Source organism: Chionomys nivalis, chromosome X (genome assembly GCF_950005125.1).
Source record: "Chionomys nivalis chromosome X, mChiNiv1.1, whole genome shotgun sequence".
NCBI lineage: Eukaryota > Metazoa > Chordata > Mammalia > Rodentia > Cricetidae > Chionomys > Chionomys nivalis.
The window spans coordinates 108,189,061-108,259,547 of record NC_080112.1 but is presented as its reverse complement, the minus strand read 5'-3'; the positions used below and the strand labels follow the sequence as shown (position 1 = coordinate 108,259,547).

The following is a 70,487-nucleotide window of genomic DNA, read 5'->3' as shown; positions in this document are numbered from 1 at the left end:
CACAGAGTCCTTGGGAGTATTTAGGTCAAGTAGGGTGGGTTTCCCCATCACCACCACCACCACCACCACCTCCTGCTGCATCTTCTCCAGCCCAGCCCAGCCCCAGCATCCTGCAGGGGGAAATGGTGTTTCACGCCCTTTCACTTATCAGTCTCACCCCTCGTGGCTGTTTCTTCCTGTCCCAAATGAGAAGCAGCCCCCAGTTACATGTTCCCCGGGCTTTTCAAAACTTGGTAATTGCAATTCCTCCCAAGAGATCAGAGAAATCATTTCCCTAGCATTTGAAGCAGGAATTCTATTGTCAGTTCCTAACTCGTGTATGGCCCAAGGTGGCCCAGCCCATCACCTTTCTTCCCTGCCCTCAGTAGCAGTGGAGGAAATAGACAACTTGTCTTGAACATATCCCAGGGGCACCCCATGGCTGGAGTCTCTGAGATAAAAATCCATAGCAAAGAAAGGCATGGAATTCAAATATATTACTTGGAGTCTGCTCGTTCTTTGCTTTACCAACGGCCGTTTCCTCCTCCAGTCTCTCCCAGTTGTTGCAGAGTTTGGGTTTTAAACTCAGCGGAGTAAACTATAGAGCTACCTAGAAGCGGGCAACCAAGACTAGAAAAGGTCCCTCTGCTTAGTTCTTCATCTACAGGATCGCACCCTAGCTTCTAACTGAGCCCTACCATTAACTCAAAGTAGTTTTTGTCTATCTCTGCCTCCCTTCTCTTGTTGAAAAAAATTAATTTTGTTTTTCTTCTTTTTAAATTTAATCTTATTTTTTAAAATAATTTTTCATTTATTTCACATACCAACCAGTTTCCCTCCCTCCTCTCCTCCCATCTCCTCCTCTTTCCCATGTACCCCCTCCCCATTCACTCCTCCTTCATCTCCATTCAGAAAGGAGCAGGCCTCCCATGGGCTTCCACAAAGCATGGCACCTCAAGTTGAGGCAGGAAAAAAAGAGAAAAGCTTTAATTTTATTACCATATAATTCATTGTTTTTACAAAATAATGGGTTTCTTAGTGATATTTTCATGCGGGTATGTTCTGTATTTTTATGATATACACTCCCTTATCACTCTCTTCAAAAACATTTTAAGTGTTTTTTTTTTACAATGAGGACAACAATACTAGACTATTTATTTTACTGTCTGTATGTATATTCTACCTGCATGTACGTCTGTGTATGCAGTGCCACTAGAAGCCAGAAGAGGCTGCCAGATCCCCCAGGACTGGAGCTAGAGACCCTTGTGAACCACCACGTCAGTGCTGAGGATGCAACCTGGGACCTCTAGAAGAGCCGTCAGTACTCTTATAACCTCTGAACCCTCACTTCAGCCCTAGTAGACTCTTCAAGTTTTGATTTACTTCATTTTCATATTTGTTTGTATGTGAGTCTATGTATGTGGGTTTGTACATGTGAGTGCAGGTGCTCTCAGAGGCCGGAAGGGTTGAGTTTCCCTGAAGCTGAAGTAACGGGCAGTCGTGAGCTGCTTATCATAGGCGCTAAGAGTTCATCTCTGGTCCTCTCACAAAAGCAATATGCACTCAACCACAGAACCATCTTTCCAGCACTCTTAGTAAACACTTTTGAAAAAGCGTCCTTGAGCTGCCAGAGAGAGGGCTCAGCAGCTAAGAGGACTTGCTGTTCTTACAGAGGACCCAGGTTCAGTTCCCAGCACCCCTCTGGTGGCTCACAACCATCTGAAATTTCAGTTTCAGGGCCTAACACCATCTTCCAACCTATGTAGGCATTAACCACACATATGGCATACAGACATATGTACAGATAAAAAGACCCACACATAAATAAATTAAAATTTAAAAAAGAGAGTCTCTGAAAAATCAAATTAAAAATTTATTTTACGTGGTGGTGGTGGTGGTGGTGTGTGTGTGTGTGCATATGAGTGTTCTAATACATGCACCCTATGTGTACATGGAGGTCGGAAGAGAAAGTTGGATCTCTCAGAGCTATAACTATAGGTGTCTGAAGGACACATGGCTTGTTTCATGGATTCTGGGATGCAAACTCAGGTCCTCATGATAGTGCAGCAAGTGCTCTTAACCACTAAGCCGTCTTTCCATTCTCTACATCCCAATCACCCTGTCTTACGCCCCTTCCACTGGTCCTCTATCTCTTCTAAAATTGCAAATGATCTCCCTTCTACTTTCATTGTGTGTGTGTGTGTGTGTGTGTGTGTGTGTGTGTGTGTAAAATCTACATTTCACACATGAGAGAGAACATGTGATGTTTGTCTTTTACATTCTGGGTTGTTTTTTTTTTTTCACTTGGCATGAAGTCGTCCAGTTCCACCTTTTCTCATACAAATGACAGGATTTATTTGTTCTTCATGGTTGAATAAAGAAAAGACTTTAGCTATCCCACTGTCTTTCCTCATTCATCTGTTAATGGGGACCTAGGCTGGTCCATGTCTTGGCTATTGTAAATTGTGCGAGTGCGAAAGTATTATCCCAGAATGCCCCTTAACCTAGTTCATAGAATGAACCCTGGCAACTGGCTGCCCTTCATTGCATTTAAAAACTCAGTACACAGTCACCAAATAAGGGGACCGAAACCAAGAGGCAAAGCAGTTTAGTCAGCACCACACACAACCAATCCCTCATCGTAGCCATGTATTGGATCTCAGCTTCAGTCCATAGATTTAGCCACAAATGGGCAAAGCCACAAAAATGTGACTACATCAGTGGGATAGGCAACCTACTGCCAAAGTGCCAACTCTGACAGGAGAGTACACTACTTCTGTGTCTCTGAGGACAGCCCACTAATCTGGTCTTTCTGGAGTACAGGGGCAATTCAAAGAATTCTCACCTAGGAAGAGAGATTTGTCTGATGAAAGAAATCAATACATTGTTATTGAATGCAGTCCAACTTCATTTATTCAAACTAATTAGACGCAGCCTTTCAAATTAGTGACCCATCAATGTTGTAGGTTATTTATAAAGAACTGAAGCTTGGCCAGCAAAATGGCTCAGCAGGTAAAGGTGCTTGCTGCCAAGTCTGATGATCTGAGTTCAATGCCCAGGACCCACAAAGTGGAAGACTAGACCCGACTCCTGTAAATTGACCTCTGAGCTCAATCTGTGGGCTGCGGCACATGCATATCACTCCTCGTAAGTAAAAGAGCATCATAGAAAAGGACGCTTCGCTGCTTCAAGTCATTCACAGTCGCTCGAAGAAGGCTAACAGATTGTGGCCTATTTGAAGTCCTGAGAGACTTACTATAATGAAATGAAAAGAATCTCCACCATCAATCACTTGAATGGAAATGGTCCTGCCCAAGCAATGACATTTGTTTCCTGGAAGTTTGGAGGCTCGAGGCTCAGAGCTCATTTATTCAATCCATTTATTTGCTGCTAGCAGACAAAGTAAGGCCTGGTAGAGCCCAAGCCATTCCCAGTCGGTACTCATGAAGTTTCTTTTAATGAGGTTTTACTGGAAAAGGAAGTGATTGGAGGGTGGCCTTAGAAGTAACAGGTGCAGTCCAGCCAGTAATGGAATAAAAGATGGTTTGGGAATACTGTCACTTCCTTTCTTATTTTTTTTCCTGAGGAGATACCGGAGGAAAAACGCTACTAACACAAGTCATGTACCTCAGTGCTTTGTCAAAACCCGGAACAAACAAGAAGCAGAAAAAAATCTGAAGGTCGAGGAAAGGAAATAAACAAGAAACATAAGTAAAGCATGAATCATTCCTTACCACCTGATGGCTCCTGAAAAAAATACAAATTAAAGCCATGGAAGGAAACAGAGTCCACGCCATGGTTTGGTATTTTGATAGAGAACCCAGTATAGACTCTGTGCCCTTTTAATTAGAAGAAAGAACTGGCCTTTGGCTTCTGGTTTGTATGGCCTTTTCCTCGAGGTCTTACGCAGCATGAGGTTGACAAGGCTCACCCAGCCTGGGCATCCACTTCCCTGCTAATGTGCTGAGGTGGAGACGGGTGAAGCATATTTTATTTGCTTAGGCTTAATAGCTCTTACCTTGTCCCCCTAAGATTTTTGAGGTGGTTTATACAGATTCAGAACCAGAGTAAATAGCAATACATCAAGAAAATCAGCTGTTAAAGAGCTTAAAGACCATGGAGAGTTGTACCGAGATGGTTTAGGTTGTTGGAGAAAGGCAAAGTTGGTGCAATGATCTACCTCTGAATCATGGGCCTGCTACAAACAGATCTACTTCAGAGAGCATTATAGTATTGTAGGGCAAGATGTCTTGTTGCACGCTGGGGCTCATTCTCTGGTAGAGAAATTGGCAACTATAAGAATTGATGTGACGAGAGACTCTCATTGTTGCAATACAAAGCATTTGAGGAGGAAAGTTGGTCCTCACATCAGCTAGAGCTTGGACCCAAGATCACAGAGAAGGGAGATCAAAGGAGAGATGAATCCTGTTAGAGGTAGTACGGAGCTTCTCGGAGCCAGGCCAGATTTGGGGGAGGGCTGGAACTAAAAGTGAGAAAAAGGTTGGTATGGTGGCACATGCTGTCTTCTCAGAATGCAGGGAGACAGCAAGCTGGAGGCCAGCCCAGGTTATATGGCAAGACCCTGTCAGATAAACAGATGATTGACACAAGATAGATAGATAGATGATAGATAGATAGATAGATAGATAGATAGATAGATAGATAGATAGATAGATAACAGATGATAGATAGATAGATAGATAGATAGATACATACATACATACATACATACATACATACATACATACGCAGAATGTTCTGACAGTATGACGACAGTAAGTAGACTTCCTGTGTGCTGGAGCAGAGGGATATGCAGAATCTAGGTACGCAGCAGACAGGGCAGAATCAGCTCATATAGCTCCTTGAATTTGGTCAGGTTGTGAAGGCGTGTAGAGCCAATCTGACAGGAAGTGGGGAGTCATTGAAGAATTCTGAGCCGGTTGAGCAGGGGAAGGATGTGACATGTTGAAAGGGATGTTTTCAAAGGCAGACCCTGTCTGCTGCCTTCTGCTAAGTGCAGGCTGGAGTGAGAGTCGGGGGATGGGAGGAGGAAGTTGGCAGACCAGCTGCGGCTCTCCAAGTCAGAGGCAAATGATGAGGGCTCAAGTAAGGCAGTGGTGATGGAGAATATGGGCGATGCCCAGTTCTACCCGAGGGGTAGGAATTTAAGAGGGAAAATGTCCTCAGGGCATAGAGCATGCATGCCTGGTTCATTTCTGTACCGCTAGAACCTAGCATCATGTATGACACATGGCAGGTGCTCTGGAGTTTATGAATGACTGAGGGGATCCCTCCAGGAAGACAGGCACTGAGTAGGAATACCTGCTTAATCAACAAGAAGCAACAGTATCATGAAAAACAATTGAATATAGGATTATTCAATGACTGGGAATACATTAACTTTCTTTCGCTTGTCCCTGGAGCTACACTGGCAATGTGGCATAGGAAGGCAGCCCAGGAGAGACAGGGCTGACTGGGAAAGAAACCCCCTAAAGCAGAACACATGTCCGTAGTAATTTTCCATAGGAAGCATACTAGCTGTAGTTCATACATGTAGGCATGTCACACAGCAGGTAAGTTATAGATGGGAGAAGAAAAAATAGAGCATTTACCTCACAAAAGGATCAATCGAAAACCCACTTAAAGTAGCAAACTGTCGGTTTTATCTACTTAGAGCCCGGAATTTGAGTCCCTAAACTTGAGTTCCCTTCAAGACAATGGAGAATGGGGGAAAACATTCTTTGAGATTCTAGAATCCTAACCCTTGGCCTAAACCTCAGCCTTGTTTTGTTGTTTTTGATTTTTTTAAAACATTCATTTATATACAAGTATGTAAGTGTGCGTTACAACATGCCGGTGGACACCAGAGGACAGCTTGTCCTTTAAACCATGTGGCTTCTGGAGATGGAACTCAGGTCATCAGGTTTGCCCAGCAAGCAGCTTTAGCCACTGAGCCGTTTCAGTGGTCCACTTTCATCTTTAACAAATGGTAAAGCTATAAGTACAGCCAGGCAGTGGTGGCACACCTTTAATTCCAGCGCTCAGGAGGCAGAGGCAGGCAGATCTCTGAGTTTGAGGCCAGCTTGGTCTACAGAGCGAGTTTGAGGAATACAAGGCTACACAGAGAAACCCTGTCTCAAAAAATCATATACATACATGTGTGTGAACTGTTTTAAAATAAATTTCTTTGTGATTTGTTATCAGTAAATATTTGGTTTTGATTTGTAAAATAATTTTTACATCAGGGTCTTAGTATGTTGAACGCTCTATGTAGATCACCCTGGCCTTGAACTCACAGAGATCTACCTGATTCCTGGGATTAAAGGTATGTGCCACTATGCCCAAGCCTCTTTTTATATATCTATATAGTCAGTCAGAGTATATCATATAGTTTTCTCAGGTAGAAAAGGCTTGTGGCTAGAAAACTGGGTCTAGACAAGGACCAGAATTGGATGGTTAAGAGTTCAGGCCCAAGAATCAAGCTGTCCAGAACTGACATCTGGATGCAACACCAATTAACTATGTGACCTTGGCAAATGGCTTAGCATTGGGTTTTGACTTCTTCATCTGTTAAATGTACAGCATCTAGTTGTGCCTCGCATGGTTACTGTGAGGGTATGTGTTTAGTGACGTCCGTTTCTCAATTCAAGTTCCTACTTACACTTAATTCTAGATATGTGCCCTTAAGCAAGCCATTCCCTCTCCTTCAGCTCTGGTTTCTTCCTGAGCCTTCTGTAAGCCATACCTTATAAACATAGTGCCCACCTGTACTGTATATTCAACGTCTACCTCAGATAAGAAAATATGTCTACCATTTGCGCATCCCCTTTGGTAACTCTACCCTTAGAAGGTCCATTCAGAACTTCCAGAAAATGAAAATACAAACAGACATGGGAATAGGATTGATAAGATTGATGCAATTTTAATAACTATATCTTGTAAACAGCCCAGTTCATTCAGCTTCCACCGTTAAATTCCTGTCCTCTCCTCTATTCTTAAGATGCTCTGCTTTCTTACCCATCATCATCCCAGACCCTGAAGGAAAGCGATCCTGAGGGCACTGCTTTCCCTGGACAGTGCTGGCCAAACTCCAGTTTGGAATTAGGACTCCCCAAACTCTTCCTTTAGTTTCTCATCCCATGCCCTACTCCAACCCAGAGACCTGCAATCACATCAACCTCTGCTGCCCTCTGCTGTGTGACTCCAGCTTCTGGGGAGCAACGGCCAGCTTCTCCGGCCCTTGCTGCTCTCAGGACTCCCAAGCATTGTCCAAGTCTTCTGTAGCAGGCACGTGGTCCCCTAACGTCACACATTCTGCTACCATCTCCCGAGCATTTGCTGTGTGCCTAGTGCCCCACTACATGCTGCATATATGTTATCTTAATGCTGGCACCCACTTTGCAAGTAGGTAAAACTATTGCCCCCATCTTACGGGTGAAGAAAATTAAATGTCATGCCCAAAGCCACAATAGAAGACATAGATATGGCATAAATGCAGATCTATCTAGTTCCAAAGCTCTACATTTTTAACCACTAACCATGAAGTGGAGGGCAGTTTGGAGGGGAGGAGAGTCAAGACAGACATGCTTGTTAGGGTCTGTGGCAACAGTTAAGAAAACACAGGGAACATGGTCTTTACTTGTATCTAGGAGATGGCCTAGATGAATGTGGGGGATGGAGGAGAGGAAGGGACCTGAAATGTCCCTCGGGATTATGGCTCAGGCATCTGAGTAAACAGTGGCATGTTGGTAAGTGTGGGGGACAGTGAAGGAATGCATTTTGGCTCTGCTTACTATGAACTAGCTAATTTGTTCCCCGAGTCTAGTGCTCACAAAGTCTGGGTTGGTGGTGCAGTGGAGCGAGATTATCCAGGAGCAATGAACGAGCCTCCAGGAAAGAAGAGCCCTGAGGCTGCAATGCTATCAGCACAGGAGAAAACAGTGCAGGGGGCGGACAGACGAGAAACTCCCAGGGACATAGTCTGTCTGTTTCATTTTGCTTTGAGATAGGGTGTTGCAGTGCAGCCCAGGAAGGCTTGAATTCACGTTCCTCCTATCCCCGCCTCCAGGCCTCCAGAGTGCTAGGATTATGAACGTTTGCCAACATGCCTGGCAAGAACCAGCCATGGACACAAGGAAAAAACTAGGAGTAACTGTCAAGGGTGCCAAAGGAGGGGAGAGTTTTGAGGAGGGAAGAGGTCTATTAGGTCAGTTGCCACAGAGAAGACAATATTCAACAAGTGGCCCTTTAAGCCGGGCAGAGGCAGCGTATGCTACCAGCACTCTGGAGACAGAGGCAGGGGGATCTCTGTGAGACTGAGGCCAGCCTGGTCTACAAAGTGAGTTCTAAGACAATCAGGACTGTTACACAGAGAAACCCCGTCTCGAAAAAAATATAAACTAAAATCCAAAAAAGTGGTCCCTTTTTGAAGCAATGACTTCAAGCAACGGAGGCCATTGCAATTTCTTGATATTTCTCACAGTGTTTGTGGCTTGGAGGTCATCTAACTTGGGGTCTCTCATACAGTCCAGAAAGTGGCCAGAGCCAGAGCACGGGTTGGGGGTGGATAGCTCATGCAGCCAGTGCTAGCTAAGCATCTCTGCTTCTCCTGTGGTCTCACCACCTCTCCATGTCACCTTTCTCCTGGGCAGCTCAGACGTCCCAGGTAGTTGGAGTACTTGCAAAGTCTCTTGAGGATTCATCCAGTGTGTTCAGGACTCAATGCTGCGTCCCTCAAAATCCACAGGTAGAAATTTTAGCTTCCAATGGGGTGGGATTAGAGAAGGAGCCTTTCAGAAGTCATTAGTTAGACGACATCATGACGATACTCTCATGGGGGTCGTGCTAGTGTTAGTTACTTCCCTCAGCGCTGTGACAACATATCTAACAAAAGAAACTTGAGGAAAAGCTTGTCCCGCTCCTCAGCGTGAGGGTACAGTCCAATGGCAGGGAAGGCCTGGTAGCAGGACCGTGAGGCAGCTGATCCCATTATGTCTGCAGCTGGGAAGCAGACAGACTGAAGGCTGGTGCTTGGCTTGCTTCCGTCTCTGTATTCAGTCCCGGACTGAATGGAGTGGAGCTGCCCACGTTTAGACTGTGTTTTCCCACAACAATTAACCCAATCTAAAAGCCCCTCACATGGGTGGGGAAGATGGAGCCTCACTTCACCATCTGCTAGTTTTCAAAGTAATCACAAAAAAAATCTGCCACATTTCAAGCAGCGAGTCTCATCACAAATTAAAGAGCACTATGGGAAGCCACTGGTGACTACAAGAGTATCTTTAGTGCGGTGGCTGGGACTGAAAACCTAACAACCGAGGGTTGGGGTGAGGATGGGAAACTTTATGAAGAAAAGCAAAAAAAAATAGCCCAAAACCAGACTTTTTCGGAGATTTTAAAAAGTGTTTTATAAACATATCTCCTGAGATGAATCCAAACATCTAAAGCTATCTTGATTCCAATAATAATAGGGGTTTTCATAGGAGCTGATGAACTGATTATGTAGAGAATAAAATATGCAGCATGACAAAGAAGCATTTGAAAAACGGAGGAAGGTTTGTACTACCAGCTATCAAAACACAACATCAACTACAGCCAACAAACCTGTGGGATGCTAGCTAGCAAGAACACAGAGCAATGGAACAAGCCAGAGCTTAGAGTAGTCCCATGAGTATGTTCAGTTATAATACATGCTGAGCAAGGCATTGTAAATCACAGAGCAAAAGACACACTAGTCAATAAATGGTTTGGGGACAATTGTCAGAACTGAAAAAAAAACCCAAAATATTGTTGGATTTGTACTTCTTATCAAATCTAAAGATAAAGTCCACATGGATTAATTAATAAGCTAAACACACACACACAAATCTAAAACTCTATAAGAAAATTTAGGATAACATTTTTGAAGTAAATCACAGACCATAAAAATTTATAAATGAGCCAGGCGGTGGTGGGGCACACCTTTAATACCAGTACTCAGAAGGCAGAGGCAAGCAGGATCACTGTGAGTTCAAGGCCAGCCTGGTCTACAGAGCTAGTTCTAGGACAGGCTCCAAAGCTATACAGAGAAACCTTGTCACAAAAAAACTAAAAGAAAAAAAATAGAAATTATAAATGAGTATTTTTAGATACCCAAGGCACACATACACACACAAAAAAATAATAAAAAAATTTAAAATATTTGATCAGATCCAACATTGACAACTTTGTGGAAATAGCTATTTTTATACTCTGTTGGTAGAAAGTGAACTGGCCCAGCTTTTCTTGGAGGGCAGTTTGGCAGAATCCACTAAAATGAAAATGTACATTTTCTATTTCTAGATATGGATCCTAGATAAATCCTTCTGTGTGCCCACAGATTCTTGCTGTACCTGTTTATAAGAATGCGAAGTCACAAGCAATCCAAATGGTCATTAGTCACGAAATGCAAGCAGACTCAAGCTTGAAGGATGGGGGTAAGCGTCGAGAGTTGCTAACGAAGGCAACAGGAAATGGAGCTGACCCAGGATTAAGGAAAAAGGTTGCCAAGCAGCATCAAGAGGCCCGTCAACGCTGGGCGCCGTGAGGCTGAAGTGACCTCAATCTCAGAGCTAAAATGTATTCTCCCATGGAGAAGACAGATGGCTCAAATGCCCTGGGATTCATACATTCATTCAATTAATATTTATTATTCCACTGCCTACTAAGTGGCAGCCGTATTCTAGGCCTTGGGATATAGTATTGGACAAAACCACACAAAAATACATAATATAATGCCAAGTAAATGCTCTGAAGAGTAATTAAAATAGAGCATAAATGATGACAGAAATACTGCTGAAGCATGGAGACCAGAGAAGACCTCTATGAACATATGAACAGAACTCAGTATGCAGTGAAGGAGGAGTTTCTGGAAAAAGAGTATTCCTGGATAGGAGATGGCTTATTTGGTAAAATGCCTGACATACAAACATGAGACCCTGAGCTCAGATCACCAGCACCCATGTAATAACTAAGTTCAGTGGCATACATATATAGCCTCAGCCAAGGGGGAGGATGGAGGCAGGCAGATCCCTGGAGCTCCTAGGCCAACCAAAGTGATGAGCCTAAGGTTCAATGAGAGACCCTGTCTCAAAAATTAAACTGCGGTATTGGCAGGATGGCTCAGAGGATTAAAGCACTTGGTATGCAAACCTGAGTTTTAGCACCAGCACTCACACGGTGGAAAGGAGAAAAGCAATTTCTAAAAGTTACCTTCTGACACCTACCTGATGACTATGGAACACACACGACTATACTCTCTCTCATACACAATGCAGATATAATAATAATAATATTGACAATAATAATAATACAGTGATGAGTGATCAAAGGGGACACCTGATATCTATGTCTATCCTCCATATACATGTGCACACAGGTGCACTTGCATGTGCACACACATGTGCATACACTCTCAAAAACACATATACACATATACACAGAAGAACATCTAATTTGTAGGAATGGCTTGTGCAAAGGTCTTGGGGTAGGAACATTGTTAGGATGAATGGACAAAGGAACAGAAGAGTTATATGTGGTGGGGTTACATAGTGTCTTAGGGTTTCTATTGCTGTGAAGAGACACCATGACCACAGCAACTCTTATAAAAGAAAAATATTTAATTGGGGGTGCCTCACATTTTCAGAGATTTAGTCCATTGTCATCATGGTGGGAAACATGCAGGCAGACATGGTGCTGGAGAAGGAGCTGAGAGTCCTACATTTTGATCTGCAGGCAACAGGAAGCAACCATGTGTTACACTGGGCATAGCTTGAGCAAAGGAGACCTCAAAGCCCACTCCCACAGTAACACACTTCCTCCCACCAGGTCACACCTACTCTAACAAAGTCAAACCTCCTAATAATGCCACTCCCTCTGGGGGCCATTTTTTTTCCAAACTACTAAACATGGGTTGGACTGAGGGAAAAAATTAGTTTGGACCAAATGAGGAGAATATTGAGACAAGAGGATGCTGACAAGTGGACAGAAACATCATAGATAAAACAGAGGAAAATGTGACATGGTGGAGAGTCAGGTGTGGCAAGAATAAGGGCTAAAGGTCTATTACCAAGGATAGCAAGATGTGCCCAAAAAACAAGAGGCTGGAGTTCAGAAAGTCAGAGGGCAACAATTCTGGGCAATGTCAAAGCCCTATATGCTCCTATGGGTTAGGGGCTAAGGATATGTGAAGAAGAAAGGGCCGAGAACCGAAGAACCATGGGCCGGAAGAAGTCCAAAGGGTCATTGACAGGTATCGCCCAGGTGGACACGCTTTAGTAAGAGGCACCCATAAACTTGTTACCACGCTTTTCCTTATGACTGGGGGGATACCGGGAGGCAGATGACGGGACCTGTGGTGAAGACAGGTAGAGGCATAACAGGTAGGGCCGACCTAGCTTTCCGAGCAAGCAGCACTTGAAGAGAGACTAGCAGGACTTGACAGGGCCAAACCAAAAAGAAAAGAACCTGAGGAAAGCACAAAGGTAACGTTGCTGGGGCAGAGATGGTGGAAAGATGGCACAAGATGGCTGAGAAGTAAAATTAGCTGGCTACCAAAAAGGACAGATGGTCAGCAAAGTTCCAAAAGGCCACCAAATGGAGGTTTGAGGGAAACTGACTAGAACCTTGCCAAGTCCCAGTGGTGCTCTAGCCCAGTATCCTTATGCAATGTAAGGGCCTTGAAGTGGCAGCACAGGTTTGTGACATGCCTGGCTAAGCACAGAACTCGGCCCTGGCTCGAGAGCTGACTCTTTCTGTACACACAGAATGGAGCCTAACTAACAGGTGGGGAGAGAACGTTCTAAGCCCATAACCACCAATAGTGCAAAGGGGCAAGAGAAGAGGAAGAGGAGGAGACGTGAGGAGAGGAGAGGAAGGAAGAGGAACAGGAAGAGAGGAGGAGAAAGAGGAGGAAGAAGAAAAAAAAGAGAAAAGGCAACAAACAGCTTTGGCAGGCAGCATGGAACAGCCATAAGCAGTTAGGAGGTGCCAGAGAGGAGCTGCTCCACAAATCTACCAGCCACAACAAAGGAACAGCCACCTTGCTCTCTGGCAGGAGAAGTGATTATCTCTGCAGCCCTACTGTCCGGGTAAGGAGATGATACTCCTTACTAGATAACTCCGAAGATCACAGTCCATGAAGTGAACTCTGCCCGTCTCCTCTGACCATCCCCTCCCCGTGCTCACCACCACCGACACACACTTTGCGCACAAGCATGCGTTTGCTGACCTTGCTTTCCCCATACAGTACTGAGGGCAAAACTGGAAATTTGCACATGCTGGGCAAAGTATCCTACCACAGAGACCTCTCTCTCTCTCTCTCTCTCTCTCTCTCTCTCTTTCTCTCTCACACACACACACTTTTTTTTTTAACCATTTTGACACAGAAGTCTCACATGTGGCCTCGGCCTCCCAAAACTTTTCATTGCTGTGGGGCAGGTATGAAGAAAGGAGCAACAACAGCATCCCGGAAACCCCCGGAGGCTAGAAAACCCACCCCTTTCACTACATTCTTCTTGAGAGTGGGGTGGGGAGGCTGGCCCATGCATCGTTGGGGTTTATTGTTAACAAATTCATGTTAATCCTACTCTGCTACGCTCTGTCCTGAATCAAAACATTCAAAGACAAAATTTTGTAACAGCAAGCTCCTGCCCTCAGGGATAGGTGATATGGAAAGGGAAAACTAAGGAAGTAAATGGTTAAGGGAAAGTTTCGAGATTTTTTTGTTTGTTTGGTTGGTTGGTTGGTTTTTGTTTTTCCAAAACAGGGTTTATCTGTGTAACAGACTTGGCTGTACTGCAACTCGCTTTGTAGACCAGGCTGGCCCTGAACTCACAGAGATCCACCTGCCTCTGCCTCCTGAGTGCTGGAATTAAAGGCATGCGCCACCATTGCCCAGTAAGTTTTGTGGTTTTTTAATGCTCAAATAAAATGTGATTTTGTTTGTTTGTTTGAGTTCTTTATTGTTTATTTGCTCTGATACAGAAAGGGCAGATCCAGGTCAGAATCAGGGATGGTAAGGAAGAAAGCAAAGGATGGCATGGCGAAGAGAGACCCTGTAAAGCAACTTCTCCAGGTTCAGGACATGGCCTTTAGTGAGGTCTGAAGTCCAAAGATGCAACAGCAGAAGCGAACTGTCTGTGCAGGACACAGGGGGACTGTATGTGTGACTCATGGGTTTCCAAGAACTCTGGTACAAAGGACCCTTGGCCGTTCACCCTGCCCATCCTGAATTATTGCTTTCCACTTCACAACTGTAGCCAACAGTCGAGGTCAAGTCCCCAAAATACTGAAAGCAAAGACAGTGGTTTCTTGATAAGGAGATAAGGGAGGCTAAGGGTTCAGGCAGGTGAGGTCATTGTCACTACCAAGGCCAAGACAAGGTCCCAGGGGATGGAAGCGGAAGGCTAAGTACTGAGTAGAGACGTCCCAGGACAGAGTTCAGAAGATGCCTGGCTTGGATTGCTTTTGAAGGCTAGATCCCCTCTGAGTCCTGCTGTTGTAACACTAACTGCCATTTCAGTAATCCTGCTGCTGAGAACAGAAAGGACAAGGTGTAGTTGAGCCCTGCTTTGCTGCTGGTCATACATGTTCATGGACAAACATGCTCTGGCAGGCAGGCTGCAGCAACTTCCTAAGAGTCCCCCCCCCCCCACCCTCTGGCTCCTCAGCAAACCAGACGACTTTCATGTTTTGGTGACAGCATGCCACAGGTGAAGAAACTGAGGGTTCAGATGGGCGAAGTTGCTGTCTGAGACCATGCAGACAGCCAGTGACAGTAACTGTCCCTGAAGGCTAGCTCTGCATGAGCCCAGGTTTACCCTATGAGGTTGCTGGGACAACCTGAGCAGGAGAGTGCCCTTGAACAGACATTTCCTCTGTCCTCCTGTTTCTGGGAACTACTTCGTCAGTCCTGGAAAGAGTGGGAAAGAAAGGGTGGGGCAGAGGTGGAGGAGAACACAAGAGCTTTGGCAATCACAGAAAGACATGGAGTTCTACCATCTCTTGTTCCTGAGGTTGCGGACTTCTGCCCTTTGATTTTTGTTTTCTCCTGAAGATAGAGGTCACAGAACCTCCTCATTTATTTTTATTTTGCCTTGTCAGGGAGTCCCAGGAAGCTCTTCCTTTCCCTCTACAAAAGGGTTTACTTTATCATTGTTTTTATTGGTCAATAATTTCATACATGCATGTTTTGACAAAGTTTATCCTCATTGTCTCCCTCCAATTCCTCTACTGTCTCACTGGGTCAGGCTATTTCTTTTAGGCCACCAACCAGCTCCCAGGGAATCATGACATGGAGACTTATTAGTTTTGAATGCTTGGACTTGTTCAGGCTCGCTTCTGACTAGCTCTTTGAAGTGAAATTAACCTGTTTCTCTTTTTCTGTCTTTTGCCCCAGGCTTTTTACTTTTCTTTCCTTCTGTATATCTTACTTACACTGTTTCTTGTGTCTGGCTGGCCAGTGGCAAATGACTTTTGACCCTGTTCTTTTCTCCTTCTTATCTCTCGATCCTAGATTTCTCCTCCTACTTATTCTCTCTGCCCACCAATCCTGCCTGTCCCTCTCCTGCCTAGCTATTGGTTGTTCAGCTTTTTATCGGACCAATAAGATGCCTTAGGCAGGCAAGGTGAAGCAGCAACGCATCTTCACATAATTAAACACACATCCCTACATCATTAAACAAATGCAGCATGAACAAAAGTAACACACCATTACAAAGTTTAATATTCTGCAGCATAAACAAATGTAACACATTTTTGTCCAGTAAAAATAATATTCCACAACATTCCATCCCACCACTCTTCCCTCCCAACCTCTTGCACTTTTTAGAAAACCCTACTGAATTCAGTTAGCATTGCCTATATGTGCATGAGTGCGGGACCATCTACTGAAGCATGGCTAGCCTCTCAGGGGCTACATGTCTGAAAACAAAGACTCTCCCTCCCATAACAGCAATCAATTACCAATAGCTCCTCAGATAAGGGTGGGACTTCATGATCCCCTCCCACATACATGTTAGGAACACTCCGTCATTCTCTGTGTTGTTGTTTGCTTTTTGAGACAGGGTTTCTCTGTGTAACAGCTCTGGTTGTCCTAGAACTAACTCTGTAGACCAGCCCTCGAACTCACAGTGATCTGCATTTCTCTCCCTCCCAAGTGCTGGGATCAAAGGCATGCGCCACCACTGCCCAGTTACACTTCATTCTTAAATGGACTCTTGAAAGCCACTTTAAATTCATTGTGGTTACAAACAGGAGGTAAATACATTAAAAAACAAAGTCAAAGCTGGCCATGAAGGCTGATGCCTGTAATCCTAGTAGTCAGGAAGCTGAGGCAGAAGGATTGTAAATTCCAGGCTAGACTAGGCTAGGCTTATGATACAAAACCCTGTATCAAAACCAGTCATGAATTGTCACTTGGAAGAATTTCTTTCCAGGCTCTCAGGGTCCCAAAGTTTCTAGAAAGCCTTTCTTCCAAGTTGTCTTAGAATTGGTGTGGTATGAAGCTTTGAATGAAACAGACTATGAGGGAAAGAAGGAGGGGGAGGGAAAGAGAGAGAGCACCAGAGCCAGCCAGAACATGTGCACATGATCTCTGCTTCTGGTGTGGCATGAAACTCACTAATGAAACTGACGGCTGCTTAATGAGCCACTTTCCAGGGTGACCAGATCTCTTTTCTGGAAGCTATGTCAATGGGATTTTTTCTAAGAGCCCCCAAACACCTCCTAGGTCTTCTTCCCTCTTCAATGGCAGCCCAGGGTCCCTCCACATCTTTGGGCCTCCTAAGGTATTCCTCCCAGATATCAAGGTCCCTAAGGAGCTTAGAGTTTGCAAAGCCCAGAATATGCACCCGAATGGGACTGTGGGATCTCAAGGGAAGGTCTCCTGGTATCATTTAGGATGGACTAGTGAGGGAAACATTGCCAGTTGTAAGAAAGTATTCCCCCCCCCAGCTAGCCACAATCAACCTCCCTACAGTGGGACAGCAGAGCTTGCGGGGATAGAAAGAGAGAGAACAATCACTGGCTTTTTCTGACAGAGGAGGGATCTGAGGAGGAGCAGAAGTAGGAAGAAAATACATCCCAAAATCCCAAAGCAAAAGCAGAGCTGTCCCCAGCGTCCAATGTGAAGGAGCTAATGGAAAACAGCTTCTTGGAGGGTGGAGAGCAGAATTCAGGAACTTCTGGGATAGGGCCACTGAAGAGGGGGCTGGAGGAAGCTGGTTTATTGAGACCAGCTGTAGCTCCTCAGTCTCAGAGATCTTTGGACTCTGCCCTGGGGCAGGCTCACACCCTACTCCAAGCCACAAGAAACCAGCACAGGTTGCCTGGGCAGCCTCTGCCCTCTGCGGCTTCCCTGACTCCTCTGAAAGAAAAGATTAGAGAAGGATCTTCATCCAGCAGCAGGACACAGCCGTCAACCTTGCCTGCTCCTGCCCAGGAAAGGCCAGGAGGAAGAGGCCACAAAACAAGCCAGTCCTCTCCCCAGTCCCTTGATCTACTCATCATCAGCATCTGGAGAGCCAATGGCCCAAGCCCACTGGCACTGCTACACCTGGCTTGTTCTCCTCTGTGGTATGTGCACCCCAGCCTCCCCTGGCAGGCAGCTCTGATCTTTCTCCCCTCAGCAAACTTTGGAGTGAAGGCTAGGACTCAGGTTACCTCTTTTCTCTTTGTCACCCTGTCTTGAAGAAAAGACCCCCCCTGCAGAGCCTTCATGATTTGGATCAAGTCTTGCTGGTACCTTTCCACCCCATGACAAAATTATTGTGGCACTCATTGGGTTGATGACTTTAAAAAAAAAATGACTGCAGTAAGGGCCGTGCAGAAGGGAGACAGGTGGGGCGCACACAGCACAGACTGCTAGAGATTTAGAACCCGAGAGCACTGGAGGACTTGTTGCCCAGAAAGTTACTAAAAGGAATCCTTGAAGGTCCAATGATGGAGAATTCTTGCTAAACCGACTTAACAGGATTCTTGCTGAAGGCAGGGTAATCAGGTATCAATGATGGGTGTGTGTGTATGAGGTGTCTGATCTACTTTTGAAGGTGATCAGATATTGAAGGGCGGAGGTTCTCTCTACACTGATTTAGCAGAATTCTTTCTAAGACAGAAAAGGCCTGGTAGGACAGGGCAGGTACAAAAGGTCAGTGTTGAGGTCTTGTTGAGAAAAGAGACCAACAGGAGAATGTTACATCACATCTATGGGGCCCTGTTTGTTTCCAATCTGGTACCCAGTTCAGCTCCCCAAAGATATCCCTGTCCTGGGGAAACCTATTTATTCTCTGTCAGCAGTACCTGCTCATTAGTTCAGCATCCAGCGAATGAGGATCTCCTTGGTACCATCCCTGTGCCAGAGAACAGAGAGAGGAGGGAGATCTTGGTGTTCAGAGGAACATGGATTGGTTAGGTCCCGCTTCCTAAGTCGGCACCTTCAGCGCTGCCATTTTGTAGGGGTTTGTTTTCTTAGATTAATTTCTTAGATTTCCTTTGCGTCTATGAGGCCAAGGCATTCAAGCAGGGCATTCCTGAAGCCACTCCCTGTACTCAGTCCTCCACGACCTTCAGGGAAATATGTGCCCTAGGTGCCGAGAAAGAGGGAAATAAGTGTAAGAGATCCCTAGACTTTCAGATCAGGAAGGATCTCTAACCCAGGCCTCCTTCACATAGCCCCAGAGCTAAGGGGATACAGCTCAGTGCCTGGCTTACAGTAGGCACTTAAAACCTTTTGTTAAGTGAATATTGGGGTGCTTTCTTAGGATCATACCAAATTTGCTACCATTTCCTATGCTGACCTAGTGAAAAGATGGGACGGGAACCCCTATTTCTTTGGTGGTGCTGAGAACTAAAAGTGGGGATTTTTTTTTAGTTCTTTGAAGTATGCAAATGCTTTACCACTGAGCCAAACTGCCAATGCCACCCTCTGTCCCCTCCTTAGATGGCCTGGGTTCAAAACTCCATCTAAGCACTGATTCACTATGGTAAAACTTGGATAAATTATGAAACGTACCTGGACCTTGACTTCTTCTATTATAGAAGAGGTATAATCATACATTTCTCAAAGGGATGTCACAACTATCAAAGGAGATACAGTTGTAACCAATTGACAATAAAAAGTCATTCTGGGAAATAGAGCATTAGGCAATTTTTTGTTACATGCCAACATGAAATGTACTTTAAAAACTCAGGTGGCACCTGGGAGTGGTGGTGCGCACCTTTAATCCCAGCACTTGGGAGGCAGAGACAGGTGGATTTCTGTGAGTTCAAGGCCAGCCCGGTCTACAAAGAGAGTTCCAGGACAGCCAGGACTGTTCCACAGAGAAACCCTGTCCTGAAAAAACAAACATTGCTGAGCTCATTTTTTATTTTGTTTTGTATTAACTTTTGAGGTGGTTCTCATGTAGCTCGGGCTGCCTCCAAACTTGCGACACAGCCAAAGGTAGTCTTGAAGTCCTGCCTCTAGCTCCCCAGCATTGGTAATATGGGCATACAATGCTATGCTCAGCTGGACATTACTGAATTCTGTATCTGGCACACAGTAGGAGTTCTTGAAATGCTGCTTCACCTTTCCCCGCCAGGTGATGATGTTGGACTAGGATGAATTGCTGTCTTATGTTTAATGGAAGCCTAGAATAGTAAGCAGTGCCTTGGACTGTAAGAAAGGGTGCAAGTGACCCTTGTGTTTAAATAAATCATACTCATACACACATGAAAGCAGAGGTGATTATTTATCAAGGCTCTCTATGGCATTTCAAAAAAAATTGATTTTTACACTTTATTCAGTTGCTCCACTTTACTAGACCCTGAAAAGACAATTAGATTAGAAGAAGAAAAAAAGATGTAATGAATACAAACCCATTCGAAAGTGGCAATCACTTGTCAATGAGCATGACCCAGGGTGCCATCCAGTTCAGCCTGATTTGTCATGAAATGTGATTATTTTTAGTCTAATGCTAGTGCATTTCAAGGGATACAGGTTGTGCCGGCTGAGGGAAGATGTCCCTCCTCTCTGTGAGAGCTCTCTGGTCCCCAAATAACCCTAGGTTTGTCTCCTGTTTCCTAGCATATGCCTGGAGTTACCCACAAGCTGGATCCCTTGGAAGAGAAGATGTGAGAAACTGTTCAAGCAACCCTCCGGTGAGGCCTTGGCCCCATCCCCCACATACCCCTCCCACCCATCCTTTTCTCCATCCCCTAGTGGCCAGTTGCTGGCCTCTCCTACAGGCTTTCTTCTGAGTTTTGCTCTCTGGGGACCCTGTTTCTTATTAAAGTCCACCAGCAGTGGCTTGGGTATCTAACATACCCAATATGGGTGTTCCATTCCTCAGACACACTGATTGTCACAGCTTTTCGGCTTCTGCCTTGGCCTGGGGCTGGGGAGCTTCCATGAGGAGGGAGGGAAAGAGGGTGGATGGTGCGAGAGACCTCTAGCTGACTTCTAACTGAGGCTAGGCGGAAGCAAGGAAGGAAATGGAAGGAATAAAAATAGAAATTCTAGACCAGTGGTTCTCAACCTGAGGGTCACGACCATTGAAAAACATATTTCCGTTGTCCTTAGAGACTGAGATACCACTCGGTAGCAAAATTGCAGGTACAAAGTAGCAACAAAAATGTTCGGTTGAGGGCTCCTGAAACCATCAGAAATATGTTTTCCAATGGTCACGACCCACAGGTTGAGAACCGCTGTTCTAGAGGGAACCTGGGAAGAAGGAAGCACAGAAGGAGGGAGGGAGGGAGCCAAGGAGCCAGAAGATCTAGCTACAAAGCAAAAGAGGAAGGCCAAAGTTGGCAAGGAAAGCCAAAGGGAAGAAAGTGGCCAACTTCACGGCTGGCCTCTAAAGCGATTGTTCCAACAACAGAGGATAAAGAACTCCAGGCAGCCGTGGGTTCCAAAGTGTGAGGAAGTGGGCAAGCTCCAGTAGTAGTCTGAACCACAGGGGAAACATAGAACATCTGCATGTAATAGCGACTTAGAGGGCCACAAGGTCCAGCAAGTGAATGAGCAAGCCACAACATTTTCATATTCAAACAAATCTGGATCTCCTGTTGAGGAGAAGGCAAAGAAAACAAACAAGAAAAAAACATGGTTTTCATTTGAACGACAAAAGGCCCTCTAAAGAAATATCTGGTTTGAAGAGGATCTTTCTGGAACATGTCACAAATGCAGGGGTACTATTTGGGGGTCAACGGGTAACTACTAGAAAAGTAGGGTTGTGGATGAAAAACAGAACACTTGATATCATTTAAATTTCAGGAAATAATATTTTGGTATTAAAGTGTGCTCCAAATGGTGCGTGGAACATAGTTATATAAGTATGATCCCTTACTTAACTGAAAGTCAAACCTAACCAGATAGGTGGCCTGTACTTTTTTTCACTAAATCTGGCAGTTGGGCTCTCAAGATATTTCCAAAGGGATTGCCCATAGCCTGTCCTGGGACCAGGGATGAAACCCCCATAGATTTCATCCACGCAACCAGTGAACATTTAGGTCCCTTAATTGTCACGAAGGGTCTTTCAGCAAGCTCTGCAATACCTCCATCTCTACTTAACTTAGGCTTCTTAATGTAGACTAACAAATACTAACAGCTGCCACCCCATCCCCTCTCTGGTTTTGTTTTTGTTTTGAGAAAGGATTTCACTGTCGTCCTGGCTGTCCTGGTACTTACTCTGTACAAGAGGCTGGCTTGAACTCATAGAGATCCACCTGCCTCTGCCTCAGCCACTACACCTGGCTGACCTTTTGTTGTTTGTTTGTTTAGTTTTTTGTTGTTGCTTTTGTTTTTCAAGACAGTGTTTCTCTGTGTAGCCCTGGTTGTATTGGAACTCACTCTGTAGACCAGGCTGGCCTCAAACTCACAGAGATGCAGCTGCCTCTGCCTCCCAAGAGCTAGGATTAAAGGCGTGCACCACCACTACTTGGTAACTCCAAGACTTAATATAGCCTAAATACCCCTAAATGGACCCTCAGGAGAAGCTGGGGACTGCCTTAGAGGCAAAGTCCTAGGTGTCATTTACTTTAAGCAATGCCTATGTTTCAATGTCTTCCTGTTATTGGTCAGTTCCTGCCAGTTAGTGCGGTCAACACAACAATGAGGCTCATGGCCCTCCGCCAGCAGATCCAGGCCTGGAATCTCTCTGCCTACATCATCCCAGACACAGATGCACACATGGTGAGAACCACCTCTGTTCCCTTTTACCCTCTCCTTCTCCCAGACTTGGGCTTGTAAGCCTCTAAGCACAAGCCACAACCAAGAGGCTAGCAAGAGTTGGAAGCTGAAGATGGAGAAAGCATTTCCCAGTGAAAAGGTTGAGACTGGAAAGCTCGCTCACACTAGTTTAAGGTCAACTGAAAGAATATACCTCTCTCCATTGGAGGAAAGACAGGGCCTCTAGAAAAGACATTATAAAAACAACTTTGGGACTAGGGAGATGGTGTGCATGCACACACACACACACACACACACAAAGTGTTGAAAATTAAAACAATTTCAGAAGAGATTTTGACACTTCCCAGATAACAGCTCCAGAAAGAATGGGCATGGAAGAATTCTATGCTCCCTCCTGGTCCAGGCTGTCTTAGCCCCTGCTGGCTAGAGCAGTGAAATGACCCAGAGCGCTAGACTATACAAGCGTGGAGAGAAGACTAAGGGGAGAGAACAGAAGCCAAGGTGCCAGTCTGTACATGACCTACTTTCCCCAAATAGCAGGGCAGCCTACCCAGCCTACCCTTTTCCACCAGTAGCCCTGCCTCTATCTCATCTAGCTCCTCACCAGCCAGCTAGAAGAAAAGGCATGTTCAAGGTCAGTGTGTCTGCTTCAATTAGTTTCTGACCTGCTGGGAATGCTTAAGAAGTTTGACTAAGTATCCAAACTTCTTTCAACCAAAATAACAACGGTGTATCTTCAAGGATGAGAAGCAACAAAGTCATCTCCCGGTATTCACAGTCCAAAGGAATGAACAATGTTTCAACTCCCTTATATAAAATGACATAGTGTTTGCATATAATAAAGTCATAGCCTTCAGTGTGCTTTAAATCATCTTTACCTAATATAATTCAAATGCTATATAAATGCTACCCCTTAGGGAATAATGACAATAAAAGCATATGCCAAATACTGTACCATTTTTCCAATATTTTTCACCAAGGCCAAGGTTAGCAGAGGCTGCAGATGCAGAATTCATGGATATGGATGTCTAACTGGCCAATGGTGTATAAAGCCCGGTGCAGAAGTTCTTTATGAAGTACCCAATGTAGTGTGATAGACTCGGGAGGAAGACATGATATTTGAAGGGCATGATATTTGAAGAGGCATGGCCCAAGACCATACTGAATTTGCATTATGATCATGGCCGTACATTTTGTAGAACAATCTGGTGTGACCAAGTTCAGTGCCACACTGTGGACTTGACAACCCAAGAGACACACTTTTTGAAAGGCGAGGAAGCTTACGGTATGCTGAAGGAGTCACAGAAGCTTCCTAGAAGAAGGGCCAGGTGTGGCAAGACAGGGAAAAACCCAATGCAGTTGGGGCCTTCCGCTGGGCACGAGGAAAGCTAATGATGCTGTTGTCGACTTCCTAGAGCGAGTATATTGGCAAACAAGATGAGAGGCGAGCGTGGATTTCAGGCTTCTCGGGGACTGCAGGTAACAGCTGTTGCCCACTTTCGTCATTTCTGTTGTTAGACCTGACCTGATCATAGGGGACCTAGTAAGGCCAGTTCCTCAGTGACCAGGACCACAGGCTGGTGTTCATTCTCATTCTCCCTCATGAACCCAGCACGTTTCCCAGGTCAAATATCTGATACCTCCGTGGCCACATTTCTGCACAGGAGCTGGCCCTCCTGGCTTCCTTCTATGTTCTGCTGCCTCTGTCACAGCCAGGCCCACCGCCGGGCTCCTTGGACCTGGCTTATGAAGCAATTGCTACTTCCACATCTCTTGACAAGAAACCTGCTCATCCTTTTACATAATAACTCATTTGGAATAAAGTTTTTACTTGATAGGAGGTTTTTTTTTCAGACAACATCACTCTACGAGGCCAAATGAGACAGAGATATGGAGGTTCTTAATGCTGTCTTGTCTGGGGTTCTGCAGGGTCCTCCTATCCTGATCCCTTAACTAAAGGCAGTTTTCTTTGTCAATCCTCACACAGTCTTTCCTGAGCCTCAATGTGCTCTGCCTCCCCCATTATGAGCCCTTACTCTCTCTACCACAGCTGTACCCATCTCCGCCCCCCCCCCCAGCTCTCAGTTAGGCACCTAGTCCGATGTCTTTATCAGCCCCCACCTTTCCGGAGAACACTATGTGCAGCCTTAGCTCCATTGGGCGGGCAGAAGCCAACCCAATTCTTTTCCTACTCAACGTTTTACAGGCCCTCTATAGGGGCCTACAACACAAACCAGAGCTGGTTTGCCGGCAGTGCTCTGTCGGTAGGTTTCCCCCAAGCATGTCTCTTGAACATCTCCTATCTCTGTTCCTCCCAGTGGAGGAGAGAAGCTCATTCTAAAGGTCCCTGTGACAGAGCCGGTACTACACTACACACCCAACAAAGTCACGTCCCTCACTTTCATCTTCGCCCTCACTGCTAGACTTCTCCACTCTGCTGCAGGTGTTGCTGTGGTAACCATGAGGAAGGCAGCACTCTGGACCGATAGTCGCTACTGGACTCAGGCCGAGAGGCAGATGGACTGCAACTGGGAACTCCATAGGGAAGGTAGAAGGCCCACATTGATTTGTCCCCTGAGCCCTGGACCCTAGACTAGGTTTGGGGAAAATACAGGTGAGTGGCTGTCTGCAAGTTCATACTTGGTCCCTGTGGGAAGTGCAGGACGAGGGAATCTCTGATCTTTGAGCAAATATAGACAATGCATGTGGCAGAACTGTCGCAGACAGAAGCCTGGTGATGGGGTCTGATGCTGGTCTGGGAAGTGACTTTTGTGCTCCCTCCCATCTTGTAGGTAACATTCCTTCCTGGGTCCTTGCTGAAGTCCCTGCTGAAGGGCGAGTGGGCTTTGACCCCTTCCTCTTGTCTGTTGGTAAGTTTTTCTCTCAGTCTCTGGATTTGTGTGAGCTGCCAAGGAGGGTGGCTCAGTCTCCTGGGAGGTACACACACAAATTTGCTTAGAAAGAGGTGCAATATGGCCACAAGGTATCTTGAAGTTGTGCCTGTAGAAATATTTTACAACAAAGAAATATTCATGCATTGTGTAATTAAAATATGCCAAAAGAATGAATACGAGCTTTACCAAGAAAGCAATGAGTGCCGAAAGCCAACCTAGAAGACTTGGAATAATTAAAATCCAGTGGGTAAATAAACATGTCTGGATCTCCTTGACCCCAGAATCATCCCTGGGACTCTACCAATTATGATATTTGGGATCTCTTAGAAAACATTTTCTAGAAGGTAGTTTAGAAGGGTAAAAAGTGTAGAGATGGCCTTTGAGAAAAACAGGATTCCATAGAAAATAGTTCCCCAAGTTCTGGGGCCCCAGACAGCTGGACAGCCCGTACCATCAAAGAGAGACTTCTTGAATAGGCACCGAAACATCCAAGCTAACTTCTTTGTTGGCCCATCCAAAGCGCCGAACATTACCCTTCCTCCGAACGGTGACATTCATTCCTAATAAAAATGGCAGGTACCTCACAGGGACTGTCCCCAGTCACTGACTCTTTAAAAAAACACACACACACACAGATTAGGGTTATTGCCTAGCATCCACAGGCCTTGGATTTGATCCCTAGTGCTGGAACTGGGAGTGGGGCAGAGAAGGGCAAGATTAGCAAGTTGACAGTGGACAGTATTGAGGTGGAGCAGGACAATTGGGTTTGGGAAGCAGGAAGAGACAGATGGAAGATACCGTCTGAGAAGAAGAGATATGCATTTCAGAGGACCCAGAGCCTAGGACAGGCTTTGGAGAGCTCGAGCCATAGGAGCTAAGCAAAGGCAAGGCTGCAGGATTGACTTTGCTTCTATCAGTTTTCCTTGAGTTGTGAATGGACAAGGGGCTAGTGACACCTTCCTGTCTCTGCAGATTCCTGGCAGGATTTTGATCTGGAACTCCAAGGCTCCAAAAGACACCTGGTCTCCATTACAACCAACCTTGTGGACCTGGCATGGGGGTCAGAGAGGCCCCCATTGCCAAATCAACCTATTTATGCCCTGCCAGAAGAATTTACAGGTGATTCCATAAGCCTATTGTCCTTCCCCAACTGTACAAAGGTCCCTCCCAGCATGGGTCCCCGGGGCTGCTGCCTGTGTTTTTTGCTGAAAATATCAGTAACCAAGGCAACAAAGTAATGGTTGACAAACTACCTGAGATACTTGGTTAAAATGTAGAATTTCTTTGTCTCTCTCCTCACCAAGTCCAAAGGTGCTGATGCTATATTTAGAAAACACAGAAATGAGCAGTATTAGGGTTAGAAGAAAGAGGCGGCAGAAAGGGCGGAAAGGAAAGAGTTGAAGAAAGTTTGACAACAAAAAAATACCTTTCTTTTAAAATAAATTGTTTCAGGTTTTGTTTTTTATTTGTTTTTTTTCTGAGACATCAGTAGTATTTTTTTTTTATGTGTATAGATGCCTGCATGTTATCTGTGTGTCGTGTGCATACAGAGCTTTGGGGTCCAGAAAAGGGTGTCAGAGTCCCTGGGACTGGAGTTACAGATGGTTGTGTATTGCCATGTGGTGCTAGAAATCGAATCCACATCCCCTTGAGAGAACAATCAGTACTCATACTGTTGGGCCCTCTTCAGCCATCACCCCACTCTGCCCCCCCCACCAAAAAAAATAAAACTTCCTTAAGAGACAAGGCTCATGATTTTAGTTGTTTATCTGGTAGTGGGAACTGATGGAGTCATTTGGCCCTTTACTTCTGGTTCTACTCTAAGGAGAAATTTAGATTTAGGACACGACTGACTTGGACAGAAGAAACCAATGAGTAAGTTCAATGTCAGCCTGCAGCACAGAAGAGGGTTCAGGTTTTGGCTGGACCACAAAAGAAGGTTAAGTGACCCAGAAAATTCTCACATCTGTAACTATGACCTCATTGGCACTATCTTAATCTGATATAAAAGATCAGTTTGGGTTATGATTTTTGTAAGCAATAACTAAATCCCGACCAAGGCCAGGAGACCGATTATGAATCAGAATCTTGCTCACTAACTACTTTTTCCTCGTTGGAAATTCTGAATGGGCCAGTGGAGTTGCATTTCTCGTCACATTGGGCAATCTGAGAACCCCCCCCTTTCCACATACAATCCCAGATATTACTTCTGATTTAGAGAGGAGTCAGGAAAGCAGGAGGCGAATTTCAAAATCGTGGCTCTGATGAAACAAGCAGAAACGCTGTCCAACTTCTTTCTGTGTTGCCATGTACCTGGCAGAATCATCTCTGTGCATACCCTGGCTTAGTTCCGAAAGAGCCTGGCTAGCTATGAGTATTTGATCATAAAAACCACTCACCTTCCTCAGACATCAAAGGCCACTATGGTGCCGGGGAAACGTGAGGATAAAAGGGCTTTGAAAAAAAGGTTCCCAGGGATTGGAACAGAAGTCACATGGATTTTGTCACCTCCCATAAGGTAGGAGATGCTAAGGCATCACAACTCTTCAAGAAAAAGCTACTTGGAGTCAGAGTTCAGCCCAGAAGCCAAAGAACAGAGTTAAGTTTCAAGACCCCTAGACAAAAATGTATTTTCCTCATTTCCACTACCAAATAAACAACGAAAATCATGGGCCGTTTTTCTTAAAGTTTTTTTTTGGGGGGGAGCAGAAATGGGGTGATGCCTGAAGAGAGCTCAACAGCAAGAGTACTGGTTGTTTTTTCTAGAAGATGTGGATTTGTATACCGGCACCCACAAGGCAACTCACAACCTTGTGTAACTCCAGTCCCAGGGACTCTGACACCTTTTTCTGGACCCCACAAGCTCTGTATGCACGTGATACACAGACAACATGCAGGCAAAACAGCCATACACATACACAGCCGCCCTGACTATCCTGTGGGTTACTCAAAGTCCCAGCTTTGACACCTAGAGTGGCACTACTCTGTCCCCACAGGGCTGAGGGCTTTTTCCTCATGTGTGGATTTAAAAGGTGCAGTGGAGAGGCAAAGGCAAAGAGCGGCGCGTGCAAAGCTAGCCGCTCACACACCAGACCATTTATATGTGGTTTTGTTTTCTCAAAATGGATCTTTTCCACACATGTTTCTTTTTGTGATTTATAAGTTGCTGGGGGAAGGGTGTTTGGTTTTATTTTGTTTTGTTTTTGAGACAGGGTCTCACTCTGCAGACGGATGTTAAACTTACTCTATTGCCTAAACTGGCCTCAAACTCACAGTGATGCTCCTGTCTCAGCCTCCCAATGCTAGGAGTAGAGTCATGAGCCACAATACCAAGAAATGCTCATGAATTTTAATCATAATTTGAAGTGAAAGGAGCCACATCTTGTATGATTCCATTCATATGAAACACCCAGCATAGACAGAAAACAGACTAGAGAGTTCCTGGGGCTGGAAGGAGAGGAAATGGGGAGTGACTCCTTAATGGGTACAAGGTTTCCTTTGGGGATACTGAGAATGTTTGAGAATCAGATACTGGCAACGGTTGCACAATACTGCGAGTGGACTGAAAGCCAGCTGAATTGTGTACTTTATGGAGGCTAAAATGATAAATTTTTTGTCTGTTTTATCAGACTAAAACAAACCTAAGAAGTATAAATACCCGAAGTTTTTGCTTCTAGTTTAACCCATTTGCATAAAGTTTTTAATAGCACTGTTATCACGTCTGTGTCTGGGCCCAAGCAGGAGTCTTGATGCTTATGACATTCTGCCAGTTTTCCCCCAGTACTGTCTAGAGAGAGACTCTATGTGCCTTGGAGAAGGCAGACATAGGAGATGAAAAATGAACTCCTGGAACCCAGACAGATACATGCATTCTAGAAAGGATAGTACTGGACAAACTTTGAAGACCACTTAGAAGACTGAAAATGTTAATAGAAGAGTTTAGTATTTGTTCAGATTAGGACTGTGGGCCAGCCCCAACACAGAGACATGAGTTCAAATCTCAGCTCCACCCTTTCAGCAATGAAACTCTGGGCAAGCGACTTTACCTCTCTGAAGTCTCACTTTTCTTATCTGGAAGATGGTACCTATAAGAATTCAAACGATGCCCAAGAAGGATTTAGTCCAGTATCTATGACTTCCTGAATGCTGGAGTTGCCACAGGGAAGTCTTCTCTCCCTTTGCCTATCTAGAGCAGCTCTTCTGTTCCTTCTTTATGTTTATTGACAGATCAAAACAGCAGTGTCAGACTTAGCTAATGCCCTTCTTCAGCTTTATAAATGTCAATCCACTTGATCTTTGTAGCAAACCAATTGAGGTAGATACTACTGTTACAATATACCCTCACCTAACAGATGTGCAAAATGAGGCACAGAGGTGTCAAGGAATTTGCCCAAGATCACATCCAGCTACTAAATAGCAGGACAATTATTGGAGCCTCATCTGGGTCCAAGGTCCACATCATTAATAATCCAGCTGTTTGAAGATAGAATTCTACTGCTTTTGGAAACATAGCAAGCTGGAGTAGTTCAGTCATTGAGAACTGACCCAATGTTCAAGGCCATTGGTTCCATCTCCTCCACCAGAAGGGAAAAAAAGGAAAACTACTACCTTTAGGGTGTTTCCCAAGAGCCCTGTCCCAAAGACAAGGTGTGTCACTCATACTTTTTTTGGGTTCCTTTGCTTCTAGGGAGCACTTGGCAGGAAAAGGTATCCACTGTCCGAAGCTTCATGAAGAACCATACCGAGGCTCCAACTGCTCTCCTTCTATCAGCACTTGATGAGACAGCTTGTGAGTGAGGATTTAGGAGTGCAAGTGGGTCCTGTAGTCACAAGCATCCTCCTGGGCCTTGCAGCATACAGCTCTTCCTGAAACAGCAACATATTCACCAGTTGCTATATGAGCTCCACAGTCATGGACCATAGGAACTCAGAGGGGGAAGGGAGCAGCTTCTCAGGGCTGCAGAATAAGGAGGCCAAGGAGCTCCAAGCATGTGGGGCAAGCCCATGGGCCACCCGAGAAATGGACTGAGCAGAACAACATGGTGATTCTGTCTCCTTAGGGGGAAGAAAGCCTGCAAAGCCACCAGCAGCCCTGGCTGTCATCTGAGCCACTCAAAATCCCAGCTTTGACAGCCAGAGTAACCCTACTCTGTCCCCACATGACTGAGGGCCTTCTGCTCAGTTCCTATGGTTGGGTTTCACACATTTGGAGGTTGTACCAATAATGTTTGCTGAATGTCACCTATCTACATTTTATGGGGGGAGAAATCCATAGCTCTCTTCAGCATCTCAAAGATCTCTAAGAAGATTGAGAAGCAACCAGAGGCAAATGCCACAAACATCTTGTGGCCAAAGCAAACAGTGGAACATAGTTGTCAGAAATGCCTGCCCCCATGAAGAATGGCCTCAAAAAGTCCCATCAATTCTTTGTTCCAGGGCTCTTCAACCTTCGTAGCAGTGACATCCCCTATAACCCTTTCTTCTACTCCTACACACTGCTCACGGACTCGTCTATCAGGTAGCTTCTCCTCGACTTTCTGTTGTGAATTTCCTCCAACCTCCACTCTATCCAATACCTCTGGCCTCACAACCTTCAGGAGCTCATGAGCCTGGGTACCTGCCCCAGCAGACTTCTTTGGGAGACCTCCCACGGGCTGTTCTTAACCCCTTGACTTTGGGCTCCCTATGCTGACTTCCTGGGACCTTTGGAATCAAAGGGCTGATATATGCCTCTGGTTCCTTGTGTTGTCCTTGGTAGGGAGGCACTAAGGACCCTCCCCATCTTCCTTCTCTACCCAGGTTGTTTGTCAACAAGGGTCGCCTTAGCCTCGAGACCCTACAATACCTGAATACAAACTGTATATCCTCCATGTGTGTTCAGCTTGAGGACTACAGTCAAGTTCGTGACAGTGTGAAAGCCTATGCCTCGGGCAATGTGACGATCTTGATTAGTACCAGCTATACCAACTATGGGCTCTATGAAGTCATACCCAAGGTAGGTTTGCCAGTCACTGGCTTCCTTCTGCTCTAGGCACGGCCACTGTCAACTTAAAATAGGGTCCCTCAGCCATTGGGCCAGCTAGCCAGTCAGCAAATGTGCGCAGCGTACCCTTGTAGGCCTCACTGACAGAAGGCTGAGGAAGAGGAGGGCGGTGAGGAGGCAGGGGTGTCTGTCCACAGAGCCTGTACAGCTGCAGAAGCTAGACAAAGGCCAACCTGATCTAGAAGAAGCTTTAGAGTCAGCCGAACTTGATACTACCCGGAGCTCTTTTCCTAAGCGGCCATGCCGAGACCTTAGATCTCTGTTTCTTTAAAAATAGTCATGAAGTTGAGCACTTGTCGGAGTTGTTGTGTGCGTTCAAGGAGATAGTACTTGTGACGTCCGGGACTCACATAGGACATGCTTGGGATCTAGTAACCGCTCTGATACATACAAGGCAGTTCCGCTGCTAGAACAACCTTTGGACTGCAGCATGCCTGCTGGTACCAGGACAGGATTCATCAGGGAAACCTACATGTGAGAGATGAGGAAAGACCTGCATATCCACAAAGTAGCCAAAGGAGAGGGCGAGGCCGTGAAAGAGATCAGCTTGTCTCACAGGCTTGCCCCAGCTGGGTCCTCTCTGTCCTTCGTAAATACTGCTTATCCCAGGTGGTGCTTCTAGTCCATCTTTTGGTCCTTGCTTCCAACAGGAGAAAGTCATCATAAACATGTACTCCCCAGTAATGGGAGTGAAGGCTGTGAAGAACAGCAAGGAGCAGGCCCTCCTGAAGGCCAGTCACGTAAGTCTCCATGGCATGGGCCTTGTGGGAGGTCTGTCTGATGGGTTAACCTTCCAGAGAGAAGCCTGAAGAAGACTATCAGTGAAAGCGAGGAGCACCCAACAAATATCTATATTTATATCTATATAGATGTGCTGCTATTAAATGTGGTGACGCACATTGCTTTGAACACTGCCTGTGCTAAATTAGTGCTAGCTGTAATGAGTTCCTGCCTGGCAAGAGGATAGCTCACTTTTCAGAATGTTCTTAACATTAGGATCAAAGCCCTCATTTTGAAAGAATTTTTCTTAAGGAAAAATTTTAACATACACTACAGCAGAGAAAATAGCCTAAGAGTCCCCATTAACCAGTTTCAACAACCATCAAGTCCTGCCCAATGCTGTTTCATCGGCAAACACCCCCATCCTGTGCATGGCCCTCCCCTCCCACCCCTTGCTGCTGGATTATTTTAAAAACAAATCCCACATATCCTATCTTTGTGGCAGTCAGCGCTTCGGTAAGTATTTCTAAAGATAAGAACGCTTTTAAAAACATGAGCACACTCTTGATTAGATATAAACATTAATGAGAATCCTTCCCTATCCAGTAGCCAGTGAAATTGGCCTGTTTTAAAGCCCTCAATCCTCAGGCAGCTATCTGATCTTCTTCCCTGAGTGAGGAGAAAGCCACTGTGGCCCTCTTCAGCCACTGTTGTGCTTCCTGCTTCAGGTGCGGGATGCTGTGGTTGTGATCCAGTACTTGGTCTGGTTGGAGAAGAACGTGCCCAAAGGCACGGTGGATGAATTTTCTGGGGCAGAATACATTGATAACTTACGACGGTACCGGACTTATTATCTTTTGGTGCACCGCGGGTGGGGGGGGGTAGGGAAGTGAAGAGTAATTAGTCCCCTTAGGAGGAAGAAAGATCCTGCTTGTATTTGGAAGTGAGATTGACAGGTTCGTGGGTGGTCTGGGAGTTGTGCAGGGGGTGTTGGAAGACATTCCCCAGCCCTGCTGGAAGCGGGACAACCCAACAGCACCCCCTAGCGACTGCCTCAGACGCAGCTTGTTCTCCCTAGAAAAGGCTGGCCTGGAGGGGGCAGGGCTGGAACTCTTGGGAGCTTTGAGTAAGGAGAAGGCTTCCTGAGGTAGCTTGTGGTACCATCTAGGTTTGAGGTACAAGACATAGCACACGAATAGGATGTTTTTCAGATACAGGGAACTACCTCTTCCATAAGTAAAATGGAGGCAGAGGGCCATGAATTGGTATCCATGATTTTTCTCTTCCCTGCACTTGAATGCTCTCTCCATGTCACAGGACAGAGCTTGGAGTCAGATAGAGTCAGGCTGGGATGAAGGGAGCTGGGCCTTCTTTTGCTGTATAAGCTATCCCAGCCAGAGCTTAGTCCCAGGATCATTCTCTGCTCATTCTTCACATTGCCCTGCCTAGGAATGAAAACTTCTCCTCTGGACCTAGCTTTGAAACCATCTCTGCTAGTGGCCTGAATGCTGCCCTGGCCCATTACAGGTACTTGAGAACAAAGAATTTTCTAGAGAACTTGTGAGCAGGGCTCCTGGTTGTGAGCACAGAGAGACTGGGGTGGGAAGGAGGTACTCTGACCTCTGGGTCAACATTTAGGGTTTGGGGCCTTCAGAACTGTGGGTGGTCAAGGAAGGAACTACTTCCGTGTTCGGAATCTCCTTAAATTTAAAAGGCCGGAGTGTGACTTTTGTCCCTAAAAGGCTGGAACTTGAAAAGGGCCGGTGCTCTGAGGTCTTTAAGGTTTAAGGAAAGCGTAGATGCTGTTAGGAGCTTTCTTTCTTTCTTTCTTTCTTTCTTTCTTTCTTTCTTTCTTTCTTTCTTTCTTGAGTTATTTCTGTTATCACTTTGCCTGAGACAGTTTTATTGCTTTTTGTTTTGAGACAAGGTCTCACGTAGCCCAGGCTGTCCTCAAACTCTCTATGTAGTCAAGATTGGATCTTACTGCCTGATCTTCCTGCCTCTGTCTCTTTAAGTGCTGGATTGCAGGTGTATGCTGCCACAACTAGCCGGAGGCGGGGGTTTTGCTTTGTAGCTCAGGCTGGCCAGGAACTTATAATCCTCCTGGGTGACCTCTCTGATTGCAGCCATGATTAACACCGCATAAGACCCCACAGAAAAAGGCCTGTCCACTTAACCTCCACTAACCATAGTGAGTCCAAAAGATTAAATGAGTCCAGATACTTGGAACCATAGAAAGCAAACCATGATAGGCCTGCCTGATTAGAGCACGGAGGGCCAAGGCGACCAGATGCATCAGGTTGGCCTGGGCATGACAGAAAAGGGGTCAGATACCCTCTAGAGAAAGACCTAATGTGTCTGTGAATTCCCTTCCCTGCTGCTGTCTCCCAAGCTTTGCCCATTGAAGCCAGAGAATGGCAGAGTAGGCATACCTCGGTCCTCTAAAATATCGCTCTCCAGCCCTATCTGTGAAGTTCCCGCTCTTCCTGTGCCCTTGCTCCTTGGGGCCCTCTTGGATACATCAAGAAGTTAGAGAGAAAGAGAACACAGGCCCAGCACCTCTCTGCTTTGCTGAGGGCCTTCTGCAAGTCTCTTGCCTCTGTTGGCCTTGTTCTGTTGTTAACAGAGATGGCTGAGGCACATAGCCTCTGAGACCCTTGGCTCCCCGTCCCTGGGGACCCAGGACTTGCTGACCACATGCTGGACAAATAAGTGTGGTTGAGGACAGCAGTTGCATTCAGAGCCAAATGCTTTCCCGGGGTCCCTTGGGAGACATTTATTTCCCCAGAGCAGAGAGCCTGAAGGCTAGCTCCCAGGTAGGGAAGGAGTTCTTCTGTTTCTCCTTATTCCCCATCCTCGCGTTCACCGTTTGTTCAGTGCAGGGTTCAGATTCTCCCCTCTCAGTATTCATTCTCATCCCCAGCCCAACCAAAGAACTGCACCGCAAGCTGTCCTCAGATGAGATGTATCTGGTGGATTCCGGCGGGCAATACTGGTACGTACACTCCATTATACCTTGGCCTAGCTCTCAACTCAGACATCCTGGGCTTCTGGGGGCTGCCTAAAGCTGGCTTTCCTGCGCCATAGGTCTTCATTTGATTAAAAGCACGGACCTGAATAGAATGAGCCCTGAGCAACCTCCTCACATTCCCCCTGGGGGTGTCTGCACAGGAGAAAATACACAGAGATCAGAACAATGGGGGCGCTCATGCAGCACCTGTGTGGGAATTAGCAAAAGACTCTACTTGCTTAAGTCCTTTTTTTTTTTTCAAGTCGGCAAACTAGTTACGCATATCTGCCTGGCTGCACGGACATGAATACCCATTTTCTCACCCACTCATGCAAGCCCGAGACTCAGCCTGCATCAGGGCCATCGACCCCATCCCATTCCCAGTGGCAACATGAGTGGCCATCTGAGGTTGGAGATGGAGGCCGATGAAAGAAGTAAACCCTTTAGCTGTGATTCTCCTGTCCATCGTCGACCTATACAGTTCGATGTGATGGTCATACTGAATAAGCTACGTATCCCTTCAAAATGTGTGGCTAAGCACTCGGTTGCATTGGGTTTCTATCTTGTGGGAAGAACGAATGCACTAAGGACGGAGGCTCTTGTTTATCGCACAGCTCTTGGGGAGCCAGCTCGCCATGTGCTCAGCATAGCAGCCTGTATTTATCTCTAGTTTGATGCTGTGTGAACTTGAGGTGGCCGCAAAGAGGAAGTAAATTTGTGGGGGCGTATTGGGTTGGCGCATGCTCGGAAGAGGGTAAGGTAGGGAAATAGTCACCTCACTTCCTCTTCTCTCCTGAGGAAGAAGTTCCCCCACGCCCCATGACCTACTCTCGAGAAACCCCAGAGCCCTGGGATGGGTATGCTTAGTGGCAGCCTGGGGAAAGCACTACAACTAGTGATTGGGAGTTGGACCTGCTAGCTCAGGCTTCGCTTCTATGGAATTCCAAGCCATGTTCATAGCAAAGAGCATCTTGGGAGGAGTCAGCATTTTCTCCAGTCTGACTTTACCAAATCTTGGAAAGGGAGATGGTCTCACAGCTTAATGACTTAAAGTGAGGTCATCTTTAGTAAGGAGACCGGCTCAGCTGTCCTCGGGAGAGTGGCAGAAGTGTCCTACAGATGACAAATGGCAGTGATCGTGGGAGTGTTAGGATAATGTCCCTTCTCTGAACCTCAGTCTCCCCATCTGTAATTTGTAAAAAAAAAAAAAAAAGAGAGAGAGAGAGAGAGAGCTCGACAAAGAACATAGATCTTTTACCTTAAGAACTCTGCTCAGTCTCTATGGTGCATGGATGCTGAGCTATGATTCTGATGGTGGTGCCTATCCTCCCTCCCCACTCCCTTCCAGCCAGCCATCTTGCTTTCCAACATGATCTTACTGCGTGACCCAGGCTGACTTTCCATCGCAACCTTCCTAACCTCAACCTCCTGCATGCTGGGATTACAAGCATGTACCACCGAGTCTGGTTCTCTATCTTCCTTTTGCTTTCCACCATGTCCTATTCCAGCCCGAGCACTCAAACCCCAGTAGAAACAAACAGTAGAAACTACATAGGAAGCACGCGACCCTTGCCCCTCCTCATGGGTGCACAGTAGAGTCGGACGTGTTAGTTCCCTTTCTCCACAGGGATGGGACCACAGATATCACGAGAACAGTACATTGGGGAACCCCTACTGCCTTCCAAAAGGTAAGTACTGGACCCCAATTTCTCTCTTCAGTTTCCCCCAAGTGATCACTTCAAGAGCCCTTTCAAATTGAGGGAGTAAAACTGAGGCTCAGAGAGGTTACATAATTTGTTCAAGGTCACACAACAAGTTCCAGGAAAACCGGTGCAAAGTCTGGGGCCACCACCAAGTCCTCAGGCGATACATAACTTCTTGTCATGTTAATTCATGAGTGCACAGATGTTGGTCAAAAGGGCGGGAAAGCTATCTCTAATGGAGGAAAATGGCAGAGGACCTCTCAGAGGAGCTAGAGCAGGTCTGAAAACAGCTGGAGTGGAACTTGGGACAGTAGCCAGGGCGGGTGGGCCAGGGAGCTGCCCACCTGCAGGCAGCAGGCTGGGAACAGAGAGGAGAAAGGCCTGTTGTGCATGCCGCCAGTAGCTCATCGGCTAGTGTATTGAGGAGGCTGCTTCTTCAGAGCCCTAGATGGCAAACCAGTGCGGGAGTATGGGGAAAGGAAGTGGCCACATAGCCACTAGTAGTGACCAGAACAGGTCACCATTGCCCATCTGTCTCCCCCAACAGGAAGCCTGCCCTGTCACATGATCAGGCCCAACCCAACCTTTAGGCCTTACGAAGACTAAAGAAAGTTGCTAAGACATGGTGGTACATACTGGGGAGGTAGAGAGACAGGAAAAATTGGCTGTTCAAAGCCAACCTTGGCTTCATAGAAAATTGAAAGTGTATCTGTGAGAGATACAGGAGTAACCAGGCTAACCGCTTGAGCATTTGCCCATTGCCATATATTCATTGTCAGTCTCCTTCATCCTACAGCTTCAGGAACCAGGTACCATTAGCATACTATTAAATATGTGGAAACCAAGGTACAAAGAGGTGAGGGAGAGCCAGACGCAATGGTGCATGCCCTTGATCCCAGCACTCCAGAGACAGATGCAGACAGATTTCTGAGTTCAAGGCCAGCCTGGACAACAGAGCGAGTTCCAGGACAGCCAGAGCTGAACAGAGGAACAGAGAAACCCTAAAAAGAGAGGAGGGGGGGAGGGAGGGAGGGAGAGAGAGAGACAGAGACAGAGACAGAGAGAGAGAGAGAGAGAGAGAGAGAGAGAGAGAGAGAGGAGAGAAGAGAGAAGAAAGAAGAGAGAAGAGAGTCTGTGAGTGGCCAAGGCACAATTCCAGACTTGATGAAAAAGACCTGCCTGCCACCCACTCAGTCACTCCCTCTCTGAGCATGTCTTCAGCACATGGGAATGACCCTGTACATCAGCCTAAGAGAAACATATGGAGTTGGCCCCAGCTTTGGGAACAGCTTCTTCCCTCACTTTCCTTTTGGTCATCTTCCAAAATCTGGGTGACTACATAAGAGAATGTCTCCTGTTCCTGGACCTGGGCCTCCATTCTCACCTGCTCCCAGACCAAGCAGCTAGGAGCTCCCTGGCTCCTCCTCTCGTCCTCCACAGCATCTCTTTCTCCTCTCTCCTCACCAGGAGGCATATACACGTGTGCTGATGGGAAACATCGATCTGTCCAGAATCATCTTTCCTGCTGCTACATCAGGTAGATTTCAGAAACCAGACTGGACCCCAGAGCCTCCAGGCAGGCCCTGAGTTTATGGAATTCAGATGGTTATCCTTCCTGGGAGGCTATGGAATACCCCATCCCTCTCACATAAATGAGAAAATCTAGCCAAGAGAGGTGACTTGCCCAGGGTCCTTCATAGGATTTGTGGGAGCACTGGGTCTAGTACCCAGGCCTCCTGCCTCTTAATCCAGTGCTGTCACTCAGAGGCAGGGGAGGTCAGTGTGAGCTTCAGGAGTCATATACAGTTCTTGGAGGAAGTCATAAGTGCTCAGGCCTACCTCATGAGGAGACATGTCAGTAGATTCATCAGTCCAGGTGATGAGTCCAGTGTACAGAGTGCTAGAGATAGTGAGGGGTCAGGCTGGGCTGCTCCGGAGACACTGGCTTCATCCATCAGCCCTTCTCCATCCCACCTCAGTGTCCTCTCCAGAGCCCTTTTCCTCAGGTACCACCCTAGAAGTTGAGTAGGAAAGGCCACAGTGGACAGTCTAAGGTCCAATCAATAGTCCAGAAGCAACCTCTTTTCTCTTTCAGGGAGAATGTTGGACGTTTTAGCTCGAAAAGCCTTGTGGGAAGTCGGGCTCAATTATGGTCATGGGACAGGTCATGGCATTGGAAACTTCCTCTGTGTGCATGAGTGTAAGTATCTTCTCAGTTATACTTCATTGGACCATTTCCTAGGAGATAGAGTCTTCCAAGCCACCCAAAGGTCACCCTTGTTGGAATGATGCTCCAAAGGCTAAATGAAGAATATTGCCTATGGGCATTCCAGAGAGAGAACCAAGGTCTGCTGACTAAATGGCATACACCCCAGGGAAATAAAAGGCCAAGCATATCTGGAGGATGCCAGTTCCAAATGTGACAAGTCCTTCCAGATGTACCCAGGAAGCCTCCCTCCAGTTACCTGTTCTCCCCAGCACCTGCTCACTTCCAAGCTGGTGACACATACAGCTGAAACCGTATTTCTATCTTCCTTCCCAGGGCCAGTGGGATTCCAGCTAAGCAACATCGCCATGAACAAGGGCATGTTCACTTCCATTGGTACGGTTCTTGAGTCCTTCCTCCCCACTACCCCATCCCAGAGTGAAGCAATTTGGGGAATGCACTTCATATGTACCCATCTTTAGGGATCACGCTAAGTATAGGCTTAGCCCCAGCTCTATCACTACTTTCTTTCCTAAATCTAGACCCAAATGGCTATCACATCTTTACTCCAAGCTTGCTCTGCCTATACCCTTGGTTTAGACCATCTCATGCAATGCAAAGCTGTTCCTGAACTCATCCTATAGCCGAAGCTGGTCTTAAGTTCCTGATCTCTTATTTCCACTTCTCCCAGTACTAGGACTACAAGCATGTGCCACCCCTCCTGGATTTTCATAATTCTCTTTTTGTCCTTGAGAAATGGTTTCCAGGCGCACCCCCAGACTATGGGGCTGTCCATCAAGTGCTGGAGTAATAGGACAATGGTTCACACTGTGGGATCTTTGGTCTTTCCTGTTAGACGACAAGGGAGGGAGGGTGAGGCCAAGTTATACCTGAGATGATCTGAGGCCTAGCATCTAACAAGTTGTGGGACTGACAGAGCCAAAGCCACAAGCAAGCAGGCCGCCAGGCTCTGCAATTACTTGAAAATTGGTGCAGGCATGGATCCCTCTCACCCATTGTTTAACGTCATTAGCATCTCTGTGTGTCTCTCTCAGAACCTGGATACTACCAGGATGGGGAGTTTGGAATCCGCCTTGAAGATGTGGCCCTTGTGGTAGAAGCAAAGACCAAGGTAAAGTGCCATGGGCCAGACACATATGGACAGCTTGTCTCTGGGAGGAATGGGAGTAAGGAAGGCCAAAGGAGAAGGGCATTTGATGTACAAGTATGAATTTATCTAAAGTCTTTCTTGGCTCCTTAAGAATTCTATAAATCTATTTCTCAGGCTGCACATTAGAATCATCTGGGAATCTGGTTTTTTATTTATTTTTTATTTGTTTGTTTGTTTGTTTATTTATTTATTTGTCTTTTTAGATATCAGTGCCAGGCCCACTCCAGACTAAGCACATCAGTATCCCAGTCCTAAATCACTGGTTCTCTGTGCACATAATAATCACCAGGGGAGATTGTTAGAAATAAGGATTTGATATTATAGCAACCAACAAGATGAAATACCTGGATATAAACTTTAAAAGACTTACCCAGAGAAACTCTGCTAAGGGACATAAAAAAGATTGAAGTAAATGGTGCTCTCTGGGGAGCAGTCTTGATATTATGAACACACCATTCTCCCTAAATTAATCTATAAATCCAAGACAACCTCAATTTCAGTGTTGAGTGGATAGTTTTGTGACTTCACCAATGATAGTAAAGTTTATTTGTGAAAATAAATATGCAAAATAGCTAGGTAGCTAGGGGAAAAATTGAAAGCTTGAGGAGCAATAAGGCAAACTAGCCCTGTCCAATTCTACCATAAACCAACGCAACAAAAACAAGTTGGGACTGGAGATGAAACAGACAGCAGGAATAATGAAACAAAACAGCCAGCCCAGAAATAAACCTCTAATTCACATAAACATGGGGCATTAGATGGTGCTTCACCATGGGAGGGAAGAGAGAAATCACTCCACAAATAAGCAAGGGAATAAGTGATTGATCATTGTGGGGAGCAAACAAAATGGCATCATGGTTATAGCAAATAAAACCCCAGATGGACCAAAGAGGTTTTGTTATCATACAGTCATTGCATGAAATCGAGGGTATCGTGTACTTTGATCAACTCCCTCCTCCCGCTTGCTGCCAGATGAACTGAAGTCTCATGGTGAACAATAGAACCACTAAGGCCCAGAAGAAAACCTATGTGAATTCATTTATAATCATGAGTGGAAAAGGATCTTTCTTTAAAAGACCCAGAAGTGATGGGGGAAACAGTTCATAGCTAAGTTAAATAGAAAATGTCTGTATGAAAATCATAGCATAACCAAAATCAAAAGTCCTGTTTCGAGTATAATATGTGCAACAAAGAAAGAATAAATATCCTTAATTTTACTGTGAACTCCTACAAGATCAAAACTGGGTGGCAAGGGCAACGGACACGAAGAGACACTTCACCAAAACGAACAACAATCTAATGCGTGCGGAAAGATGCCCAACTGCATCCTTAAATGTGTAGAAATCAAAGCAGCAATAGAACAGCATATCATTCCCCTGGGTTTACTACTAAGTAAAAGAGGAGGAAGGGACAGAGAAGTATTGTATGGTAGGATCCACTTTGTGTGACTCTTTAAAACTTGCATATACAGTTACATACAGTCACCAGGATAGTAGAAATTAGAGGCTTTGATAATACCCAGTACTGGTGAGTAGGTAGTATGATGAACACTCCTCATTCTCTGTTGAGAGAAGTATATGTTGGTGCAAACTTGATGGAAGATAGTGCAATGATATCTGTCAAAATGGCCATTAAGGTTTCTGTGCCTGTGTCCCAGCTGTCCCTCCACCAGATATGAAACATCCAGATATATAGTCCCAAAAGTTCATTAAGAAATTTACATAGTGTTAGCAACTTGTAGCATTGATAGTAAAGATTAAAAAAAATGCAAATATCTCCCAAAGCCATGACTGGTTAAGTAAATCAGGATATATCCCCATACTTTAGACTTTTATACATCCATTTTTTTAAATGAAGTAGATCTTAGAACTGGAGAGATGACTTAGCAGTTAAGAGTATTTGCTGCAACTATAGAGTGCCCAGGTCCAGTTCCCAGCAACCACATGGACGTTCATAACCATCTGGGATTCTAGTTCCTTGGGCTCTTATACCCTCTTCTGGCATCTGTGGGCACTGTGATGTGAGTCGGTTATAGTCCTGGGTTTGATCCTCAGTACCAAATGTATTGGACCTTCTGGCTGGCACGTTCCTACTATCCTACTAAGGAGTTAGAGGGAGGAGGATCAAAAGTTCAAGGTCAGATTCTGCTATACTACATAGTGAGTTTGAAGACAGCCTAGGCAAGAGGAGACCCTATCTAGAAAGATGGGAGGAGAGAGAAAGAGGTAGGTAGATAGATATCAAGTAACATTAGTAGATTGTTTAAGCATTTAAACATAGGTTCCAAGGCCCTTAGAGATTCTACCTCCAGTGGGTCTTGGAAGTTGTCCTTGCAACCCAAATATTTAATGTGCTCCCTATACACTGGTGATGGCCACAGTTTGAGAATCAGACATGAGTCTAATGTAAATTTCAAGAACCAGGGAGGAAGCAGTGAAGCAGGCTGCTGAGTAGTGGACAAGAGGACTGGCCAAGGCTCAAACCTAGCCACAGTGTCCCACATTGGCAAGGATCAGTTCAGCTCCTGGCTTCTGAGTGCAGTGTTTCCTTGCTGCCATCAGCCGGTCTTTCAAGCATCCTCATTTTCTTGCTTGCTCACCTTCTCTATGGACTTTCAGTACCCAGGGGCCTACCTGACTTTTGAAGTGGTGTCCTTTGTACCCTATGACCGAAACCTCATCGATGTCAGCCTGCTATCCCCAGAGCAGGTAAGTGCCGTTAGTGCTGCTTGATCTTCAGGCAGCTGTCTAGGCCTTTCTCGCCTCTCTTCTCCCTACTCCAAGGACTTCTGCCCTTCGCCAGGAAGATCCACATTGTGGCACCTTAGGTACTCATTGGGGGCATATCTTCCCAGCTTGTCAGAGATCCCAAACCTTCTAGAACCTTCTAGTCAGATCAGCATGCCCCAACTCAGTAAACCCCTAAGGACCCTGGGACTGGGCTTTTGAACTCTGCCACAAAAAAGGCATGGAATGATATGCAGTTCCTTCACCACTCTGCCCCCGCCTCCTCGTTTGTAAAATGGGGATAACTACTCTCCTTCCTTTCTACTCCTGTGCCAGGCAGCAGCCTCCTCTCCATGAGCATCACTGTACTATTAAGCAATCACCATGGGGCACAGTCTCTGGAAAGCCTCAGAAAAATGGCAGAGGCCTAAAAGTGGCTGGGACCCTAGTCCATCTGGTACCATAGCAGGGGACCAGATGGTACCAAGGCCTCATCTCTTGGTAGCTTAACTCAAACCCACTTCCCTTTGCAGCTCCAGTACCTGAATCGCTATTACCAGACCATTCGCGAGAAGGTTGGCCCAGAACTGCAGCGTCGCCAGCTGCTGGAGGAGCTTGCATGGCTGGAGGAGCACACAAAACCCCTATCGGCCATGGCCCCTCATACCACCTCCTTGGCCTCTTTGTGGGTAGCCTCCACTCTTGCCATCCTCAGCTGGAGTAACTAGAGGCCCTCAGTTCTCCTGCCGACTGTACGCTTAAGTTTAGGATTCATTTGCTTTTGCTTAGCTATCCTCCCTCTGTGCCATGCATGCCCCAAGAGCCCCTGTGGCTCATCACCTTGAAGTCACTATCCTAAGCTTTCTCCAGAGCCAAACCCCTGGCAGCACATTCTACTTTCTCCCAGATGGGCAAGCCTCATCGTGGACTCCCCACCCCTGGGCCCCAGGATAGAAGACCCACATAGCCTGCTACAGTGAGTCCCTGTCTCCCAAAGCCAAGGGCCCTACAGACTAATGTCCCTATTTACAGGGATCCCTGGCCCAGAGGGAACCATCCTATCCCCACCTGCTGGAGAGGGCCAGAGCTGTTCCCACCCACACTGACTCTAGACTTTTTAGGAGTGCCTCTGGCCACCTTTCTTTCCCTCCAGCCCGAAAGTGGCCTCCTAGCTAGAGTCTGTAGAGTTAATATGGAGGACTCACGGCTGCCTGCTAAACCTACAGAAGGAGGTGGCTGGGTGTTCTGGTTGCAGACTGCCACTCTAGCACAGGGGAGAACTGATAAGCGGAAGTCATCCGTGGCCTGGACTTGGAGACCTCAGTTGGGAACGTGCATCACTCCTTGCCCCACATGTGAACCCACAGCTCCTAAATCACCAATGTGCTCCTTGACAAGTGACCACATAGGGATGCAAGGGATAGGACTTTGTGAAGTAAGGAAGCTGGGCAAAGGTGCTCTGTAATGTGGGGATCAACCTGGGCAGCCACACTATCCCAGACACCTCTGGCACTAAGTGGGCATTTTAATCTTCTAAGGTGTCACCACCACGACCATGCTATTAAAGCCTCCCATGTCTTTGAAACACTCTTAACCTTGTGTGGGCAGACTCTGATTTCCCCATTTTATAAACAGGAGGCGTGGCCCGCCTGAAGAGACTCAGCACTTGGTTAGGAGATGGGGTTAGGAGATGGCGGGGCCAGATGGGCTGGCATTCCAGTTCCTTTAGCCATCAGCACTATGCCTAGCCTCTTAGCCAGCATCTCAGCCACTGCCTCATTTACTGAAGCCACTGCCATCAGTGTCTTCTCTGGCCTGGCCCTAGCCGTTAGCCACCTGGGCTTACATCCTGCTAGATGCTTAAAACAACTTTGCGAAGATGCCTGCCTCTGGTTTTGCATTGTGTTTGCTGTTGCTGTATTGGAGGAGGCTGCTGGTACCTGTGGCTTTTGTGGTGGGGGAGGAAGAGAAGAAGCTAAGGTGGGGGCAGGGACGCGAGGCTCTCACAGTCTCAGTAGGGAAACACGTGGCCTTGAGAATGTGCTCGTGAGCATGCGTGCTAGTGTGTGTGTGTGTGTGTGTGTGTGTGTGTGTGTGTGTGTGTGTGTGAGAGAGAGAGAGAGTGCGTGCTTCTGCTCACATGCATGCGCTCTGTGCCCAGCCAGCTACCTCCAACCTGTATGAAGGTTGCTGAGACATGGTGAAGGGGACAGAGATGGGGTTATGGCTCTTGAGAACTTTTTAAGTGTAGTCCATAAAAGTTGGAGCAACTCTTTTGTCTCAAGGGAACATACTAAAGATGAGAACCAAGGTTCTATGGACCCAGTGTTCGACGAAGGCAACAGGCTGAGAGTTTGCCAGGGCTGGGCCAACCAGACCTAAGTCTCCAAGTGTGAAAGTGATGTATGGAGGGCGGGGAGGTGTCTCAGTGCTTAAAGCACTTGCCACACAAGTGTGAGGATCAGAGCTCCTAAGCCTAGAAACTCCTATAAATACTGGGTGGGTGTGGAGGCCTCTCTATAAACTAGTCTCCCAAGGTGGAGACAGGGCCTCCCCAGAGCAAGCTGGCTAGCAAGACTAGCCATATTGACAAACTTGGTTTACCAAGAAACCCTACCTTGATGAATAAGATAGAAGAGCTGTAGATGATTTCCAGTATAAACCTCCTGTCTTGACATGGGCATACAAACACAAGCAAAAACATATGTATACACACACACACACACACACTTCACACACATGAAAAAATTATATGTGACCACCCAAATTTGCTTCCAAAGGCCTCAGACATGTCCTGCCCTCACTGAGAAACCTGGCATGGCTGTTTGAGGTGTCACTTGGTCTCTGAGAGCTCCTTACTAAGAAGGAAGGTCACCATCACCATCGCCACCACGTTCTGAACCATCGTGCAGAAAGCTTTGTGCCAATTGTCTCGTTTTATCTTCCCAAGCTATGAGAAGGTCTTGGTATCATTCTCATTCTCATTGTGAGGAAAGTGAGTTTAGAGACGGAGAGAAAGCAACTTGCTTGAGGTGGGTTTTGTATCAAGTTGGGGAATAAGACAGAATTCAGACCAATCAGATGGCTCAGGGACCTGCTCTCTGAAAAGAACATGACTCCTCCCACTTTCCAAAGGAGAAAACAGGCTCCACTGGGCTCACCCGCCTGCCCAGGCCTGTCCTGTGTGTCCTGATGCTTGCGACCAAGGCCCCCTCCCCCGCCCCCCAGCTAGTCATTCAGGCCAAAACCTAGATCGCCACCTGCTCTTGCCATTTAGCTCCCCTGTACCCCCATCTAAGTCCCACATCAGATGCACAGCAGTAGAAGGGTCTCCGGCCAGCCCAGCTCCTCCCTTCCTTGGAACCTGGAAGGCTCTGAGGATCAGAGAGACACTGATGTGGTGTATCAGTTCACACTGGCACCTGGAGGAGCCCCTGTGACATCATTAGGAATTGGAGATAGTTCGCTCCCCCTTGGGCTCTAGTTCTGTTTTCACACCAGAGCGGGCAGCCTTCCGCATTTCTTTTGACCTTATTGCTGCTGGGGAGCCGGCCAGATGGAAAGGCCCCTCCCTGTTCCTAAGGGTTGGTTTCTAGGATTCTAGCCTTAGGGTAGCAGATGTGTGGCCCTGGGCAAGTCACGTCAGCTCTCTAGTCTTTGGTTATCAGTTCTGTAAACTACCCAAGTAGGCTTCCTGGAGCTGGAGAGGTTGTAGAGAACTGGTCCTGTGAGACCCGGATGTGGCATTATTCTGTAAATCAGGAAGCTACACAGACAAACGATAATAATGCTGTTATTCACCTAGCACAAGCTACCTTCAGAGGTGGATGGTAAAACTATTTTAGGCCCAAATTACCTTCCTCCCTCCTTCCCGCCCACTCCCCTCTTTCTGAAAAAGCTGTTGGGGCTAGCTTCTAATTTGGCTTTATCTAACTATGCTCCCTAGAGCCCGAGTTTCCTTAGAAACGCTGCAGGGCCTGTCACAAAAAGCAGAGCTCCAGCCGCAAGCAGCCCTCCTGGGCTTTTCACGCGACTGTGCTTGAAGAAGTTGAAGGGTCATCTTAGCAAGTGGAGTGACCTGGGCGTTCCTTCAGGGGCTTGTGTTCAGAGGGGCCTCAAGCTGAATTTAATGGTCTCTTCCCAGCCGCCTGCCTCACAGTTCTTTTCTTCCTTGCTTGCTTTTTTGTTTTTTGCTTATCTGTTCATTCGTTTTTGGTTTGGCTTTTGTTTTCTGAGAGGGAGTCTTCTGTAATCCAGGACGGCTTCAAGCTCACTGTGTAGCAGAAGCTGGCCTTGCTTGTTTCTCTGTCTTAATCCTTTTGAAAAAGAGCCCTGCATTTCCAGTTTGTACCCAAACCTGCAAGTTCCATATTCAGAGCAAAGAGAGAAAAAGACATACCCAAGGTCATACAATCTGCCAGAAGCAAGTATTAAACCCCAGACATTCTGCTTCAGCTCTGTGGGTGACTCCTCTCCCTCTCTCTCTTTCTCTCTTTCTCTCTTTCTTTCTTTCTTTCTTTCTTTCTTTCTTTCTTTCTCTTTCTTTCTTTCTTTCTTTTTTTCTTTCTTTCTCTTTTCTTTGTATAAAAGAAAGCATTTAATTGAGGGCTGGCTTACAGTTGCGAAGGCTTAGTCCATTGTCGTTATGGCAGGGAGCATGGCAGCAGGCAGGTGTGGTGCTGGAGAAGTAGCTGAGAGCTATATCCTGATCCACAAGCAGAGGGAAGACGGGAGGAGAGAGACAGAGAGGAACTGAGACGGAGACAGCCTGGGCTTGGCATGGGTACATGTGCTCTTATCCCCTCCCACTTTCAATGTGTGCTTCCATCACTCCCATATAGTCTGTAATGAACAAAATGAGACCCAAGGAGGCCTGCGTGAGGCTGTGTAACTGTGGTGAGAGTGGTAAGGTATTGGGTCATCTTTTGAGACTGAGGTTTCCTATGTACCCCAGGCTGGCCTCAGACTTGGCCCTTCTGCCCTTCTCTCCCAAGTACTGGAACAAACTCTGCTCTAAGCCACACTTTTTTTTTTTTTTTTTTTTTTGGTTTTTTTGAGACAGGGTTTCTCTGTGGTTTTGGAGCCTGTCCTGGAACTAGCTCTTGTAGACCAGGCTGGTCTCGAACTCACAGAGATCCGCCTGCCTCTGCCTCCCAAGTGCTGGGATTAAAGGCGTGCGCCACCACCGCCCAGCCTCTAAGCCACACTTTTGTTTGCTGTTGCTGAGGATCTTACTATGTAATCAAGAGGGCCTATAATTCACCAGGTACCTCAGGTTGACCTAAAATTCATGGCAATCCTCCTGCCTCAGCCTCCAAGTATTGATAGTATAGGCAACCACTGCTTGGATGTCTCAGTCTTTTTTCAGACTGGAAAAGGATATGGGCAAACCAGCAGGTCCATGCACAAACACGCTCCCGGCAAGTTGAAATTGTTCATCTAAATGTGATAACAAAGTTGGTTCTTACTCCTTTGCAAAGCCAACTTGTTCCAGCTGGTCATGAGTTGGGACCTCAGAAGGGGCTGGGCTATCTGCTCTTTACTAGTTAACCCACGTCAGCAGCGAATTTTACTAACTCACTGGGCACTTCCTCAAATCAATAGTTGGGCACTCTTGGTCTCAGAAAAATAAAAATATGAAGATTTAGTAGCCACCGTTTCCTCTTGTCCATCCCTGCACCCCCCCACCATGGTTCATCACAGCTGGGGAGCAGGAGGTGCTCCTTAAACCCTCACCCAGCCAACCCTGGCTCTGAGGCTGGCCCATCTCTTAACTTCTGTGTTTGTCTGTGAAACAGGAACTTAGCAAGCAGCTTGGGTCTGGTAGGATGGATGGTTGAGAAAACCCCAGTGGGCTGTGGCAAGGCCCTAAAGCTGAAAAACTGGTTTCCCCCCAGCCAGTCCCAAGCAGCTTTAGGCCTTTTTACTTGTCAACACTATGTAGGGTCTAGTTTGGGCAGAGGGACCTTGACTTGGCAAGGTAGAAAGATGTTAGCTATGGAGACACACTAGACATGGGTCAGTGGGATCATGGGGCAGAAGTTCAGAGGGGGCAAGGTGATGTCAGGAAGAGGCAATAGTTCCAAAATACTCATCACCAAGGTTGTCTTTACTTTGATACGTTAAAAAAAAAAAAAGTCTCTCAGAGGGTACTGATGTAGGGTCATTCCCCAGGCAGGGATCAAGCATGTTCCCTCTGTGTAGGTGATCTGTAATAAGCCTAGTCTCTCTGTCTGTTTGTCTGTCTCTCTCTCATACACTCACTCACACACACACACACACACACACACACACACACACGAGACCCACATTATCAACTAGTCTTCACAAAGACTCATCATAAACACTGTCGCTTGCCCAAGATCCTGCATCTAATCAGGACATTTTGAACTCAGTTCAGGCTGCCTCCTTTTCTGGGAGGTGTTCTCCATATCCCTAGAACCCTCGAGAAGAGTCCCTATGGCCTGTGGAGCTCACTGCTCACAGGTGTTTGCCCTGGTAACCTCGGCACTGAGTTCTAGGCAGAGCAAGCCAGCCACACCAAGTCTTCCACAGTCAGGCCCTCCAATGAGTCATGAGCATGTTTTGTTCTGAGCGCCAAAGCCCCGCCTCCTCGGCAGAGAGCAACTGCCTGCCAGCAGGTGGTTTTTGTTTTCAAACCAAGACCTTGTCCGGAGTTCAGAACTCCAGATACGATTGTCTTTCTGGTAGGAGCTCCCCAGTGTTCCTGTGTGCTTCTTGCACAGGCTTTGTGTTAGGCACAGACACAAAGGCTTCCTACCCCTTGCCTCTCGGCGTGCAGTTACTCTCCTGTGCTGGGTCTGCCTAAGATTATGGGCCGGGCTGCTAAAGTGGTAGGCTTCACCTGGAAATCCCCAGGTATTTTCAAGGGATTACATAATCCTTGCTTAGTTATTTCTAGAGACAAAACTACTATTTAACCAGAACTGAATGAGTACCAGCTGAGTGGCCAAAATTCCTTCAAATTAATCCAAATGTCACATTTTCCTATTTCTCGTCATCCCTCGCCTCATAGGTGACATTTGTAGATGCCTACATGACAGTTGTTGGGAATCAACGTGCCTCAAAGCCCTTCCCCAACTCTCTAGGCAAAATATGACAGATGTGTACTCCTTGGCACGATGAGAGGGCCCCCCCTACCCATTTCCACTTAACCTGCCCTAGTCCACCTGATGGGACTTCCGATGCCTTCTTCATCCTGTCCCCGCCCATATGGCCTGCTTCAAGGTGGCCCTGTGGCATCTAGTCCTTTACCCAGCCCAGCGTTGTCCCAGCCCAGAGCAAAAGCATGCCGAAAGGTTCCATGATACTGTCCTCTCCCCTTGAAAACATTCTCTATTAGAAACACCTCGACCAAATGCTTAATCGTGTGGCCCCAAGCCGACATGCCCCATGCTTAGAACTCAGCTCCCATCAAAACTAGCTGTGCAGGCTTGAACAAGTCCCTTAACCCCTCTGTCTTGACTTCCTGGACTATGGGGCTGACCACGGTGCCTGGGTTGCAGGGGTGTTGTGAAGCCAACAGTTTGCACCTGGAGTGTAGAGATGGTTGACGGTAGGACATGAGATAAGAATCTTGCGGGGGGGGGGGGGGTGGAGATACTCCTTCAGTATCCAAACTCTTGGTATTTCAAAGCAGGGATATACCCATTCAGGGGCAGAAGTGATGGAATGCCATACATCTGCATCTGGAGCCCATCTGCCTTATCTATCCCGCCTATGATAATATCGCCACCAAAAGAGAGTCTCCGCTGGGTGTGCTGGTGGGGGCCTGCTCTGTGTGGACACAGTCAACGAGGACCTGGGGTCTTTGGCACCCCATTACATCTACCATCTAACAGTTCATACTCATCTTGCTATAAGTAGTATAAACCCCAAACAACACATCCACACACACCCCAATTGTGTGCTAATCAAGGCTCCCTTACCCGGTTATTTATACTTTCTTCTAGGCCACACCTCCACAATAATCTATTCCAGCCTGCACTACGCCTCTTGCTTCTCTGGAGAGTTGTAGTGTGACTATCTAATGACATAGTGGGCAAAGAACAAGCACAGGGCAAATGAGTGTCTGCCGCTCCACCTAGGATGGCAGCTCTCAGGTGCAAGGGACTTTGACATCTGTTTATCTTGTACCTCCACCAAGTGCCTAGCACTAAGCTGTGGCCCCAGAAAACTCCTGGGTCCCACGTGTCTACCCATTTTCAAGTTTCAAGTGGCCTTGTTCATGGAACTATTTCTCCCCAGGTCACTACTTTAGCTGAGGACTCTGTGTCCCTGGAATGGGACCCATAAAAGGCAAATACGGTGCAGTAGCCTATTAAACAAGCATTTAGGACCCATTAGCTTCCTGGAGCTTGACCCACTGGGATTCTGGCCAGGGTCACCTGCCAAAATAAAGGCCAGAGGAAGGGAAGTCTGCATGAGGGAGACCCCGAACCCCCAGAACACAGGCTGGGGACTGGGTCTTATGCAAATCTGAAAGAAGAGAAGGTGCTGAGAACACTTGCTCTGCCTGTCTGGGGTCTGTCACCTCTCTGTATTCTGTCCGGAATGACCTCACTTCCCACTTCACCCCCACCCCTTTCCCAGGCCTCAGCAGCCCTTTGCCCACCCGCCCACCCGAGTTCACTGGCAGCCTTTGAAGGTTCTGCGGTTAGTGTGTGAGCTCTGCTCGTTGCTGGGGCTGGGCAAACAGGAAGTGGGCACATCCTGAGCACCGGCCAGGGACGCTGCATAGGCCCGGAAGGTTCAGTGAGCTGTTCCCACCTTCGAGGCTCCTGGTCTTGTAAGCTTCAGGTGTCCCTGGACGAAGCAGCCTCAGTCCCTCCCTATTCCAGACCCTGGACAGAATGGCCTCCAGTCTGGGATCACACTGAACCCCAACAGACTGAATATGTCTGGCCCCTTCCTAGCTTTCAGGCACCTAAACACACTGCAAAGCCCGAGCCAGTTAACACTTGGTGCCCATAGGCAGCCAGGGAAAGACGTTCCGACTGGGAAAAAAAAAAAAACACAAACCAATAAAAAGAAAAGGAATGGAGACGCAGAATCTTTTCATGAGTCAGCTTAGCAGTTGGGCTGGACTAGCGCCAGAGGAAACACGGTTTTATCTGGAGAGAGATGGACTTTGTCCTTCTTAGCTCACAGATGAATGAGCTGAAGGCCGTAGGGTCCAGGGAGGAAGTCACGAGAACGTCTTGGGAGCTGGTGCAGGTCAGCTGAAGATTTCACAAGTTCCACAGACTTGAAAGCCTTGCAAAGGTATGTCCTTTGAGTCTTTATGAGGGCCCATGAGGTTAGGAACTAGAAGTTGAAGGCAGGGCATGAATCAGGTAACAAAGACTCCTCCTCACTGAAGAGGAATATTCAGTTGTGCATTACTTTGAGAGATTATTTTTTTTTAATTTTTTATTTTATTTTTTGGTTTTTTTCCTTATGTATTTATTTATTTATTTATTTATTTATTTATTTATTTATTTATTTATTAAAGATTTCTGCCTTGGGTTTCTTTGTAGCTTTAGAGTCTGTCCTGGAACTAGCTCTCGTAGACCAGGCTGGCCTCGAACTCACAAAGATCTGCCTGCCTCTGCCTCCCAAGTTCTGGGATTAAAGGCTTGAGCCACCACTGCCCAGCTTCGAGGGGTTATTTCTTACTTGTTTTCTTCTACCTTCTCTGAGGAATTATTTGATTCTAAGGAAAAAAATCTATCTTTGAGTTATGCATATCTCTTACCCCAGCAATCCCAAACTTTCTGGACATTTAACCTAATAATAAACTTAGAGATGTGACAAAATTTGACCTTAAGAATTTTCAGTAAGTCCTTGTGTGTGTGTGTGTGTGTGTGTGTGTGTGTTTAATCAACCAAGACAAGATAATTATTGTGGGTTCGTACAACCCAATGCTAAGCAGCCCTTTAAAAAACATGTAATTCTGGCTGGGGGATAGATCTTTGAGGAAATTGCTTGTTGTACTTGAGTTTGGATCCCTAGCACCCACATAAAAGCTGGGTGAAGTGACATGCATCTGCAACTCCAGCACTGGATGGAGAAGGCAGAGACTCGGGGATCCCGGAAGTTCACTAACCAGCCAGTCTAGCTGAAAACCATGAGCTCCAAGTTCAATGAGAAACCCTTTCTCAAAACTTAAGGTGGAGAGCAATAGAAGACATTCAGCATTGACTTCTAACCTCCGCATGTGAACACACAGGTAAGCACGTTTCTTGAGTGTGCACATGTGCACGTGCATGCACACACATAATTACATAGTTCCAGAATATTTCAGCCAGTCACGGTGGTGCATCCAGGAAGCTGAGGCATGAGGATCACAAGTCACAAGCCAGCCTGGGATAGAAAGCAAGACCCTGTGCATGAGAAAATATAAATATATTCCACATGAAAAGCAAATGCAAACGGATTGTGAAATGTGGTTTTTTCATTTAAAAATAGCTTTACTGAGGTATAATTGAACTTCAGTAAACTGTAAACTTTAAAAACATAAAGTTTGATAAGCTTTAACATACATTCATAAAACTATTACTACAATCAAGATAGCATACAAATTCATCACCTCCAAAAGTTCTATGTGTCCTTAGTGATCTGTCCCTCCCAACTCTCCGTCTCCCCAAACCAATGATCTGCCTCCTATATGGTATGATTTTTGCAAGAAGTAAACTTACATTTAAACAGAGGTGCTAGATGCTGAAGACAGTAAAGGATATTTCTCTAAACAGGGTGGAAGCCGATTACGGAGACTTTTGAAGTTTCTTTTTATTGTTTATCTGTATTTGCTAAAGTGTATATGATGCATACCAGTTGCTTTGTAGTAAGCAGGAGACATGGAAAGTATGTAAACATCTCCCGCGATTGCTCAAGGGTAGCACACTTACCTGGCGTATGTAAGCCATGGGTTAGGTCCCTAAGCAAGGCGCATCAGCATCGTCATTGTCATCATTATCGTCTGCCGCACATAAGTCACAAGATGGCTGTGGTGCACAGGCATCTGATAAATGCCTTTTGAACGGGGCACCTGTTCTTGACACGGCATTGCCTGAAAAGATGTTTCTCAGCTGTTCTTGCGATCCGAGTTTGTGTGACAGCTGAGGGGTGCTGAGTGTAGGCACGTCTCATCTAGAATGAGAGCCAGATGTGTGCCGCTGATGGGAATGTGGGTTGTTGCTGGGATGATGGCTGGAGGAGTTGTGGATGCAGGGCTATTGAAGGTTGTGGTACCAAGAGCATCATGAAGGCCATATTTGCAAGGGTGACACCGATAAGAATGATAGAAACGGGGGAAATGTTGGAAGAGATGGCAGCTAAGATCATGGCTAAGGGATGCTCAGAGCAGTGAGGATGACAGGAGGGATGACAGTTGTAGAAGTCATGGTTGTAGGGGTAGTGACTATCTGGTAGTGGTAGCAGTAGTGATGGCCATAGAGATGGTAACTGTGATAGCAGTAATAACTTGGAATTTGCAAATTGACTGGGGGTATTTGCTCAACAGGCAGAGAGATTGTTCACCTTCTGATATCCAAAGTTTAGTCAGTGAGGACAGAGCCTCAATCATCCAGAGAGAAAAAGAACTGCTGCTGAGTGGCATGAGACAACAGGATTGGGGCTTTTCTCTGACTGTTCAACTCAAGATCTGTCTGCATCAGAATCTCTGGAGACTGAAGCTGGGACTTCCTTCCTCCCTAGAGGCCAGCAGGGGCCATGATTGCTGTAAGAGCAGGTCACGTGGCAAGGTTTCCTGTATGCTGCTGCTGCTGCTACTGCTCCTGCTACTGCTGGGTGTCCATGGCCCGCACCCACAAGCTGCCATTGTAGCAGTAAAAGTGGCAGCCGGAGGCTCAGTCTATGCCGTGCCACCCGACCAGTGCTGGCGAGGCTGAGCAAGAGACCTTTGCATCTCAGCATCTTGGAGAACAGAGCAGGGGCGTCATCCCAGTAGAGGACCATGTTGCGTCGCAAACCTTCCAACGCCAGCGACAAGGAGCCCACTCAGAAGAAAAAGGTGAGGAGCATTTTGAGCACTCACTCCTTCCTGTCCTCCTCCACACTCTCCACCAATCCCCTCCTAAACTCTTGCTGGTGGGGGGGGAGTTGAACCGAGATTGTGTATTGAGCTTGTAGGCGAGGACCATTCCCCTAGAAAGCAAAGGGATGGGCTCAACGGTCACTAGAGTAGTAAAAGCACGGAAGACACTTTTTAAACTCTGGCATAGAGAGCTACAAACTGAACTTTTAGAAGTCTAAATTTATAGACTACAACCCTACAATAATGAGGTTAAATGACTTAAGGGCTAGAACCACAGACTTCAGTTTGAGAATTACAAAATACAGTGCCCAAGTTGAGTCCCAAGAGCGTACTTGGTTCTGTCTCCTCTACCCTGGTTCTGTGTCACTTCTGTTCAAGTGTGTTGTCCTCGTGAGAGCCTTCTCATTCAAAGGGCCCCACTGGCCTACCCAGCCAAGGTGGTCCAGGCTCCCTACTTTTTGGCAAAAGCCATGCCCCTGCCCACTAGGCGCATACCGACTACAGCTCCCCAGGCCAGTTAGGGATGAGACAATGGGTGCTTTTCAGACTCCGGAGTAGGGCCCACCAAAACACAGTGGGATTTGGGAGGGTTATACGGGTTCTTTCTGGGCAGGGAGAACATCTGAAAAATGCGAACTGGAGCTGACGACACCGTGAGTAGGTGTGAGAGCTGAGGAGGAAAGTGCTGCCAGGGGAGGGAGATTTCAAAGGCCAGGAAGGAAGGCAGCGGCTGTCATGGATGGCTGAGGTGTTCGTCTTCCTGTGACAGGAGGTAGACTGAAGGTTTCTCTGATTGTGTGTATAGAGTGAATTTGATGGTAGGATTCTCTCAGGCAACCATCCAGTCTGGCCTACGTGTCCAATGAGAGCCCGGGAACGTTCCAAAGCAGGCCTAGATCCAAGCACTCAGGCCATAGTCAGGGGCCCCCAGGACTCTCACTGTTCCCTACCAGCTTCCCCTGGGATTCAACTCAGGTACACTATGGGGGAGCCCCCTCGTCAGTTCCCAGGCAGAGGGAGACAGCTGAGAAACAGGTTCAGAGCACTGGGGTGTGCATCCTGTCCCATCTCTGAGGATCTGGGTGGCTGCCACTTTCGACTGTACTCCTCGCCACCTCAGCTGCTTCGCAAAGGTTGCAGTGGTAGTAGGTGGAGGAGGGGGAGATTTGTGAATCTTCACACAGGGCCCTGTCAACCCCCCAGCCCCCCTTCCCCGCCTAAACTAGGCCCCAAAGGCCTGCCATTGGCTGCCACTCCTCAGGGCCAAGCCACTTCCCCTTGCTCTCTAGCTCATGAGGGAAACAGAGACTGCTGTGTAGACACTGGTAGGCCCCAAACCACAGGAGAATCAAGCTGGACGAAAGAGTCTGAGAAAGGGCTCGCACTGTGACACTGGGACCCTAATCTACCTCAGGTAGAGGTGCCTGGAGACACACAGAACAAGAAATCCCTTTCCTCTCTCTTGGCTCCAATTACCCAGATACTGTGTTTGGCAGATGGGCCTCTGGGAATTCCTCCAGGCCTCTTCTAGAAAAATCTTCAGTTCACATCCTTTGGGGAAGAGTAGTCATGCAAACTGCACCTTACTCCTGTCAGAGCCTATACCAGCCTCTGGGAGCCAAGATGAGCTTGCCTCTCCACACCCAAACCCCATAGTATAAAAGTGCCCTTAACACAACCAAACTTCCAGAAGATGTGGCATCTTCCCAGGCCAAGAGACAGCCAGCTCCATCTTTGATTGTCAGATGACTGAAGTCAAGTCCCTTCCCTTTGGCAACTGGGGTGGAAGGGAATGAACAAAGACAAAGGCAGCTTCTCCCACAGGTCTCATCTCCTTCTGCCAATGAGAACGGGCTGGGGGGAGGGGCAAGAAAGTGGGGTTGGAATCCTGCCTTCTGCCTTAGGACCCTGGACAGTTCATTGACTTCTGGAGGGCCTCAGGTTCTCCACCTCTGGAAGAAAAGGTGAAGTCTGATCTCAAGAAGTGGGGATCACTGGAATAATTGTTGTGAAAGCACTCTGTTGGGGATACCCAAATAACTGGGGACTAAGAGATAAGCCCAGAGAACAGAGGAGGAGCTAGTCCTTGGGGACAGGAGGTTCAGAACAATGTGCCTGTTATGGTTCATAAAGGATGGAGGATTCTCCATAACGGGAAGGATTAGCCCTTAGCTGCCCTGTGGACACCCGCACAATCTTCAGGTTCGTACTATATTTCCTTTGCTAGTATCTTCCATCAAATGTCAGTGTCAAGGTCTAAGAAATAGAGAGGGTTTTGTTCCGGACTTGTCTCCCCTAAAGACAGCACTTCTCCAATGAACCCCTATTTTCTAGTCTCCCTCCAGGGGAAATGGAAAGGGACCTAGGCTCATGTCCAAGTGCTAGGCTGTTGCCTCCTTCCAGTCTCGTTCTTCTCATATCTTCCCCATGGCACACTTCTAGAACGATGCCCCAACAACACATGCTTTGTAGTCTCACTACAGGTTGAGCAGCCTTATCATGAAAATCTGAAATACCCCAAACTCTGAAAGATTTTGAAGGTCAGACACAAGTAGAACATTCCACCCCTAACCTAACAGGTCACAGTCACAACACAGGCACACTGTAAGTGTTATATAAAATTTCCTTCAACTATATATATAAGGAATATGTGAAATCCATGTTTAAATGTCCCACTGCCCAAATACCTCATTCTATATATGAAAATGTTATAATTTTTAATACTGGAGGGGCTAACGATGTAGCTCAGTCACTAGAGTACTTATCTAACACTCAGGAAGCTCTCGGTTCAATCCTCGGCACCACATAAACTGAATATGGTGGCCACAGATGTAATCAGTCGTGAATATTGATTGAAGAGGTAAAGGCATCATCCTCTACCCCTTGAATATTGCTCATCCTCTGCTACATAGCAGCTTAGAGGCCATCCAGGGCTACACAAGGCACTATCTCAAAAGAAAAAAAAAGAATCTGAAATGTGTCTCCCCACTGTCCTCAGGGGCATGGCTAACAAGGACCTTCCATGGCTTTTTCTGCTTTGCTTCCCAGAACAGCTATGAGCATAACCACCGTTACACCACCTCGGATGTCTCCTAGCTTCTTACTCTCATTCAGCCTCTTCCCAGGTCCAAGTGGAGGAACATCCCATCTCCTGCCTGAGCCCATCCCTCCACAACTGCCCCCACCTGCTCTCCTGGTGGCTCCAGGTGAACAGCACCCAGAGTCAGCCCTGTGCTAGGTCCATTTCTATCTTGGCGTGGGAGTGACTGCCCTGGCTGTGGGGTGGCACAGATGCAGTAACACACGGGGTCTTCCAGTGTTAAGTCCCAGGGCCTGGGTTTAGGAGTGTGTTGTTCTTGGGTCTCCACTGTAAGTCATGGGACTCCGCTTGGAGAGATGATTCTCTGCGTCTCCATTTCCTTCGCTGAGAGGTGGGGATGTAATATGAACTCGGTCATGCTGGAGTAGGCTAACGCATGGGAAGAAACTGGCAGGCTATTGGGCATGTGGGTACTGGTTAACCTTTCCTTGATGGTTTCACATACACACAGAGGCTAGGGCCTACATCACTGAAGTAGCTTAGTGGGCCATTTGGGGGAGATACAGGGAAGGTGAGCCATTTAGGGTAGTGTGAAGCTATGAGGGGTGATCAGAGGAGAATTTCTGTAGGGGTGCTGCCTCGGAAATTGGAGTAGAAACCACTTTTTTTATCTGAGTATGATGCCCATGTGGTGAGTTTCCATAAAGTGGATTTCCCCAAGTAGGCAGCACTCAGCTCAAGAAATACACCATTTCTGAAATTCCAGAAGTTTCTCTCACAACCCTACCTATCACCACATACCCTCTTCTCCAAAACCACTTTCCTGACTTCCAGTAGCGTAGATTAGTCCCTCCATGATTTGAACTTTGTAGAGGAAGAATTATGTGCCATGCTTTTGGGGGAAGCCAACCAGCTTCCATCAACTGTGTGTTGTGAGATTTATTCACATTTTTGGAATAAAGAGTATTGCTGAGACAGCTGCATTGCTGGTTACTGTCCTCTTGCACGACTCGGACAGAATTAACCCATTCTACAGTTGATGGACATTTATCTTGTGTCTAGGTAAACCAAAATCTAAAGAGTTCTTTCTGGCAGTTGCTAGAAGCAGAGAGTGTGTTAGGTGGGGAAATGTCCAGGTTAAGAGGATGCAGATGAGGCTGAGCGTGGTGGCACACACCATTGATCCCAGCACTTGGGAGGCAGAGGTAGGTAGATCTCTGTGCGTTCAAGGCCAACCTGGTCTACAAAGTGAGTTCCAGGACAGTCGGCACTGCTACATAGAGAAACCCTGTCTCAAAACAAACAAACAAAAAGTTTACAGATGGGTCATACAAAAGGCTAAACATAAACCTGCAGCATTCTAGAAGAGACAGATGTGCCAGATGTTCCCAGTTGCTGGATGGGTACTCAATTCATCTTGACAACAGCTCAGTGAGGTAGAGGCTTTTGTCTTCATTATACTAATGAGGAAACGACAGCATAGAGAAAATAGTGACTTACACAGCTGGCCAGTGGCAGAAAAGAAGAAACTGAGGTTTGAAAGGTTAAATAAATCATCTGACGCCACGCATACCAGAGTCATACCAGAGTTGAACTTAGCAACTCCCAATGCCCGAAGTATAGCTGTTTCCAAGACGCCCACACATGCTCTCCTTAGACTTGAAAAAGAGGCCACCAGTACATGGTACTTCCTCCTTGCCTGCACAATTCCCAGCTTGGCTTCATCCCAACGGGAGGACAGATAATTTTTTTTTTTAAATGAGCTCATGGATTTCAACTTATCTTTGGGCCATTCCAGGGTAAGCAAAAGTCAGCCAGGATATTTGCGGCTGCCCCTGAGGATGGAGGAAGGCCTGGTAAATGACCACCTTAGCTGACTCTAGCCGCTGACCACCTGAAGAACATGTGCCTATACTGTTTGTTTATCTGGACTAAGGACTGGCCAGCTGGGTTCAAGCCCTAGAATTATCTCCATGGCCCTTTTGGGTTATTACCCCTGCTTTGGGCTTAAGCTAAGACAGAGGGGCCATCACAGGCGCCCGGGAGTCGAAGGCCTCCCCTCCCAGCTTCCCAGTCTGCTAATTAATAACAGGAAAGGCCCTGGAGAAAGCAGTGCGATTAGAGAAGGCCCACCAATGAGCTTACTCTTCCTTAACAAAGCCAACTTTCCCACCCCACCTCTGCCCCCTGGCTTGCTTTCCAGCCTCACCAGTCCCTTGGGGCTTCAGGGGCGACTCCGGCCTCCTCTGGAGGCTAGGTTAAACAGTTGTAGAGGGAAGGCCACAATAGGCCCCATCGGCCTATAAATAGCAACCTAGCCTGCTCTCCTTGGGCCCAAGCCAGCCTGGTGCCCACCCTCTCTCTGTTCCCTCTTTTCCATGCAATAAGAGGGGGAAGTTATCCAGGCAGCTGCATCCTACCATACAAGAAAAGGAAATAGATGTAAAGGAGAGGAGAGAGGGGAAAGCAAGAAAAGGAGGAAAGAAGAGTGTTGGGGGGGGGTTGCTAAGGACGGAGGACGGAGGAGATGCATGGGAATCATGGAAATCACCCCATGGTCAGATGGCCCTCTCTGTAGACCTACTCACAGCCCCCTCTTTCCAGGCCTCTAAGGTATCACAAAGCAAACTTACCCACCAGGGCTCCAGACACCCATCTGTATGGCCCCGATGAAGCAGGTTTCTGCTTGGCCTGACTGCTGACCTAGTTTCTGGTCAACTACCTCTAGGAATACGTGACCCCGAAACCCAGTTGCTGATTCAGCTTTGATCAAGACCCAGAAAATGTACCAGACAGTTGCAGCGCAGTCGCTGGGAGCCACGACAAATTGCGCTTGAGGGGCAAGGGCTATTGCCCCCTGCTCTGGAGGGTTGTCACTGGACACACCCCCATTTGGTAGGAAGAAGGATGTGAAACCTTCGGCTTTAGTGGGGGTTTCGAGCGCTGGTTCCTCAAGCCCTTATCTTGGGTGTCTGAAGTCTATCCCCACTCTATCTGTCTGGCCATCTGTGAACCCTGGTTCCTGTGTGTGTCTTCTGATCTTGTCTGTTTCTCATGACACAGGCTTAGCCTCAACTCTCTACGTCTACAGCTATCCCTGTTACCTGTCTGGTCCTGTTTTCAGGCCAATAGCTCTGCGTGTACACATGGATACAGTTAAAGATCACTTCCTGAAGATAGTCTCAGCAACACAAACAATTGCCCCTCCCTGGAAGGCCAAACTCTGGCAAAGGTTGGCACTGGCCAGCTTCTCACATCAGTGGCCAAGGTTAAAAGCTGAGATGAATCAAGAGAAAATGGTGGCTGTCTTGAACTGAATTAGTTCCCATCGTTTATGAGCCAAATCTATAGATACCTTCAGTAAGCCTCTGCTGTGGTTTTTCTAGAAAGTGTCATGCTAGGCATCTGGGGGATTGTCTTTCTGTTCCTGGCACATCAGTTCACCAGGCTATAGGCTTGGATATGTTTGTCCCTGTCACTGTGATAGCAACCTGGCTCAGCGCACACCAGAGTGAGGAGGCCAAAGAAATGCTTTTGGGAGGCACTTCCTCCCGCTTCACTTCCGACATTTTCGTATATGCTGAAGAGTACATTGACTCTCCCATGCCAGAGTGCTGAACCAAACTTCGGGTGCTGGTGGGAATTAGGGTTTAGCGGGGTTGCACTGAGGTATGGGCTGCCTGAGGCCAGAAGTCCTTTGTTCTGTGGCCAGGAATAGAATGAAGAACAATGCATCTTGTCCCTTCACCTCAAGGTTTATGTTGTCCTGCCCAGCCCTGACATGGGTGTATGTGCCCAGAAGGGAGACAAGATCTATCCTTGGGCGGTCATTTTAGCACCAATGATTACAGACAGCATTTCTGCTTCTTCCAGCTCTCACTTCAGCGCTCCAGCAGCTTCAAGGATTTTGCCAAATCCAAGCCCAGCTCCCCTGTTGTGAGCGAGAAGGAATTTAACCTGGATGATAATGTGAGTTTCTGAGATTCCTGGTGTATATTGAGTAGGGGAAGTGGGGGTGGCAGGGTGGAGGGGAAATAGGGGGAATTAGTGTCACTGGGACAAAGCTTCCTTAACACAGAAGGGCCAGTTCTCCACGGCACCAAGTTTCTGGGCCCCAGCATTCTATTTGTATTAATTACACATTAGAAAGCAAATTACTAACAAATTAATTCATCTGAGAACAGGACTGGGCCTGATGAGACAAGGAATGGGGGATGGGCTCTCAAGCCTACCACTGCCACCTACTTCAGCATCCTGAAGACTTCTTTGTATACCAAGACCTGGATCCAAGCTAGTTTTACCATGGCCCTTGTACCTCTTCCTTTGTCATCACAGATTCCAGAAGATGACTCAGGTGTTCTTACCCCGGAGGATTCTGGGAAGAGTGGCAAAAAGTTGGGAAAGAAGTGGAGGGCTGTCATTTCCCGAACCATGAACAGGAAGATGGGCAAGATGATGGTGAAAGCCCTGTCAGAGGAGATGGTGAGGCCTGGAATCCAAGGGCAGGGTGAGGCCAAGGAGAGCCAAGGAGGACATTCTGGCAGTGAAGCAAGCATGAACACATGAATAATCACTACTTAGATGTGCAGGAGCTGCTCAGTCAGTGCAAACAGGATGATCACAAGGAGGTAGTGGCAGGAGGTGGGGCACTAACACCAGTCATGGGCAGCAGGAGGCTGGGCTAAGAAAGGATGGAGTTTGAGGAAAGATGAAAGTCTGGGCAACAGATGCTTTCTGTAAAGACAGGCATAGAGTGATGGCAGCTGAAAGGAAGATGAACTCTCCTAAGCCATATGTATTCAGTCCAAAGCTCTGATTGCAAGACGCCCCTGGGATTGACTAAAAAGGCCTGATTCCAGGAAAATAGAAAAATATAGCTGCTCCTCTATTTACCGTGTGGTAACATCCCGATAAGCCTTAAATTCCAAACGCCATGAGTCAAGAATACATAACCTAACCTACTGCCCACCGCTAAGCTTAGCAGCACAGCACTATGTAGAGTCATCTGCTTCCCCTCACGGCTTTGTGGCTGATGGGGAAAGCTATGGTGCCGTTGCTACCCAGCATCACCAGAGAGGCTCACACTACATAGTGCCAGCCTGGGCAAAGATCCAAATTCAAGATTTAAAGTGTGCTTCCCACTGAATGGTGTCACTTTTGTAACCATCAGAAAGTCAAATAGATTGTGGGGCTGAAGAAATGGCACAGTGATTAAGAGCCTGTACCGCTCTCTCAGAGAACAAAGGATGGGTTCCCAGCAACCATGGTGGGTGACTTAAAACTACCTATAGTTCCAGCTCCAAAGTATCCAGTGCCCTCTTCTGGACTCCGAAAGCACTTACCCTGACATGCATATACCCCCCCCATATCACCCCATACATATGCACATAATTAAAAAAATAAAATAGATCTGTACAAAAAGAAAGAAATAGATTGGTTGAACCTTCATTAACTCAGAGACTGGAGAGAAAATAGAGGTTGCTAACTTCAGCCTGGGAGGAAGGTGATACAGAGAGCTATGGGGACAGGCACAGCCCCCGTACTTAGAGCACTCAGAGGGCTGCTTATGCTTGGGGCTCTTAAAGGAGGCATACTGAAGACTGGAGCCAGCTCAACTAGCTTGTGAGGGTAGTTGGTTAACTGTCATGGATTTCGCAAGCCAGTTGTTAAATAGAAGTATTATTAGAAACCAACTTCTAGAGACTAACAGAAGTCAGTGGTCAAGTACTTGCCCAACATGCGCAAAGCCCTGGGTTTGATCACCAACTCTACCAAACACACACACACACACACACACATGAGAGAAAGAGAGAGAGAGAGAGAGAGAGAGAGAGAGAGAGAGAGAGAGAGAAAGCACTTTAAATCAAATATGTCATGTTAAAAACAAAACAAAGGTTATCCTAATTACTTACTATTGCTGTAATGAAATACTATGACCAAAGCAACTTGGGAAGGAAAGGGTTTATTTTGGCTTATACTTCCCACATCACAGTCCATCATTCAAGGAAGTCAGGACAGGAACTCAAACAGGGCAGGAACCTGGAAGCAGAAGCTGATGCAGAGGCCATGACGTGGTGCTGCTTACTGGCTTGCTCCTCATGGCTTGCTCAGTCTGCTTTTTTATAGAACCCAGGACCACTAGCCCAGGAATGGCACCTCCCACAGTAGATTGGGCCATCCCCCATCTATCACCGATTAAGAAATTACCCTACAGCCCAATCTTATGGAGGCATTTTCCCAATTGAGGTCCCCTCTCTCAGACGATTTTAGATTGTGTCAAGTTGACATAACACTAGCCAGGACAAAGGTGATGCCAAAAATCTTCAAAATTCATCATCTCCTAATTCCAGCACAACATGTTATTCTGACCCATGTTGCTGATGTGTGTGTATAGGATCTCCATAATGGAAATAATCTAGATATCTCTTCTGACGGCTCATCCAGGGGCATGCAATGGTACCCAGATGTTGACCATTGATAGGAAACATCCACAAAATAGGAATTGGCAAATCATCCAGTCCTTTACTTGAAGAGAAGCAGCTGCTAAACAACCCCATGCTCAGATGCACTGAGCTGAGATGGGAGGGAGCTCTGGAGCCAGGCAAGTTGGCTGTCAATTGCCCACAGACCTTGGCAAAGTTATCTATCTTGAAACTCAGGCCAACCATAGCACTTAACTTCAAGTGCTACTGTGAGGATGGAATGAAGTGGCAGGCCAGCCTGGCACACAAGAATGTGGGCAGTTGTTCTCAGACGAAATTGTCTGCCTGACTGGGTCATGGCAACAGCTCCAGGTCCAAGCTTAGTCATAGCAACAGCTTCAAGCCCAAGTTTAGTCACCCCGACCTCGTCTTCACATCCACCAACACTGGTAACTGACAAAGTATGTCCACTCAGTGCCCTGGGGGCCTTTTCCTTTGACATAGGAGAACTGGGCCTGCCATCTTCATTTTTACAGAAAAAGGAGACTAAGATTCTGAATGTGGTCACTGAGCCTGCAGGTAACAAAACTGTGATCTGAACCAAGCTCATGCTCAGTCTCCCTGCACGGGGCACTGGCCTGTATCACCACAGCAAGGCTTCTCAGGGATTCCAACTCTCTTCCTATAGGGAGACACACTGGAGGAGGGTTCAGCCTCCCCAACATCTCCAGACTGCAGCCTGGACAGCCCTGGACCAGAGAAGATGGGCTTAGCCTTTTCTGAGCAAGAGGAGCGCGAACTGCCAGCACTCAGCCGCCAGACATCCACAGGTGAGTAGGGGAAGGGAGTGGCCAACTGCCAATTCTGGAGAAAAGGACCAGACTGGGGCAGTGTGCCAGGGCCTTTTCTGGGAAAGGGTTGAAAGAGAAATGACTATGTGCCTTCTACTTACTGGAACCTTCTCGACCCACTTCCCAGTAAATATTCATCACAACCTGGTAGGGCTTTACTGTTATCCCCACTTTGCTGATGTGGAAACTGAGGCTCAAGGAAGTGAAGCCATTTTCCAAGTGGCCCAGTTTTGAACTCAGATCTGCTTTGCAGGGGCTTCCACTTGCTGCCTCAGGCCTGGAAAGGCCCACAAGTAGAGGAAGAACTTCATGGTGTTCTTGAACCAGTCTGTCCTTAGCCACCCAAGGGACCCTATAGGCTACAGCCCCTTGAGTATCTGAAGCATCCCACCTTAAAGTCCAGAGATAGACTTTCCAGTTCAGAAGAGTCAGCTTCTTGGACCTCAGATCTTTGTTTACTGAGCTATGGCACCATTGAACACCTTTTAGAAGTTCAGGGACTAAACCAGAGGTGCCTCGCCTGAAGAAGTCCCCTCAGGCTCAGTCCACGTTTGTCACCCTTTCTCTAGCTCTACAGACACCTCTCTCTGTCTCCCACTGAAATCCACTAAAAATGCCAGTCACCCTGCTCTCCTCAGGTACAAAGAGTATGCCTGCATTTTCTTAAGACCTGTTACGAAACGTTAAGGCTTATAAAATAAAGTTAAAGGATCTGCAAGTATTGCTTCCCATGTGGAAGGAGCACTATAGTGGGAATGAGAAGACCTGGAGTGTGGTAGACCAGGTGGCACCAAGTGTAAGTGGTGGGGGAGGGGGGCCACTTGGCCTACCTGGCCTCCCATTCCTCACCTGTTCAGTAAGGTGTTGGCCCTGCTGGGCCCATTCTTTAGTCTCTATAAGCCAACTCTCCAGCTATCACCTTCATTGTCTGAAGCCCTGGAGGTAGAAAGCTATGCTTCACCAGATTTGCTGAGGGGGTGGATCTGAACCGCTTCCGCACTTCCTACAAGAATGCAACTTCGGTCACCAGGGTGTTTCCTTGGGGGCTTTCTGTAGTGCCCCTACTAGGCCCTGCCCATCCCAGCTGCCTTGGGACAAAGATATGCTTCCTCTCTGTCCATCTCCTGCAGGCAGTGAACTCTGTAGTCCTGGCCCAGGCTCTGGAAGCTTCATGGAGGAGTCACCTGCTCCCCCGTACATGGGGCCTTTCTGTGGGCGTGCTCGAGTCCACACTGACTTCACTCCCAGCCCTTATGACCACGACTCACTGAAACTGCAGGTAAAGTTGACATCTGGGTCCCTCCAGAGCCTGGCAGGCTTCAGCCATAAAGAAAGAAAACAAATTAGAACCAAAGTATAAAAAGGATCAGCAGAGGCCAAGTGCCCCCTTCTCCCTTCTCTCTTCTGCTCTTTTTCCCTCCAGAAAGGAGATGTGATCCAGATCATAGAAAAGCCGCCTGTGGGCACATGGCTGGGCCTTCTCAACGGCAAGCTGGGCTCTTTCAAATTCATCTATGTGGACGTGCTGCCCGAGGAGGCTGTGGGGCCTGTGCGCCCCAGCCGCCGACAGAGCAAAGGCAAGAGGCCCAAGCCCAAGACTCTGCATGAACTGCTGGAGCGCATTGGCCTGGAGGTTTGTTTTGGACTTGCATTAGTGGCTGGGAGTAAAGGAGGCAAGCTTGTCACTGGGATGGGGGCCAAGAGGGCAGCTGCCACATGTAAGGGAAAGGTTCCGGGCAAAGGTGACTTATAAAGGAGACTACTGATGGCCCATCTCTGCCCCCAGGAGCACACATCGACCCTGCTGCTCAATGGCTACCAGACACTGGAAGACTTCAAAGAGCTGCGGGAGACACACCTCAATGAGTTGAACATCGTGGACCCACAGCACCGGGCAAAGCTGCTCACGGCTGCAGAGCTGCTGCTGGACTATGACAGTGAGTGCCGTTGCTAGGGGTGGGCATAGGTTCTCACTGGCGTTTGAGATCCTGTACTCTGACCATGCTCTGCCCCAGAGCTCCCCTTTGCAGTAGGAAGGCGCTTTTCCACACTTGAATTGGTGTTTCCAGGAGAATTTGTTGGGGGGGGGGGAGTCAGGGGTAATCAGGCCCACCCCGCTTTGGATCAGAGCAGATATTAAGGCCAGAGAAGGCAAGGCATTTGCATGAAGCTGTCTAATAGTCCCAGAGTCCAAGTGCAGGTTGCCTGGTTTCAGCTCAGTGCTGGAGACATCTGTTTGAGCTCTTGGGCCTGGGAACACTCCCACTTTCTATGCTGGGAGTGGGGAGAGAAGCAGAGGTGGTGGAGGGGGTCGGAAGAGCTGACTGCCTACAGGAGACTTCCCAGAGGTCCCAGGCCATGACCGGGCCCCAAGGGCTTCTAAAAACACCCTGCTATCCCACTACCCCTCACCTCCACCCTCAACCATCATAGGACCCAGTCCCTCTGTTCCGTCTTTATTCCCAGCAGCTGGCAGTGAAGAGGCCGAAGAAGGTGCTGAGAGCAGCCAGGAGCCCGTGCTGCATACAGTGTCGGAACCCAAGGTGGACATCCCACGTGACTCTGGCTGCTTTGAGGGCTCAGAGAGTGGGCGTGATGAGGCAGAGCTGACCGGCACAGAGGAGCAGCTGCAGGGTCTCTCCCTGGCCGGGGCACCTTGAAGTGAAGATGGCAAAGGCCAAGGCTGAACCCTGGCTGCAGAGACTGCGGGGATGGGTGTGGCCTTACATAACGGCTCAGGACCAAAGGACTGGTACAGAATCTGGCCCCGCTTCACCAGGGAGGCTTATGGCCGAAGGCACTGCCAGGGTGCTACAGGCTCAGATAGAGAGGATAAGGGACTGCCCAAAAGCATATCCCACTCCTGAACACCCTCCCTCCACCAGTGACTGACAGTATGGCCCCTTCTGGCGCCTCCCATTTTCCCACTATGTCCATGCAAGTGGGGCACCAAGGGACTTTAGCCGTGCCGCATGACCAAGGTCCCCCAAACCTTCTTATCCCCACACCACTGCCACACTGCTTCTAAGAAGAACACCAAACCACTGTTTCAAATCAATCTCATAGCTCTGGGAAAGTTGGCTGTTTCAAAGGACCTCAGTTGAATATAAGTGAATTCAGAATTCCTTAAATGAGGCTACATACTCATTCCCACCGTCCTTCTCAACATTTTAGAGATCTGACCACTAAGTCACCATGACACTTGAACTATATGCCTGCCCTTCTTTTGGCAAAAAGAAGGTCAAATGGGTCGTTTTGAGGGCCATCAGGCTGATAGTATGCAAATATGTGCTCTCCAGCTGCCTACCATCCAGGATACCAGTGGACTTCTTGAGGAGGCTGGAGGGGCCCCAGGCTTTCCAATGAAATAGCTCCTCCTTCTCATCCACATCATATCCTCTCAAGTGACTCAGACTCAACGGCACCTTCTCCCAGCTTAAAACAATGCCCACATCACATATGATACGTGTCCCCAATCTGTTCCTTGGCCCCTTCAAATAAGATTTCCCACAGGCTGATTGAAGATGGTTACACCCAGCTTCCAATGACACAACTTCCTCTTTGCAAGCCAGATGCAGGTATGGGCCCAGATATGGTCATTTCTGTGGATCTTTACAAGCAAAAGCCTTTTGCTTGACACTGGAGGCTCCACTATACCCAACATTGCTCTGCTAAAGGTTTTAGTACCATAGCTCCAAAGGGTGGTGGGGAGATCACTGCATCTATTAAAGGGCTACCCCCTTGATTTCAGTAACAAGAGCAGCCCTTCCTGATACAGGATCATCTGTGCCCATCACAAGTAGGATTACCTGCTTAGTAAGTGGGCATGCTTCTGATCAACTACCAGAAACTTTCATAAAATATAGTTTGGGTGAAGCAGTTGAATTATTGTAAATAGGGGATATTGGGGAAAGAAGTTAGTAGCAATAAATAGAAATAAAACTTAATTACAGTCTCCCGTTTTCTTTCCTATGGAGAGAGGGTTGGGGGAAGGACAGAAAGGTCTTTAAAGCTGATCTCAGCAAAATAGTCATTCATTGTCATTTCAGGGCCATCTTCCCCATTCCTGGGGATGCAAGAATCCTTAACTCTGCTAACCTAACCCTCTATCTAAAGCTCCAGCTGGTTCCATCCTTCCAAACATTCCTTCTGAGAACAGGGCTCCGATCCATATCCACAGGCCTTGCTGGGGTCTGAGAGCTGGCCAAGGAAGAGCTACTTCCCTCATCTTATAATCCCTTCAACAAGAGCCTTTTAAACCTCTACACTGGGGAGCTTGAAAGGGTACAAAAGTAGGACAACTGGGATTCGCAGGGCTTTTCTGCGGAAGCCCTCCTCCTGGGCCTCCTCCTGTACCCACTAAAATGTCATGATCTCCTGGGAAGTGGCATGGTGATAGAGACCCTGGGCTTTCTTTGTGCAGTATTAGCTGAACTAGGGAGGGCCAATTAGAATGAGATATGCTACTAGAGTAAGCATGGGGACTTCCAGGCTGTTCTATCATTCTGCTCCTAGTGACTCTGGGTATCAGAAAGCTATGAGTATTATCTCCACCCAAGAAATAAGTGCCCTGAGCACGGCTGATTAATTGCTACCATTACTGAGCATTTTGTGTATTGAAGACGGTATCATCATTCTGATCATGATCATCATCCAATTTATAGAAGAAACAAGCTGAGAGGTCAGAGAGGGTAATTAGAAAGTCATGGAGCAAGATGTCTGTATTACACAGAAGCCCGTATTCTTTTTTAAATTATACTTATTATAGTAGTGTTTTACCTGCATATATAAATACATAAATATGCACCCTATATGTGCCTGGTGCCCAGGGAGGTCAGAAGAGGGTGTCAGATCCTCTGGAACTAGAGTTACAGATGATTGTGAATCATCAGATGGGTGTTGAGAACCGAATCCAGGTCCTCTGCAAAAGCAACCAAGTGTTTTTCAACTGCTGAGCCAGCCCTCCCCACGCCCTGAGGCCATGTCCTTATCGTACATTTTCCCCATCCCACAAGCAATAGCTGTGGGCACTTCAGAAGAAATCTGACCCCTTGACATAGCCTTTCCTCTGCCACGGTTTGTCCTACATAAGGAGTCACACATGTCTACAGGATATATTGATAAAAATGTTCACAAGGATATACTGATAGAATATTCACAATTGTGTCTGTAAGAAATTAGAAACAACACAAATGGCCAATTACACTACAGTGTGCTCATACAAAACTGTGCCACTACTAGTAGCGCCATGTTCTAGCAGACTGTTTCATAACCTGGGGAAATCTTTATGATTGTCTTTAGTCTTCAGTTCTAAAAATTATATAATGTGCAGCTTTCTTGTAAAAGTTTGCTATGTCAGGAAGAAAAGCAACAGTATTGCCCTGAGCTCAGCAAACTGAAGTCTGGGCTGCAAAAGGCTGATATCTCAAGGAAGAGACTCTACTCTCACCACAGCCTATTCTTGGAGGCCTAAGAGAC

The 70,487-nt window shown here is 47.1% G+C and overlaps 2 protein-coding genes across 4 annotated transcripts; both read left to right on the top strand.

Moving 5' to 3' along the window:
* The first annotated feature begins 17,134 nt into the window (after positions 1–17,134).
* Positions 17,135–44,218, top strand: Xpnpep2 (X-prolyl aminopeptidase 2). 2 transcript variants are annotated; one of them, XM_057759871.1, is made up of 21 exons: positions 17,135–17,571; positions 20,060–20,133; positions 22,058–22,168; positions 23,581–23,644; positions 24,609–24,713; positions 24,958–25,035; positions 26,032–26,178; positions 29,747–29,848; positions 30,496–30,577; positions 30,859–31,054; positions 31,753–31,842; positions 32,551–32,660; positions 33,272–33,349; positions 34,746–34,817; positions 36,460–36,520; positions 38,003–38,072; positions 38,631–38,735; positions 39,078–39,137; positions 39,797–39,873; positions 42,531–42,620; positions 43,172–44,218. In XM_057759871.1, exons 1-21 carry the CDS (start codon positions 17,523–17,525, stop codon positions 43,364–43,366), a joined length of 2,016 nt encoding a protein of 671 aa, XP_057615854.1. In that variant the 5' UTR covers positions 17,135–17,522; the 3' UTR covers positions 43,367–44,218. The 2 variants fall into 2 exon arrangements, with proteins under 2 accessions (XP_057615854.1, XP_057615855.1); XM_057759872.1 differs by lacking the exon at positions 42,531–42,620.
* A 10,191-nt stretch (positions 44,219–54,409) lies between these two features.
* Sash3 (SAM and SH3 domain containing 3) lies at positions 54,410–68,931 on the top strand. Of its 2 annotated transcripts, none has more exons than XM_057759793.1 (8): positions 54,410–54,672; positions 61,610–61,705; positions 62,072–62,218; positions 64,847–64,988; positions 66,140–66,288; positions 66,433–66,642; positions 66,796–66,946; positions 67,479–68,931. In XM_057759793.1, exons 1-8 carry the CDS (start codon positions 54,616–54,618, stop codon positions 67,667–67,669), a joined length of 1,143 nt encoding a protein of 380 aa, XP_057615776.1. In that variant the 5' UTR covers positions 54,410–54,615; the 3' UTR covers positions 67,670–68,931. The 2 variants fall into 2 exon arrangements, with proteins under 2 accessions (XP_057615776.1, XP_057615775.1); XM_057759792.1 differs by having other exon boundaries at positions 67,476–68,931.
* The last annotated feature ends 1,556 nt before the right edge of the window (positions 68,932–70,487 follow it).

What these genes read in the sequence shown, in the direction of transcription:
- Xpnpep2 (XM_057759871.1), top strand. Translation starts at nt 17,523, where the DNA reads ATGGCCCAAGCCCACTGGCACTGCTACACCTGGCTTGTTCTCCTCTGT. An exon ending in CCCCTACTGCCTTCCAAAAG is followed by an intron (nt 36,521 to 38,002) that starts GTAAGTACTGGA and finishes TCTCCTCACCAG; the next exon opens with GAGGCATATACACGTGTGCT. An exon ending in CTTTCCTGCTGCTACATCAG is followed by an intron (nt 38,073 to 38,630) that starts GTAGATTTCAGA and finishes TTTCTCTTTCAG; the next exon opens with GGAGAATGTTGGACGTTTTA.
- Sash3 (XM_057759792.1), top strand. Translation starts at nt 54,616, where the DNA reads ATGTTGCGTCGCAAACCTTCCAACGCCAGCGACAAGGAGCCCACTCAG. An exon ending in AGCCCACTCAGAAGAAAAAG is followed by an intron (nt 54,673 to 61,609) that starts GTGAGGAGCATT and finishes TGCTTCTTCCAG; the next exon opens with CTCTCACTTCAGCGCTCCAG. An exon ending in ACGACTCACTGAAACTGCAG is followed by an intron (nt 66,289 to 66,432) that starts GTAAAGTTGACA and finishes TTTTCCCTCCAG; the next exon opens with AAAGGAGATGTGATCCAGAT.